Source organism: Cyprinus carpio, chromosome A6 (assembly GCF_018340385.1).
Source record: "Cyprinus carpio isolate SPL01 chromosome A6, ASM1834038v1, whole genome shotgun sequence".
Taxonomy (NCBI): domain Eukaryota; kingdom Metazoa; phylum Chordata; class Actinopteri; order Cypriniformes; family Cyprinidae; genus Cyprinus; species Cyprinus carpio.
In genome coordinates this window covers 12,134,969-12,193,609 of record NC_056577.1, presented here as the reverse complement: position 1 = coordinate 12,193,609, position 58,641 = coordinate 12,134,969, and the positions used below count along the sequence as shown (strand labels likewise).

Here is a 58,641-nt window from a genome sequence, read left to right as displayed (position 1 = left end):
TTTGAGCACATGTGTGTGTTCCAAAGACTAATGGAGCTTCCACCTGCCCCTAAATGACCAGCCCTCCCAGACAGCTCTCTAGCTTGTCAGTGAAGCATCTGTTGTGATCACTGCTCTTCTGTGAGGAAGAACTCCTAGTGGAACTCCTCTGAGAAGAAAGTCTCTGTTCCTCCAGGGGAGCAGAGCATTCATGCAGAAATGTGTCACCAACAGTTTTACTCTTTTGTCTTTATTGGATGGAGATGAAATGAATTAACCAACACTGTATGCCACATGCTCTCAACAGGCCCAGAAGGATCACCACTGATGCTGCTGCTATCAGCCAAAACAACTTCTGTAATTTGTGTGCATTCACCAGTTTTCCTGACTGGAAATGTCTTAATGCTTTTCCCAGACTGTTGGCCCTCTGAGGTGAGATGTGCATTCATTGTCACAGAATCAAAATGGATCCCTAGAAAGTTCACTTGTTGTCGAGGCTGGAGACTGCTGTTCTTCCAGTTTACAGTGGAACCAAGGGATTGAATATGGGCCAGTACTTTCTCTGTGTCCATTACTCCTTGATTTAGAGTGGGGATACAGATCAACCAATCATCTAGATATGGAAGAATTTTGATACCCTGTAACTGAAGGGGAGCTAAGGCCTGAGACCATTCTAGTAATACTCTCAGTGAATCATTTTGAATGAGAGTACCTTTAAGTATTATTTGAGACTCATGAGGTTGGGAATGGACCGATAACCCCCATTTTTTTTTTTCCCAATTGTGGAGTAACGCCATTTTTCTGTTCGTTGGGAGGCACCTCTGAAATGGCTCCTTTTTTTCAACACACTTTGAACTTCCTTCACCAATACTCCAAAAGTGTATCCTTGACAATAGTCATTTGGAACCCTGAAAAGGAAGGTAGAACTGCAGTTGGTAAGTTTCCATGGACAGCCCTTGGGGGAAGTGAGGTAAGCCATTGCTGCCTTTGAGGTGTTTTAAACCTTTGTTTAAAGGCCGGGCAATTGCAGCAAGCCCTTTGAACAGTCTTCTTCAATGTATGAATGATCAGGTCTGTCCAACATTTCCTGAGAATCTGGATGAAAGACATGACAATACATTACTGGTAAATTCATCAGTTTGCTCCTTATGGCAAAGAAGTCTGAGCCAGCCATATCTGCCTGTGACATAAGACTGATGATATAACCTCACTTACATCACGTGTTTGTTGTGAATGCACTACCAAAGCTGAATCAATTAACATTTTGGAATCTTGATCTACCACACACACTGTTTTCTATAAGGCTGCCAGAAGAATAGCCAAAGCATTACCCATATGAGCCACATGTGCAGCAGTATAAACAGTGAGAAATCAGGCAGTTAGCCTTAGTACACTCCTTGCCAGGACAGCTGTCCATGATGCTATCGCCTGCTCATCTGGCATATCCCCAAGTCCTGTGTCTACTGGTTAATGAGCATTTTTATAAATGCAGATACGTGCATGGAAAACGGCGTATGCACCTTTATATTTTGTGCATATGCAACGTTTATACATGAGGCCCCTGGTGATTCCTTACCTCTGCAGCATCTGAATGGGAATCTCCCGATTCTGATTGATGCCCACTATCGAACAGTGAGTTGGTGCAAAAATAGGCAGCACATCTTCATTTACAGCCTCTTCTCCCCTAGGCACAGGTGGCGGAATGCTTTCCTGGCCAGGGGAAGAAATGGATCAGGTAAAGGAATGATGAGCCTCAAATCTGTTCATTCTCTGAAATAAGCTCTGAAGAGTAGTCAGATGTACATTTGTACTTTCTGTTGGTGGAGCAGTGGTAGGGTTATTCACACACTTATGACTTGTTTTTTTTTTCAAATTGTAGTCATACTGGTGGTCACACAATGTTTGCAAGCGCGCTTATGATCATCACCACCTAAAGAGCATTCCCTCTTTCTACCATACTGCGAATCCAGTTTGCATGACAGAGTCATTCCTCATTAGGCAGGACGAGGCCCAGGAGCATGACAGGTGTCACCATCAATTTAATTTTGTTTTCGTATGTGTGAGTGGACTATTGATTTTGTTTGGGTTAGATTTTGTTTTGTTTGTTCATCCCGCTTTTTATAGTGCGGGAAGTTCTGCCTCCAGGGTCATGGGCATGACTTTGTTTACATAAGGTCTCGAGAGAAGGCGGAAAGAAGGTTATCATTGTGTTAATACCGTAGTGACAGTCAGAGTGAGGTCGAAACAGATCTTGCTGGTCTCAAACAAGGGAACCTATGATGTCAGTAAGCGGAGCTTCCACTTCAGACCGCAGTTTTAAAGGAGCTATTAGGCTTGTTTGAAATGCATCAGCAGCTGCGCAGACTGATCTGCATATGAAATGAAAGTACAGACTCAGAGAGATAAGTTGGAGAGCAGATGACTCTTTATGCTTTTGAATTGCTCTCGCGGTACTTCGATGTTATACACCGTTTTCGTTTGTGCAGCACCGATGCATCTCGAACAAGCCTATATTTAAAAGCCATCGGAGTTCAGGTAAATTAATGACATTAACAACAACAATTAAATATGTTAGAGTTCATCAGTGGTCAGAAGAAGAGATCAATGCTCTTCTTCCGCAAGAGATAAGAAACGATTCCGGTCACAGGTTGGTGATGTAAAGGCTTCTGCTCCCTGCCACTGGAAAGGTGAATCGGCTCTGAACGAGTGCCAGTCTCGGCCGAGCACCTGTTCCAGTTCTGGCACCAGCCCCAGTGGAAAAGAGGTATATCTCTACACGACGTATAATTCCGGTATACGGTGTCTGGACGTGTGGCGACACATTCCCTTGGATGTAGATATGCAGTTCAGAATTTGAACGTCTAACTAGAAATTTTCTTGGACATCTGTGGAATGTGCAGAAATTGCAAGTAGGGATCGCTGCAGCCTGTGGTGGACATCCAACCCCTGCCCACATCCAAGTGTGATGTCAGGAGTCACGTCCATGCCCAATACAATACAATATAATGCCTGAACTATTACAGTATGTCTTATGAGATATTTTGTTCAGAATTTAAGTTAAACAATATTAACTTATAGTCTTGATTTTTTGTGTGTGTGAAGTGACGTGACATACAGCCAAGTATGGTGACCCATAAGCCCCTTTCACACTGCACGTTGGACCCGGAAAATTGCCTGAACATTGCCGGGTCGCCTTCTGTGTGAATGCAAACATGTCCCGGGATTGATTCCGGGATTGATCCCGGGTCAGGGACCTAGTAACATGGCCGGGTTCAGTCCTGGAATGAGCGCTGTGTGAACAAAAGGGTAAAGGCCGTAAAGGGTGTGTCGTAGTGATGACGCACGTTATCGTGCGACTTTTTTACCAAGTGTTTTGAAGGCAGATCAACGTTCGTAATGAAAATATATGTGCAAACTGTAATGAAGCAGAGATCAGTTAGTTCCTCACTCTCCGCGCGGAAGCTGAGATCGTTCGCTAGCTTAAGTGAAAGTTAACATGCCTAGCGTTTTCGACTCGTACATTACACGTCACATCCTGATGTCACGTTTCTTTACGGGACCTTTACGGGTTGTGTGTGAATGCACACACATATTCCGGGTAATCACTGGCAGTGTGAAAGTGCAAAATCTAGCGACCCGGGAACAATTGCCGGGACACATTACCCGTGTATTTTCCGGAATCGCAGTGTGAAAGGGGCTATACTCAGAATTCGTGCTCTGCATTTAACCCATCTAAATTGCACACACACAGCAGTGAACACACACACCGTGAACACACACCTGGAGCAGTGGGCAGCCATTTATGCTGCAGCGCCCGGGGAGCAGTTGGGGGTTCAGTGCCTTGCTCAAGGGCACCTAAGTCGTGGTATTGCCAGCCCGAGACTCAAACGCACAACCTTAGGGTTAGGAGTCAAACGCTCTTACCATTAGGCCATGACTTCCCCAGTGGCCTGTGTGTATACAGCCCCTAATGTCTGTCTTATTAAGGTCCACAAAGATGAAGAGGGGAGGCGTAGTAGTTCACAGAGCAGATCAACTTTAATGATATAAACAAAAGTAAATTCTGAAACCATGCAACAGTGTGCACAAAAACACAAATAACACCAGACCAGTGGTCTGTGAAGCTGAACAAACACTGAGTTTCAGATTAGTTTTACAGTTGAAAAAACAAAGCAAATCCGAACTGGTTTTGATCAGGTTCAGCTCACAAAGCTCGATATAAACATTCTCTGTCAACTCAGAGTTTGATCCAGAGTTTGTGATTAACTCTATAGGGCAAAAGTGTGACACGTGCAGCAACCACAGGGAACATGGAGAGCATCAGTTTAACTCACTTCTCACGAGACACGGCACAATTAACTTCTCTGCTGAAGAATAGTTATAAAAAATATAATAAATTTAAATGCAAATGCAAATAAATCAACTGAACTGAATCATTTCTATAGTATCACAAAGAGCTCAAACAAAAACATGTAAGTTTATTCATTTTAAAATATGCTAGTATATGAAAGAAGCATTTAACATTAATATTCTTGAATTTTTTATTTATTTTTTACTACATATAGTAGTAGAATACTAATAGAATAGATTCATTTCTACACTGTTTCTACACCTTTCTACACATTTCAAAAGGAACTGTATCATTATTTCTTATTGTTGAAATTAATGTAGAACAAGAACGCCGTGAATTTCTGTAATTAGAGGAACTTTCTGTAAGTAGAGGAACTTAAAAAGGAAAACCCCTAGTTTTTCTGTTTTTCTTATTCGTCGTCTTAATATTATAAAAAAAAGTCCACGTATATAGTCTACAAATACAAAACGTTCAGGCATCATGAAACATGCTCAATCAGTTACTACTCTACTTGTAGTAGAATTAAGTTACATGTACCATATGAAATGTTTCAAGGTCATGGCCAAATACATTCAATGTGTTGTTTCATTATATGAAATATTATGCAGAAGTACTTCTGTAGTCACGTGTTTCATCGCGAGATTTGAGTCTTGTGATCTCGGTGAAGATGGCGGCTCCGCCTGACGAGCAGAGCTTAGAGTCCCGCGTCAGTAAGTCAAACACATTTAAACTACAGATTTATTACATTCTAATGTGACACTGCTAATAACAAGGAGATGCATACGCCTAAGATGATACATTGGAGCAAACGCTTTGCGGAACTCAGATGCGGAGTGTCATGGTGTTGTTGGCAGTTGAGTTATTAGCATGCTAACACCGATATAGTTGAGTTTCTGAAACACTGTTTGTTTTAGTGTGTTTCGTGCGTGTATTTTTACAATTGTAGGAGTGTGTGTGTTCTGTGCTTAATAGGTAGAGAAGAGTTGTAAAATTGCAAGCTATCTGTCCGTGAGTCAAAAGGGAGGAATATCTGTAAGCAGAATCACATGATAAATAAAACATTGAATGAAGACATTTAATTACAAAATATTTGTTACGCTTTTACGGTGTAAGGTCCAAATTTACACCATAGTTCCGTACTACTATGAACCATGATCAGTGAAGAAAATATGATCCATTCTCCTGTTTCGTTATCCGACCAACACTTTCGTCAATTTTATGTTGTCGAATTGTAATGCTTACGTCACAGTCATTACTTAGTTTGACGACCCGTTTCTATGCTGTCTCCGACACTTTGAATTATAGTCTTTGAAAATAATTGTGGACTTAACATCAATAACATTACTGATTACAAGTACATATTTTTCTTAATTGAAACGTTGTGCACAAAGAAATATTTATGAAATATTTTTATAGTCACTATCAAATTTAAAATGTATCTTAGTATATTTTCTTTAATTATGTCACTGAGTTATTTTGATTATTTTGTCCATGCTTTTAATTTTGTATATTTTTTTGATTGACTTGATCTACAATGAACAAGGACAATTTTGAACATGATATAAATGTTTAAAAAATTTCTTGTTGATATATATCAGCTTCTATATTCAGATGTTTGATTTTAATAACTGTTCATGGTCGTTGTTTTAAAATACTTTGAAAGGATCACTTGCTTTCATATCTTATAACTGTTGATTTACAGATGTTGTGATGTTAATCCAAAATTGCAGATATGCTTGTTGTAGATTATTGTAGGTAAGATTTTTTCTATAAGTCTTTCTAACGTTTTTGCTTTTTTTTATGTGTCACATGTAGACAAAGCGACCAACCCTTTAAATCGAGAAACTGACTGGGAGAGTATTCAACTGTTCTGTGACCAACTCAGCAATGAACCTGAAGGGTGCGTCCACATTTCAGTCATTTTTAAACTTGTATTTGAGTTCTCCTCAGGCTTTTTCTACGGTTTATTGAATGTGATTGTTTTGTCATTGTGACCGTGCATGTTCATATAACAGTCCCAAAGGGATAAACACAAAATCAAGGGGTAAAGTTACCTGTCCTTATTTAAGTTTCACATGACCAGCAAATGTAAGAGAAAGTCAAGTCTTAATTAGGAATGTAAAAATAAATTGCTCATATATCTTTTGCTTTTGTTAGTGTGAATGTTTAGGGGTCCTGTTTTATGGATTATTATTTTTATTGTGCTAAATGTATTGTGTCTTTAGTCCTCAGTTGGCCACCAGGCTTCTTGCTCACAAGATTCAATCCCCTCAGGAGTGGGAGGCCATGCAGGCGCTCATGGTAAGTGCAGCATTCTGGGTTTTTCTCAGGGGTGTGGGTGACTCTGTGTAGTCAAAGACTGATTAAGGGTCGCAGCACTATAACATGCTGGGAACCCTATTATGTTTGTACTGATTTGCTGCAAACTTTTGATTTATGAAAGCATTGCTAAGATATAAGCCTATTAAATGATCTGGTTTCACTCATTTTGACTAATTAACTTAAAACTGCTGAACGCCAGACTTAGTGAAACTTGAACACATAGACAATAGGATATTCTGAGAATGAACACAAAATTCTGTCTGCCTATAAGGGGTGCTACAAATATAAACCTGTCATAAATTTGATCCATTTGATCAAATAAAATTTAATTTGATGTGTATCTTCAAGGCAAGTGGTAACAAAGCCATGAAAATAATCTTACAAATCAACAAAAATTAATCAGATTTTCAGCAGTTAATAACTTCTTTGTGAATGACTGATATGACATTTAGCCTGTTCAAGGGAACTGCATGAAGCAGTGTATTCAATATAAGGAGAATCGGTCACAAGGTGACACTATAATAAGCTAAAGTACATTTTTGCTAGTAACCCTAGAACAGGGTTGTCAAACTCAGGGCGGAGCCCTGTAGAGTTTTGTTCCAACCCTGCTCTAACACACACATCTTGTAGTTTTCAAAAACAGGTGCTGGTCATATAATTAGAATATCATCAAAAAGTTGATTTATTTCACTAATTCCATTCAAAAAGTGAAACTTGTATATTATATTCATTCATTACACACAGACTGATATATTTCAAATGTTTATTTCTTTTAATTTTGATGATTATAACTGACAACTAAGGAAACTCCCAAATTCAGTATCTCAGAAAATTAGAATATTGTGAAAAGGTTCAATATTGAAGACACCTGGTGCCACACTCTAATCAGTTAATTAACTCAAAACACCTGCAAAACCTTTAAATGGTCTCTCAGTCTAGTTCTGTAGGCTACACAATCATGGGGAAGACTACTGACTTGACAGCTGTCCAAAAGACGGCAATTGACACCCTGCACAAGGAGGGCAAGACACAAAAGGTCGTTGCAAAAGAGGCTGGCTGTTCACAGAGCTCTCTGTCCAAGCACATTAATAGAGAGGGGAAGGGAAGGAAAAGATGTGTTAGAAAAAAAGTGTACAAGCAATAGGGATAACCGCACCCTGGAGAGGATTGTGAAACAAAACCCATTCAAAAATGTGGGGGAGATTCACAAAGAGTGGACTGCAGCTGGAGTCAGTGCTTCAAGAACCACTATGCACAGACGTATGCAAGACATGGGTTTCAGCTGTCGCATTCCTTGTGTCAAGCCACTGTTGAACAACAGACAGCGCCAGAAGCCTCTCAAAAAAAGGACTGGACTGCTGCTGAGTGGTCCAAAGTTATGTTCTCTGATGAAAGTAAATTTTGCATTTCCTTTGGAAATCAGGGTCCCAGAGTCTGGAGGAAGAGAGGAGAGGCACACAATCCATCTTGCTTGAGGTCCAGTGTAAAGTTTCCACAGTCAGTGATGGTTTGGGGTGCCATGTCATCCGCTGGTGTTGGTCCACTGTGTTTTCTGAGGTTTAAGGTCAACGCAGCCGTATACCAGGAAGTTTTAGAGCACTTCATGCTTCCTGCTCCTGACCAACTTTAAGGAGATGCAGATTTCATTCTCCAACAGGACTTGATACCTGCACACAGTGCCAAAGCTACCAGTACCTGGTTTAAGGACCATGGTGTCCCTGTTCTTTATTGGCTAGCAAACTCGCCTGACCTTAACCCCATAGAAAATCAATGGGGTATTGTGAAGAGGAAGATCCGATATGCCAGACCCAAGAATGCAGAAGAGCTGAAGGCCACTATCAGAGCAACCTGGGCTCTCATAACACCTGAGCAGTGCCACAGACTGATCGACTCCATACCACACCGCATTGCTGCAGTAATTCAGGCAAAAGGAGCCCCAACTAAGTATTGAATTCTGTACAAGCTAAATTGGAATTAGTGGGTGTGCCAGAAGCATGAACTCTTATAAGGGAAAACAATTAACAATTCCTAACACCGTGTCTACACCAGATGTGAGCGCTGTGCAGCGAAAAAAATACTATAGAACCACTTATCTATAATAGAGATTCATTATATAAAGATCAGTCAGCAGAACTCAGTATAATCAGTGATGCTCACTACACTGGATGTGGCGCGGGGCGGGGTGACACCACAAATCCCTGACAGTAAACTGCGGCGAGGCGCCACACGACAACTGTCGCGTCCGATGTAGACACGGTGTAGGGAGAGATGACTGAGGACGATGGTGAACGATTTGCAGATCCTCAGTACCACTCAAAAACATACAATCTTGTAAAATGTGTGTTAAGTACTGCCACTCCATAGTATAAATAGAGTGAGTGTGATTGCGAATTTCGAAAGTGATAGTGAAACTAAAAAGCGATCGTGAATTCAAAAGGGGGGGGGGGGTCACAATGCCGGCGCAACATCATGATGTCTATCTTATTAAACTTATGGCCAAGAGAAAAATATTTATTAAAGAAATAAGTACTTTTTAATTTTCATAATTCACAGTGTATGTATAGCGCCACAATTAATTAATAATTAAATAAACATTTTCAATACATTTAGCACAAGTCAAGCTGCAATACCAATCAGGATCACAGGGAGATGCCAAAGACCACTAAAGCTCCTGCCTTGACCTGACTGTAACTATATGGATCTATTCAGCAGAAAATTAAAAACTATCATCGACATTTCAGCTGACAGACGAAGGCTGTAATACTAAGGTTGTATCTTATGATTAGAAATCTTTTAAGCCTAATCTTGTTCAGCTCAGTCTCCTTCTATTAGAATGACAAATAAATGCATAGAATCAGTTGATATGTACTATACTGACAGTATACTTTACATAATTATTTTAGCCAAACTCATAGAGCATTAAAATCATTTTAAAAAAATCTTTTAGATCATTAAATGTTTTATATATCCTACCTTCTCTCATATTTTAAGCCTGATCGTTTACTGCTCAGTTCAATTACTTAGAATGACAAACAAATACATAAAATAAGTTAATATATACTCTACTGGTAATATGGTTCTATATAATTATTTCACAAATGCTTTTAGATCATTAACAGTTTTGGTAACACTTTACAATAAGGTCTCATTTGTTAACATTAGTTAATGCATTAAGTAACATGAACTTACAATTGAGTCAAATTCAAAACATTGAAATCTCTTCTAGAAGAAATGGTATTGGGAATAAATGTTCTTTATGAATCATATAGATCAGTGGTGCCCAACCCTGCTTCTGGCGATCGACTGTCCTGGAAAATTCAGCTCCAACCCTAATCAAACACACCTGAAGCAACTAATTAAGGTCTTCAGGCTCACTTAAAAATTAAAGGCAGGTGTGTTTGATTAGGGTTGAAGCTAAACATTGCAGGACAGTCGATCGCCAGGAGCAGGGTTGGGCACCCCTGATATAGATGATATTGAGAAATTATCTACCTACATTATTCTCTCTGTTTGGGAAAGCATAACTCTTTGGCACTGTGTGTTTTTGTCCTGGTTCTAGAGACCTGTGTGAAGAACTGTGGGAAAAGGTTCCATAATGAGGTGGGGAAGTTCCGTTTCCTGAATGAGCTTATCAAAGTGGTTTCCCCTAAGGTATGTTTTGTCTGTGTATATGTATCAGCATTGTCACTGTGTTAGAATTCACACCACAGATGTTAATGTAATCACAAAATATCATAACATTGAAGGAATTTGTAGTTATTCTGCAAAAGGATTCAATTAAAAATGTGAAAATTTAAATATCTTAAATTGTATAATAAAAGTCCTAAATGTAAGCTGTGATTTATTTAAATAAATGTGAGCATTGCACATTCAAATTAAAAAAGGAAGCGGTTACACATTCTAAAGGTTTGCGGTTTCAGAGCAGTTCACAGTCAATGAATAGCACACATTTTTACCTAAAGGATTGCACATTGAACTGCTGTTGATGAATAATAATGTTGAATTTATGGTGTTAATGTTGTAGTATGTTGTAGATTTTTGTAAGAGTGCATATTTTATTTCCATCTTTTTGAATGAGCAGCTCTAAGTAGGAAAGGACATACATTTCAAAATAAGAGTCTCAGCGTATTACAGGCTGGTTTATAATTAAAAGTGTTGCATTATGCATAAAATCCTTTCTGTTATTATTGGTGTTTTGTTTACACCATAAAATGTATCTGCCATTTAATTCATATTTTGAAGAATGTGAATAACAATAGTTTTAGGTCCCCATTGACTTCCACTATACCCATTTCAGAACATATTGAAAGAAGTATTTTGAGTATTTTAAACTTGCAGTTACCCTGTTTTGCTTATAAGTCAGAAATGAAGACATTCAATTACAAAATATTTGTTACGCTTGCATTACAAGTTGGAAAGCTCTAATAATACAAATCCAACAAATCGATGTAGTAACGCAAGTGTCCTTGTTGTTTTCACATTCCAACTTAAAAGCACAACTCGGGAAATCAGAGCATCTGAGGAGCGTGTGAATGGAGCAATTACACTTGCTCTGATGGCAGCAGGTAGCCTTCCGTCAACTAAGCTAAACATGCTTAAATTAAAATGCCTAAAGCTAAACTTCCCTTGTATTCACATTTCTAAACTTGTTGTCCAACAAAAGAGAACATTGTAACCTTTTTACTCCAACACCAGTCAAATGCTTACTTTTGTAATTTGATGTGGCTTCTTGTCTCAAAATGAGGCAGAAAATATGTTCAATAGGCAACTTTAAAAAGAATACTTCGATTAGCAATAGATTATTGTGATGAGGTTCGACACAGTTATGCTCAGGAAGGAAGAAGACAGGGGTCGGCTTGTGGCTGGGACGCTCGATTTCTCAAAATAAATAAATAAACAATCCTGCGCATCAAGCGCCAACAGTGTGCCCGTTGCACAATAATATCCAAATAACTCAGATTTCTGGTCGTTGTCACTCCCCAGCACCAACACGAGGTTCCAGCTCGTCTCTCTCTCTCTGCCGTGCTCCGGTTTATATCCGGTCTCTCCACGCCAATTACTGAAATCAAACACAGGTGTTCGTTATTTGCACTTGACCCACTTACGTCTCGCTCTGCTCCCTCGTCTCTCTCCCGTTACAGACTCGGCCAAACCACGCCCCCCTCGCCACAATTATAAATATACTTAATTATTATGAAAATACCAGAGATGGCTTGAATAACACAGATAAACTATATTGTCGCAGTCGACTGTTTGATTTCTTGGTTTTATCATCCAAAACGTTTATATGTTCTGTTTACTCTGTTACAGCTATAATAGCATGTCTTTGTCCATATTAGGGATTTCCTGGAGGGTCATTAGTTCCGCTACTTCTGTGACTGGATATGTGGATTTTCTGTTTGATGGTGCCCTCTGGCATCCAGTATGAATGAAACAGACATAATGTGTTTATAGTGCTAATGGCCAATTTGGGGGATTTTTTTTTTTTCTTATATAAGTATTGGTTCAGGCAACCAGAAACATTTTAAAAGTATCAATTTGGCACCGGTATTAAAAAAAATAAAATACCCAACCCTAGTATTGACAAAGAGTGCATGAACTGAGCAGGGGCCTGTACGACAAATCTAAATCCAGCCACAAACATACAGTTGTTATAGAAAAGAATCACCCCCTTTAAAAAAATCACATTTTGTTGCTTTGCAGCCTGAAATAAAGACAGACACAGATTTTGTTTTATCAAGCTGTATTACTGCAACTTATAACATTCAAGTGAAAATTGTAACACCAACATGTTTGAAAAAACAAAAACAAATCACTGAGTTGGAAAAAGGATCAACCCCTCCTAAAAGTGACTTGTAAACTCAATCAGGTGTAGCTAATCACCTTCTCAATAGTCGCAAGTCGTTTGAGTCTCAGCTGTGATCAGCTGTGGTCATTTTGATTAGCTCAGCATGAAAAGAGCTTTCCTGGAGCATTTCAGTCCTTGGTAGTGCAACTGAAGCAAGCAATCAACTATGGGTGGCAAGGCACTGTCAAAAGATCTCCGGGATAAAGTTGTGGACAGGCACAAGTCAGGAGGTGGATACAATTTTTTTTAAAGGCTTTAGCAATGCCTAGAAGCACAGTGAAATCTATTGAGAAATGTAAGGTATTTGGGGTAACACAGACCCTCCCTGGATCAGGACGTCAATCCAAACTGGATAAAAGAAGTATTATGAAGTTGTTGGAGGTTTTTGTGAAAAGAGTGTTGTTTTTGTGTGTGTGTGAAATATATCAAATTTTCAAGAGAGGGGACATGTGGTGTTGATATGAAGAATTATTTGACTTTAACACAAAACAATATGTCTGGGTGGTTATACAACACAGCTCATCATCTAATGTTATTACATGGCCTAGTCAGAGCCCAGACATAAACCCCATTGAAAATCTGTCGAATGACTTGAAGACTGCAGTTCACAAATGATCACCATCAAATTTAACTCAACTTGAGCAGTTCTGCAAAGAAGAGTGGTCAACTATTGCAAAGTGTAGATGTGCAAAGTTAGTAGAGACATATCCCAACAGACTAAAGACTCATTAAAGCAAAAGGTGGTTCAACAAAATACTGACACAAGGGGGTGATCCTTTTTTCCAACTCAGTTATTCTATTTAGGGCCCGAGCACCGATGGTGTGAGGACCCTATTGTATCTGCTTTGTTTATTATTATTATTATTATTCTTCTTCTTCTCCAAAATGAATCGCATTTTTGAGGGCCTAAACATGCTCGAAAAGTCCTGAAACTTTTGCACACGCGTCAGACCTGGTGAAAATTTACGTCTGATATAGGTTTCAGAAGAGGGGTGTGGCAAAATGGCTCGACAGCGCCACCTATCGTAAAAAAAAAATCAACAGCCCTCCAGCTGTGTTTCACGTACATGCACGAAAATTGGCACACATATGTAAAAGCATCAGTACCTACAAAAAAGACTCTTGGAGCAATATCCGAAACCCAACAGGAAGTCGGTTATTTTTAATTTTATGAGCAAATTTTGCATCATTTTTGTCATTTGCATGCCTTGTATTTTAACGAACTCCTCCTAGAGATTTATTCAGATCAACACCAAATTTGGTATGCCTAATCTAAAGGCCTTTGCGATGTTAAATTGCGAAGATCTTGAGTTTTCGTTGAAGGGCGTGTCCGTGGCGGCCTGACGAATTTCGATGATTCGCCATGAAAAATGAAGTTGCTATAACTCAGACATACAATGTCCAATCTGCCACAAACTTCACATGTTTGATAAGACTCCTGACCTGAACAGATTGATATGCCCATATTCAGTTATAGTCATAGCGCCACCTACTGGCAACAGGAAGGGACATATTTTACACTGTAACAAACTACCCCGAGAAATTTTATGACATAAATTTATTTTTTTCAGTCACTCTATTCTAAAGGCCTGTGCGATGTTAAATTGTGAAGATCTTGAGTTTTCGTTAAAGGGCGTGTCCATGGCACCGTCACAAAGTTCGATGTCTCGCCATGGGAATAAAAGTTATTGTAACTCAGGCATAAAATGTCCGATCTTGCCCAAACTTCACATGTTTGATAAGAGTCCCGGCCTGAACACATCTGAAGGCCAATATTCCATTGGGTGTGGCAAAAATGCCTCGATAGCGCCACCTATACATTTTCAACGGAGTGCGCCTCGAGCTACGTTTCACGTACATGTACAAAAATCCGTACACACATGTAACACACCAATACCTACAAAAAAGTCTCTTTGTACGAAATTCGAATCCCAACAGGAAGTCAGTTATTTTGAATTTTCTATGCCAAAATTTGTGTCGTTTTTGCCATTTTCAGGGGTTGTACTTTAACGAACTCCTCCTAGAGATTTATTCAGATCAACACCAAACTTTGTCAGTGTAATCTAAAGGCCTTTGCGATGTTAAATTGCGAAGATCTTGAGGTTTCGTTTAAGGGCGAGTCTGTGGCGGCCTTACAAATTTCGATGTTTCGCCATGAGAAAGGAAGGTTGCTATAACTCAGACATACAATGTCCAATCTGCCCCAAACTTCACATGTTTGAGAAGACTCCTGACCTGAATATATCTACATGCCAATATTCAGCTATCGCTATAGCGCCACCTGCTGGCAACAGGAAGTGACATGTTTTACGCCGTAACAAACTACTCCTAGAAATTTTATGACATTTTATTTATTTTTTTGGTCTGTCTAATCTAAAGGCCTTTGTGATGTTAAATTGTGAACATCTTGAGGTTTCATTAAAGGGTGTGGTCATGGAGCCGTGACAAAGTTCGATGTCTCGCCATGGGAATTGAAGTTGTTGTAACTCAGGCATAAGATGTCCGATCTTTCTCAAACTTCACATGTTCGAAAAGAGTCTTGGCCTGAACACATTTGAAGGTCATTATTCTACTATAGTGATAGCGCCACCTGCTGACAACAGAAAATTGCTTGTTTTACACTAACTTAAACATGCAATGTCCAATCTGCACCAAACTTCAAATATTTGATAAGAGTCATGGCCTGAAGATATCTAAAGGCCAATGTTCAGTTATAATCATGGCGCCACCTGTTGGCAATAGGCCACAAAATGCTTTATACTAACTCAAACATTCTATGTTTCAATCTGCACTAAATTTCATATGCTTGATAAAAGTGCTGGACTGAAGAAATCTACATGACAAAATCCAGTTATAATCATAGCGCCACCAGCTGGAAGCAGGAAGATTGGCACATAAATGACTTTGACATATTCCTCTTATATTTACCACATTAAACGCATATTTCTCGCCGTTCGCTGTTTTACAAAAGCCAACCTATGGTGGTGAGCCCGGGTGCGAGGGCCCGTTCATCGCTGCTTGCAGCTTTAATTTTTGTTATTTTTATTTATTTATTTTCTGAAGTGTTGGTTATATCTTTAACTTGGATGTTATAAGTTGCACAGAGTAAATACAGCTGGATAAAACAAAAACTGTGTCCGTCTTCATTTCAGGCTGCATAGCAACAAAATTAATATCTTTGTGTCCAAATATTTCCTTTAACTTATATTCAATAGCTTTCCATGTATTCTATTTTTGTTACAGTATCTTGGTTCTCGAGCCCCAGAACCAGTGAAGAAAAAAGTTTTAGAAATGATGTACAGCTGGACTGTGAGTTTACCAGAAGAGACAAAGATTTCTGATGCTTATCAGATGCTTAAGAAACAAGGTAACTTGACATGCAGGGTCCTGTTTTGTCATAACTAACATGTATTTAACTACATCTCACAGCTGATACATGTGTGGTCAATAACTATTCTGACATTTGTAGTTTTGTGAGTGCTGTTAAAAGTTATGGTAAACTAGCGTTTCCCAATGCCAGTCCTCGCGCCCCCCTCCCACTTCGCTCTGCATATTACGTATCTCTTATCACATATGTCCAAGTGTGGCACTAGTCCTCAAAAGTGAAGCCATCGTGTTTTGTTCGCCCCCAGGTGGCTGGTCCCAGTATAGGTCAAAAACCCCGCCCTCTCCATGTAATCTAGTGGGACGTGGGACAAACTAAATAATTCAATTTCACTTTAGATATTTGGTTTTCAAACATGGTTTATGTAATTTGATGTAGATTTCATCACGCTAATGTAAGTTAGGGTGTTCGTTTTAAAAATAAGTTTGGTTTTAGTTATGCTATAAAACGGGAGTGTGACGAAATTGATTGACAACATTTCATGCAGACAAGGCTGTAATACTAGGTTGTATCATTAAAAAATTTTAACCTAATCTTGTTAGCTCATTCCTTCTATTAAAATGACAAAAAAATGATAAACATTGTATGTCATACTGAAAGATACTTACTATTTTTTTAGAAAAACCCATAGGCATTAAAATCATTTAAAAAAAAAATCTTTTGATCATTAAATGTTTTATATATCCTACCTTCTCCTTTTTAAGCCTGATCGTTTATGCCATTTAAATTACTTGAAGACAAACAAAAAAAAAAATTTAAATATACCTCGGTAATATGGTTCTATAAAATTTTATTTCAAAATGCTTTTAGACTTTAACTTTTTTGGGGTAACCTTTAAAATAAGGTTATTTTTTAACATTTTTTGTTTTAAGTAACATGAATTTAAAATTTGAGTCAATTCAAAACATTAAAATCTTTCTAGAAGAAATGGTAGGGAAAATGTTCTTTTAATCATATAGATCATGGTCCCCAAACCCCCTGCTTTGGGATGCCGTCTGGAAAATTTTCGCCCCAACCCTAATAAAAACCCCGGAAGCAATTTTGGTTTTCGGGCTCACTAAAAAATTTAAAAGGCGGGTGTGTTTGATTAGGGTTGAAGAAAACATTGCGGGACATCGTCGCCGGAGCAGGTTGGGGCCCCCCTGATATGATGATTTTAAAAAATTTTCCAAATTTTTTCTCTTGTTTGGGAAAGCTAACTTTTTGGCCGTGTGTTTTTGTCCTAAGGTTCTAGAGACCGTGTAAGAAACTTTTGGGAAAAGGTTTCCTATGAGGTGGGGAAGCCCTTTTTCCTGAAGACTTATAAAAGGGGTTTTCCCCTAAGGTATGTTTTGTCTGGTATATTTCACATTGTCACTGGTTAGAATTTCCCCACAATGTTAATGATCACAAAATATCATAACATTAAAGGAATTTGTAGTTATTCTGCAAAAGGATAAATTTAAAAATTAAAAATTTAAAATCTTAAATTGTTAAAAAAAAGCCCTAAGGAAGCTGTGATTTTTTAAAATAAAGTGAGCTTGCACATTCAAAAAAAAAAAGGAAGGGTTACACATTCTAAAGGTTTGCGGTTTCAGAGCATTCACAGAAAGAATAGCACATTTTTCCTAAAGAGAAATAAAACTGTGTTGATAAATAAAAGTTAAATTTTAGGTTTTAATTTTTGTAGTAGTGAAATTTTTTTGGAAGTGCTATTTTTTCCCTTTTGAATGAGCAGTCTAAAGGAAAGGACATACTTTTCAAATAAGATTCCCCAGGTATTAAGGCGGGGTTTTATAATTAAATGTTGCTTTTTTATGCATAAAATTTTCTTTTTTTTGGGGTTTTTGTTTACACCATAAATTTCTGCCTTTTATTCTTTTAAAAAAGTGAATAAAAAATTTTTAGGTCCCCTTTGACTTTCCAATCCCCATTTCAGAATATTAAAAGAAGTTTTTGGATTTTAAACTTGCATTTACCTGTTTTGCTTTAGTCAAATGAAACATTCTTCAAAATATTGTTCGTTGCTTACAATTTGGGAAAGCTCTAATAATCAAATCCAACAACGAAATAACGCAAGTGCCTTGTTTTTTTCACTTTCCAAAACTTAAAAGCACAATGGGGAAATCAAGATGAGGAGCGTGTGAAGGGAGAAATTTACACTTGCTCTGATGGCAGGGGCCTTCCGAAAATAAGTAAAATGCTTAAATTTAAAATCCCTAAAGCAAAATTCCCTTGATTCACTTTCTAAACTTGTTGTCCAACAAAAGAGAACTTTGTACCTTTTTACCCCAACACCAGTCAAATGTTTACTTTTGAAATTTTGATGTGGTTCTGTCTAAAAATGAGGCGAAAAATGTTAAAGGAAATTTTAAAAAAAATATTTTCGTTTAGCAAAGAATTGTGGAGGTTTCGACACATTATGCTCAGGAAGGAAGAGCAGGGGTCGGCTTGTGGCTGGAGCTCGTTTTCCAAAAATAAAAAAAAAAAATCCTGCGATCAAGCCCACAGTTCCCCGTTGCAAAAAATTCCAAATAACCAATTTCGGCGGTCACTCCCACACCAACACGAGGTTCCACCTCTCCCTTCTGCCGTCTGGGGTTTATACCCGGTCTCCCCACCCCAAATTAGAAATCAAACACGGTTTCGTTATTTGCACTTGACCCACTTCGTTGTCTCCCCCCTCTCTCCTTTTACAGTGGGCCCCAAACCACCCCCCCCCAAAATTTATAATAATTTAAATTTATTAGAAAATCCCGAGAGGGCTTGAATAAACGAAAACAATTGCGCAGGCTTTTTGATTTTTGGTTTTTATCATCCAAACGTTTATATGTTCTTTTTAAATCGTTTACAGCTATAATAGTGTCTTTGTCCATTGGTTTCCTGGAGGGTCTTATTCCGTATTCTGTGCTGGATATTGGATTTTTTTTTGTGGTCCCCTCGGGCATCCAGTATGAATGAAACAAAACTATGTTTTTTAGTGCAAGGCCCAAATTTTGGGGGATTTTTTTTTTTTTTTTAAATATTGGTTGGCAACCAGAAAATTTTAAAATTCAATTGGCCCCGGGTATTAAAAAAAAAAAAAAATCCCAAAACCCTAGTATGAAAAAGAGTCATGAACTGAGCGGGGCCTGTACGAAAATCAAAATCCAGCCAAAAACATACATTTTTTATAGAAAGAATCACCCCTTTAAAAAAAAAACTTTTGTTGCTTGCACCCTTGAAATAAAGACAACCAGTTTTTGTTTATCAAGCTGTTTTACGAAATTATAACTTTCAAGTGAAAATTTGTAACCCCCAACATGTTTGAAAAACAAAAAAAAACCGATTTGGAAAAGGATAACCCCCCCAAAAAGTGACTTGTAAACCCTCAGGTGTATTTAAATACCCTAAATAGTCGCAAGTCGTTTGAGTCTAGCTGTGATCAGCTGTGGTCATTTTTTAGCTCAGCATGAAAAGAGCTTTCCGGGGCATTTCGTCTTGGAGTGCAAGAAGCAAGAAAAAACTATGGGGGAAAGGGCACTGTCAAAAGATCCCGGAAAAAGTTGTGGACAGGCCAAGTCGGAGGTGGTAAAATTTTTTTAAAGGTTTTGAAATCCCTAAAAGCAAGGAAACTTTTGAAAAATGAAAGGTTTTGGGGGGACACGACCCCCCGGATCAGGCGTCAACCCAAAAGGATAAAAGCTCGAACAGTTCAGGAATTTATGAAAAAGAGGGTCATTGTGTGCGGGAAAACAATACACAAATTCACAAGAAAGGCCACTGCAGTGGTACAGCGAATTTTGATTTAACAAAACAATATGTCTGGGTGGGGTTTTACAACACAGCCATCATCTAAGTTTTTAAAGGCCTAGCCGACCCCCCAAAAACCCATTTAAAACTGTCGAAGACTTAAGACGCAGTTCACAAATGTTTACCATAATTTAATCAACTTTACATTTTGCAAAGAAGAGTGGGGAAAATAGCAAGTTGATGTCAAAGTTGTAGAGAATTTTTCCCCAAAAGATAAAGATCATTTAAAACAAAAAGGGGTTTCAAAAAAATTGACACAAGGGGGGGGTCCTTTTTTTTCCAAAAGTTATTTTTTAGGGCCCGAGACCGAAAGGTGTTTTGGGGGGGACCCTATTTTTTGCTTTGTTTATTTTTATTATTATTTTTCTTCTTTTCTTTTTTTCTCCCAAATGAATCGCATTTTTTTAGGGCCTAAACATGTCAAAAATCCTGAAACTTTTTCACAGGTCGACCTGGGGAAAATTTTCGCTTTAAAGGGTTTCAAAGGGGTGTGGCAAAATGGTCGGCGCCCCCTATCGTAAAAAAAACAACAGCCCTCCAGCTTGGGTTTTACGTACAGACGAAAATTGGGACCAAAATGAAAACACAACCTACAAAAAAAACTCTTTAGCAATATCCGAAAAACCCAAAAGGGAAATCGGTATTTTTAATTTTATGAGCAAATTTTTACATTTTTGTCATTTGCCCTTGATTTTAAGAACTCCCCCTGAGTTTTCAATAAAAAACCCAAATTTGGTATGCCTAATTAAAGGCCTTTTCGATGTTTAAATTGGAAGTCTTGAGTTTTCGTTGAAGGGGGTCCGGGCGGCCCCCACGAATTTCGATGATTGCCATGAAAAAAGAAGTTGCTATAACCCGACTACAATGTCCAATCTTCCAAAAACCACATGTTTATAAGATCCGCCACCCCATTGAATTGCCCAATTTAGTTAATCATAGGCCACCTATGGAACAGGGAAAGGGGCATTTTACCTGTAAAAAACTACCCAAAAATTTTTTGCATAATTTTTTTTTCAGTCACCTATTTAAAGGCCCGGCATGTTAAATGGAAGGCTTTAGTTTTTCTTAAAGGGGTGCCATGGGGCCGTCAAAAGTTTATTTCGCCCTGGGGAAAAAAAGTTTGTAAATCAGCTAAAAGTCCTCTTGCCCCAAAATTCAATGTTTTATAAAAGGGCCCGGCCCGAAAAAATCTGAAGCCAAATTAAACTAAATAATTCAATTTCACTTTAGATATTTGGGTTTTCAAAACATGGTTTAGGTTAATTTGATGTAGATTTCATCACGCTAATGTAAGTTAGGGTGTTCGTTTTAAAAATAAGTTTGGTTTTAGTTATGCTATAAAAACGGGAGTGTGACGAAATGATTGACAGCTGAGACTGACAGCTTCTCTGAGTGAACTGAGGTGCCAACTGACTTTTTCGGGATCTTCAGGAAAAGATTGGAGTTGTATTTACCTTATTTTAACACAAGCCTCATACAAAATTCAGCACACAAAAATTATTATTCCAGTTTCGAAACTAGTGTATATGTTCCATTCAAAGGGCATTAAAGTGTGCAAGACGTGAATTTAAATTGTATTTATTTACAGAGGTATATGACGTAACACTCGTCTGTGTGTGAAGACGCTGCAGGCGAAGTCAAGTAAACTTCAACAGATTTCCCCTGCTCAGGGAGTAGCGAGCAATGAACACGGTGTAGGGATCATATCAGTTGGAACGCAGTTCATAGACGTAGCTCTTTTCTAACGAGCTGGATTATATGAATCAGGTGTGTTAACTAAGAAAGACATGCAAAATATGCAGAGTAAGGGGGTGCGAGGGCTAGATGTGCGTATGTGTAAAATGATAAAGATCTCTTGTGGGACTTGCTGTTTGTCCTATGTTGTTGTTGCGATTGTGTGTTGTGGAGTGCTTGGAAATAAATATGCTACATTATGTTTATGCTCTGCATCTTATTTTAGGTATTATTAAACAGGACCCAGACCTTCCTGATGACAAGCCCTGCCCTCTAATGCCCAGGCCTAAAAACGCCATCTTTGAGGATGAGGAGAAATCAAAGGTTGTTAAGATGCAGTTTAGGATTATTATTTTTTTTTTTACTATTTATTTCCTTATGTCTTAACTCTGTTTACTGTGATTAAAACCTAAGAATGATTCAGGAGTCAGGTTGATCAATCTGAAACTATGTTACTATATGTTTGTAAACCATGAAGCCAATGAAGCATTTTAAGGTACATAAAAGAGAAATAATTATGACTTCACTTATGTTTGTCCACTCTCGCTTACTGTGTTTTTTTTTTTTGTTTTTTTTTTTCTTTCTGATTCAATAGATGTTGTCTCGTCTTCTGAATAGCTCTCACCCTGAGGACCTGCGGGCGGCAAACAAACTCATTAAAGAAATGGTTCAGGAGGTGTGTAGATGTGTGTTTGGATTAACTCTTAGTGGGTTCTTAGAGTCTATTTCTCAGTACAGCAATGTGTACAGAACAATATGAAAGGTCAAAGAATGGTCTATTTACACCAAAAGCAAAATAATTATTTCTGTCCGAAAAAAAATAAATAAATAGATGGGTACAATAGATGCTGCAGCACTTAGTCCACCTAGCTGCTTTTTCATCCAGCAGTTTTTTGGGGGTATGATGCAATTCAAAGCAGCAAAAATGTATACATTATGTAAGAGTAAGTCCATGAACTGTACTTTTCCTGCATGAGCACTGACGATTTGCTGTGTGTAATTCATACACTCTGTTTTCAGGATCAGAAGCGTATGGAAAAGGTGTCGAAGAGAGTGAATGCTATTCAGGAAGTAAAGGAGAGTGTTGGGCTTCTCACACAGTTACTGGGAGATTACAACAAAGAGAGCGGCTCACATATCAATGAGGAACTAATTAAGGTCTGTAATACACATGTCTGCAAAACAGCCTGTCACACTCCTGACATGACAGTAGTGTCCTGACATGACAGTAGTGGACTGAGGGTTCCTATGTGGTTTGTAAAAGTATGAAATTTAATTCAAGTAATTTCCAGGTCTGGAAAAAAATGGAAAATTAATGAATGAATGAATTTATGAATGAAGGAAAAGTATGGAAAAAAGAAAGCAGTGTATGGAAAAATATCTGCATTTCCAGACTTTTGCCCCTGTTTAGTTTTTTTAGAAAGGAAAATTAAGAATTTAATGAAAATAAATGTATCATACAAGAAGTGTGTTTTCATGGCAGCTGTTTAGTGATTGTCAAACATGACTGAATAAATTGATGGTGCACTTTTCATTATGTGAAATGCAGGTTATAAGCATTTTGGGTTTGGCAGACCTAAGGCCTTGAAATATGATGTACTGCCCTAACCAAATTTTGAAAAAAAAAAAAAAAAAAAAAAAAAAATTATAGACCATTGAACTTGCCAAATAGGACAATGCACACAGCAGTATTATGCCATTAGCCAATTTTGAGTCATGGTTTCTCCACGACCAAAGAGGATATGTTAAATTAGACATTAGGCCTTGATATTAGAGGTACTTCCCTATGGAAAGCCAAATTTTGAGCTAGTAGATCTCTATTAATTCATGTGCATCCCTGCTCTCGTTTAATTCACAGTAAGAAGGCACTGGTGCACAAACAAAATAGGTTATATAAAACTAGAAATTGTAATATGTAAAACATGTTTAAAAATTCCCATGCGCATGAGAATAGTTTCTTGTGTGCATGCAGAAGTCTGTATTTTTGTTTTTTTATTTTAGGGACTCTGTATGTTGACACTACAGATGACTATATTATATACCAAATACACAGCTGCAAATAATGCTGTATGAACTATTTATGTTAGATCTTAAAGTCTACTGTGATGTTTGGAAATTTGAGTCTGGTAAAGTATGGAATTTTGAAATGGAAAATGTGTAGGAATCAGAGCTACTACATCACTAGACACAGGGTGCGTCTTAATCAGCTCCCTAGTTCAGTAGTCAGGTCAGTGATCAGGGCTGTGTTTCCCTAAAGCTTCGTAAGCCTAAAAAGTTCGTTTTTACGGTCTGTTTCCCAAAAGCATCGTAACTTAAGTAGCACTTGAAAATCATCGTAGATCTACGAGTGCTCTGGAGTAATCGTAAAGCCCCAAGTCAAGTCAAGTCAAGTCACCTTTATTTATATAGTGCTTTTAACAATATAGATTGTCAAAGCAACTGAACAACATTAATTAGGAAAATAGTGTCAATAATGCAAAATGACAATAGTAAACACTAATTTTTCAGTTAAAGGCAGTTCATCATTGAATTCAGTGATGTCATCATCCAGCTCAGTTCAGTTTAAATAGTATCTTTGCAATCATTTGCAATCAAGACAACGATATCGCTATAAATTAAGTGTCCCCAACTAAGCAAGTCAGAGGCGACAGCGGCAAGGTACCAAAACTCCATTGGTGACAGAATGGAGAAAAAACCTTGGGAGAAACCAGGCTCAGTCGGGGGGCCAGTTTTCCTCTGGCTAGACGAAACCAGCAGTTCAATTCTAGGCTCCAGCAAAGTCACATTGTGCAGAGGACTCAACTGGTTCCTGTGGTCTTGTCCCGGTGGTTGTCTGAGACAAGGTCTTTACAGGGGATCTGTCTCTGGGGCTCTAGTTGTCCTGGTCTCCGCTGTCTTTCAGGGCTGTAGAGGTCCTTTCTAGGTCCTGATCCACCATCTGGTCTGGATACATACTGGATCCGGGTGACTGCAGTAACCATGTGATCTGGATACAGACTGGATCTGGTGGCTACGGTGACCTCGGAATAAGAGAGAAACAGACTAATATTAGCATAGATGCTATTCTTCTAATGATGTAGCAAGTACATTGGGTGTTATGGGAAGTGTTCCCGGTTCCGGTTTACCTAATTAATGCAGCCTAAAAATCCTTTAACGGATTTGGATGTTAGAAGCGTATTAGTGTGTTATGTGTAAGCCAGGTTAAAGAGATAGGTCTTTAATCTAGATTTAAATGGCAAGCGTGTGTCTGCCTCCCGAACAATGTTAGGTAGGTTATTCCAGAGTTTGGGCGCTAAATAGGTAGAGGATCTGCCGCCCGCAGTTGACTTTGATATTCTAGGTATTATCAAATTGGTAGAGATTTGAGAACACAGCTGACTTGGAGGTCTATAATGTAAGAAGAGCTCGTTCAAATACTGAGGTGCTAAACCATTCAGGCCTTTATTAGTAATAAGCAAGATTTTAAAATCTATACGATGTTTGATAGGGAGCCAGTGCAGTGTTGACAGAACCGGGCAAATATGGTCATACTTCCTGGTTCTAGTAAGAACTCTAGCTGCTGCATATTGGACTAGCTGGAGTTTGTTTATTAAGCGTGCAGAACAATCACCCAATAAAGCATTACAATAATCTAACCTTGAGGTCATAAACGCATGGATTAACATTTCTGCATTTCACATTGAGAGCATAGGTCGTAATTTAGATATATTTTTAAGATGGAAAAATGCAGTTTTACAAATGCTAGAAAAGTGGCTTTCTAAGGAAAGATTGCTATCAAATAGCACACTTAGGTTCCTAACTGATGACAAAGAATTGACAGAGCAGCCATCAAGTCTTAGACAGTGTTCTAGGTTATTACATGCAGAGTTTTTAGGTCCTATAATTAACACCTCTGTTTAACACCTAAGTGCATTGTAGGAAGATAGATTCATGCGGTCACCTGCAGGACAATTGGCAGATTGCACGTTTAACTTTATTCAAGTGCAATGTGATTATAATATAAAGTTTTGATTGTACTTTATTGTACACTTTTTTTACTAGTTTTTTTTTATGAAATTATAAATGAAATAATTTAAAAAGGGCAGAAAAAATAGAAATACACATCTAAATTTAATGACTGAACCAAAAAATAATAATAAAAAAAGTAATGTAGAAAATATGCTTCAAAGACTGGGAGGAAAAAATCTGTCTAAGCGCTAAGATCTATCGTTATCAAGAAACGCAGCCCAGGAAGTCGGCCACTTTAAGGGCTGTCTCAATTGCGAAATCCTACCAGTGCACTGGAACGTTCGCTCCCTGAAAAATCCCACAATGCACCTCAAAAACTTGGGAGCATCAGCGCTCACTATGGTCCCTTTCTGGAAATTGTCACATTTCTGAAGCACAAAACTTAAATAAACAAACAAATAAATAAATAAATAAATATAATGATACGCAAGAAAACTTGAAAATAATGTTTTTGATATATTTCAACATAAACACATCACTAGACGGATACTGATCGCATCTAGTTAACATTTATAATTAATATTCGGCTGAAATGTTGTAAGAACATGTAAAAGAACAATGTGTTTAAAGAGAATCAAAAATTTAATCAAAAAGAGTGTTCCTGCCTGTAGTTGATTAATTACAGCGGTGACGTTCTATAATGTTGTCTGTTGACATTGTACGTAGTTATGTCACCGGAAATTGAGTAATCACTGTTCCAATGTGCAGTGAGCCAGGGAACTTACCAGTGACCGAATTCGTGTACATGATATACTGATTCACGAGCTCGGGAGCTGATTGAGATGCACCCACAATCAGAACAGCAAATACATTTTTCACATAATGCAAGTTGAGTATATATTTTTGATAAATAATTCTGTATGGTCTTTGTTTTGTTATTGTAGGATCTGTATCAGCGCTGTGAGAAAATGAGACCTACTCTGTTCAGATTGGCCAGTGATACTGAGGACAATGATGAAGCTCTTGGTAAGGCCAGGGCAAAACCTGTATTTCCACAGATAGTGTTAAATTTACATTTTTCAACAGCGATACTTGTATTGACCTGAATGTAATCACCATTGAACTCAAGCTGAATAAAGACATTGCTGCTTTTTTGGTGGAAATGGCCAAAATTCACTGGGGGACTCTTAGCTTAGAGGGGGGTAATAATGGTCATTTTAGATGACCTTTCAGATGCATTTAATTAGTAATTTTATAATCTATATTAGCATTAAACTTATTTTATATTTTCTCTAAAACGTCTTGGATATCAAGACAGCATACTGCAATTCTGGTTAAATTAAAAATACATTGTGTGAATTTGCACGTTATAATGTAAGCACCATTAATGACCCCTTGTCCCCTTTAATTAAAAAAAAATTAGTGAAATGAAAGAATGATTTAGTAAAAAATGAGAGTGATTAATAATTGTCTCTAATTGGCCTGATTAGCTAAGCCCCACATATAAACACTTCTTATGTAGTGGTACACTATTGCGTGATGTGTAGATTATATTTAATAGTGTGCACTTTGCATATACATTTGCAATTAGTTTGTAAACGGTAACATTACACTCTTCAGGACTCTAGTCTTACATTTCTCTTTAGAAGAGCTTGTGCTCCTACTTAAAGGTAAAAAAAAAAAATAAATTTGAACAGTAAAAAATTTAGGAGCACCTTCTGATCAATGACAGAAATGAACCTTCCCATTATGAGGCAATATTTGACTCAAAATGATTTGCAGGGGCATTTTTTTTTTTTTTTTTTTTTTTAACCTTTGTAATGCCATTTTAATTTTATTATTATATGTATGTAATCTTTTGTCAAAAATATTTATATTTATAAACTTTTTCAACATTTTAATTAAATTATAAATTCAATTAAAATAATAAGACAAAAAAAAAATTTGAACAGTAAAAAATGTAGGAGCACCTTCTGATCAATGAGAGAAATGAACCTTCCCATTATGAGGCAATATTTGACTCCTTAAAATGATTTGCAGGGGCATTTTTTTTTTTTACCTTTGTAATGCCATTTTAACTTTATTATTATATGTATGTAATCTTTTGTCAAAAATATTTATATTTATAAACGTTTTCAACATTTTAATTCAATTATAAATTCTATTAAAATAATAAGACAATCAGGAAGAAAAAGTTACCAGTCAAATTAAATCAACAGTTCATCTTTGCACTAGGTGGGGGCACAGAAAAACAAATGTGGCATTAAGGAATATTTACAGAATGTTTAACGTTGCTCAGTGGTTGCATGAATGCATTTAAATTCATTATAACAATGTTACTAGATTAATGTTTTGAATATAGAAATATTAAACTATTTAAATAACTCAAATTATACTTTTAAAATGAAACTAAAACCACCAGTAGGTGGCGGCAAGTCACTGTCACTGAATCATTCATTAAGTCGATTCGTTCAAATGGCTGATTAATTTAGGAATGAAGTACTGTCTTAATGAATGGGTGATTGATTCATTGACTCACTAGATTCGTTCAAAAAACGCAGATTCATTCATAAATGAAACACCACTGTGTTTGCTTGGAGATGACTTTGTTTGGAACTATTTCCTTTGACGAAATAGAGAAAAATCAGACAACAGTGTTCCTACAATGTTAGTCACTTAATATTAACCTTTTTTTGTAAAATAATAAATGTATAAAACTTTTGTATAAATTCAATATCAAATTTGCAAATGCCCTTTATAATCAATAACTTCCGTTATAATTAATGAAGCTCTGTACATGGCACACTGAATCTATTAATTACATTATGTATGCACTTGTTATAATGAGAGGATCTCAGCTTGAATAACTCAGCACTGAACAAAAAATGCAGTCTGCTTTCACAATCTGTTCTGTGAGGAGCAGGACGCACAATGATAGAGAAGCATTTCCATTAAATGTAGTCTGCTGGTTTTATGACCAACCACAAAAACCGAGATTTCGCAGCTAACTATAGTCACAAATCTCCAACTACATTTATATTATATATTGCGCTACGTTTATGAGCGAACTGGGATTGCTTTCATAGGCTATTGAATGGATAAAATTATGAAAACCTAAGCAGTTGGAAGTGGAACGACACCACCCCTGAAATTCACTCTTTGGACTGCGTCCTCCCCCATTTCCAGCCATGCCCATAGCCGACTCATTTCAAACTGATGAACTTCACACTGTTATTAATCTGGACTAAACAGTGGCTTGCTTAGATGGAGTATGAAAGACACTTAACTTTCAGTAATTGATTGATATGACTGCAAGGAATGACACCATCAGTGGAGAACAAAACTAAAACTGAATTTAGCTGGATGATGGCACTGTCTCTTCTGTAGAGCTGCTTTATAGCTGAATCACATCTTACAACTTGACACTGGTATTAACCTGAATTGAATCAACATTGAATTAATTCAAACTAAATGGTGACATTGTTGCCTTTTGTAGAACTGGTTATAGTTGAATTGAACTCATTTTCCAATTGACTTCACACTCTTATTGATCTGAACTGAACTAACACTAAACTGACTTGAGCTAAATAATGTCACTGTTGTCTTTTAGAGCTGTTTTACAGCAGAATCTGAATTGTCTCCATAGTTGAGTTTCCATAATTGATTCTGCCATTTTCCTGTATATCTCTGGAAGCTGCTTTGACAAAGGTGCTTTGACTTCATGAATTGGTCAATTTCTGACACTTTCTTTTTGTTTTTTTCTTCAGCTGAGATCTTACAGGCTAATGACAGCCTAACACAGGTGATAAATCTGTACAGATTACTGGTGAAAGGTGAGGAGGTGAATGAAGACACCAGCAGCACAGCTAGACTCCCAGGTACAGTACTGATGCTATCCATGAGCTCAGTGATGTGTAGAGATGTTGAGCCTCGTTGAAATATGAAGTTTCTCATTTTGCTGTAAACTGTATTCTGTGGTTTTTAGCTCTTGGGAAAATCTTGTGTTATAGAGTGCACACTAATTTCTATGTTAATTCTGATTGGATATTCTTGGTGTTCACAGGCCGCAGTACCGCTCTCTTGGATCTGACAGGACTGGATACCTCTCCTTTGGCTCAGTCTTTCTCTGAATTTCCCTCTAAGACACCTTTTTCACAAGAGCTGGGCATCAGCCTTTTGGATGATGAGCTCATGTCCCTGGGTAAGAAATCTGTGATGACACTTTGCCAGGTAGTTCTCTTGATATTATAAGAATTTTGAATTGGGGCATATGAAGGGCTGCATAAAACACTAAAATGTATGACCCCAAAATACTAAATGAATGCAAAGAGAAGGTCAAAATGAGCCATCTTGGATTAAGTGATTTTTCTTTTTAAGAAAAGGCATCCTATTTTTTAATTGTATTATTTTTTGTCAGTGTAATGAAGTTATTTAAGAAATTGATACACTATCAATTACGCAAACATTCTAATATTGTATATAATTTTTGCACATCAGGGAGCAGCTATAAATATGTGGGTTATTGAAATTGCATTTGAATGAGTGCTCGCTGCTCACCTTCGATTTCGTGATCAGTTGCACACTGTGTAAAGGGAGCACATCTTAATAGATCAGATATTTGTCAATGAGCTCAGGATCTGTTGAGCAGCAAATCCTCAACCATTGTTAGTCATCTTTCTCCACCTGTGATCTGTCATACCTGACTCCTGCAACATCGTGTATGGATGCAGGGTTGTCAAGTCCTAGTTTTTTCCATAGAATTGGACTGATTTTAAACTGTTGCCATGGGCTAATTTCCCTGTGTGTTAAACGCAGAAACAGTGCCACGGTAGTCAAGTAAAGTAATCAGTGCACAATCAAACACCGTGTAAACACGTTTATGTATCTCCACCATTCTTGTATGTGCCAAATCTCGGGACTGCGGGTTGGGCACTTTTCAGCAGCTACATTTTATCATGTTATTAAAACATTTAACCACTTTTCATTAATTTAAAAATTGAGAAATTCTTTCAAATTTACATCTTGTACAAGAACTATGGCAAAAACCGTAGAAACCAAGAAAATATATTTTTATCAATAATTTAGAAATTGTATAATATTACCAGTAGGGATGCACTGATACCACTTTTTCCAGTAGTCGCTCGATACCGATACTTTTATTGCATTTGTACATTTTTTAAATATTGGGTACAGAAACCAAAAGACTATGTATAATGTTAGTTTGTTAACTTCATTTATCTAAGAGAAACAGTCAAACCAAAATTTATTCAGACACCTTCAACATTTCTCACATTATCACAGTTTATTCAGTATAGTTTAGAAAATGGTTATAAAATAAGAACTCAGAGTTAAACTGTGTCAGAACAAATTCAGCGAGAGGCTCATTTGATTGGCTACAAGAAGGTGGACCCGCTCAGTTAGTGAGAGAATCGTGCCAAAATTGTAAACGCAGAGAAAAGAAAGAAGGAGCTGTACATATCGGATTATTTCGGGAAATTCTTGCCCCACATGCACAACAGGTCATTTAGACATTTGATTTGGTTTGTTTTTTTTTTTTAAAGTTTGGTTTTGTTCTGTCAATCTGTTTTACAGTTCTTTAAACTGTTGTTTTCGCTTGCAAATCTCCGTTCACAGGCTTGCAGTGCTTTTGACCGTCTTTTGGCAAGAACAACGTGCCAAAAGTGTAAGCGCGGACAAATGGAAGTCAGAAGCATGCAGATCATATTTATTTTACTTTATCATTATGCTGCAGTTTCACAATACATGAATTACGCTTACAAGTAACAGTAAAATGCTGCAAAAAAAATTTTCTTACGCTTGAAATGCGATTTTACACCTTTATAAAGCTTCTCTATTCTCTGTAATAATGCAGGGAACCAGAAATAGAAGTAGATTTTTTTTTTTCATCTGAACATGCTGCGATTTATATTCCAAAGCCACTCATATAATGCAGAAAAACTCAAGCAAGCAAAACACGTGCAACGTGTGCACGTGTATGTACTCGTGCAGAATAAGAGGGACAAAGTAGTACAGCCTAGCACATTTCACACAGGCTGCTAGATTCACTTTCGCCAGAAAGTCATGTATGCCTAAGGTTGAAAATAAATGATGTTTATAGTGAATGCCCGACTATTTTTACGATTTAGTTTTAATCCAAATGATGCGTGTGCTAATTGAGTGAACATCAAAGATCACACTCGCTCTCCCTCCCTCCCTCCCTCCCTCCCTCCCTCCCTACCGTTAAATAACTTGTGCATTGTTTTACTTACTACTTTTTGACACATCCAACCGAACTACAAACTTTCAAGTGATGTTTGTGAGAAAGGTAAATTCACTCGACAAGCTCACACATCTGCGCTGCCGCCACGCTCAATCCACTCAGAGTGCTTTGCTTATCGGCTCGTGCACATCAGATATACAGGTGTTAATACTGAATGTTTAACATTATATTAATTGCATACATATACTTCTTAGACATCCTTAATCTATAATAACTCATTCTGCTGACTGTTGTTCTGTTGTCGGTGTTTCTTTGTCTGAATATGGCACTTATCACATGCTGTGTAGTATCAGCATTTGGTATGGGGCATTTTAATGAGTACAAGTACAGGAGCTTAGTATCGGGCCTAATTACCATTATTGACTTCAATAGATTTCATTAAATTCCTTTCAACATGACTGGTCAGAACGGTCTAAATTTATGAAACCTACACATTCAAAACATCATTATTTATTCCTCTGAAATTTTTTATATAAATGTTAAGTGGTAAGAGGTCTTTCATGACGCTATATGCCGGGGTGTGAATTTGATAGGTGATTGATATAAAATAAATGGTGCTTTAAAAAGTCCTTGAAAGCCCTTGAATCTGATGTTCATGAAAGAGTGGGAACCCTGCGTATAGAACACTACAATGTGCAAAACCTTAATCAGAGTTTGATGACTGCATTGCCACAGCACGTTCCTGCTGAAGATACACCAGAGTTTCCTGGTCTTCGCTTCTGAAATTCCTACGTCAACTTCATGATTATAATAGCAATAATTTTTGTGAGTGTAAATCTCTTTTGAGTTTGCGCTGACATTGTAACTTGCTTTTTGTATATAATCTATTCAGAAATTAAATAAAACTAAATTCAGCTAGACTAAATCAATGAAACTAAACAACGGTATTAAGATGCGTTTTAATGCAGGTATGCATCCTGTGTGAGCTGGCCCCTAGGGACAAAAATCATAATTTTAGATTATTTCCTTTGATATTGTAATTGTGATTATTAATGGAATTTATGTTAAAAATATTTTTATGGAGACCAACTCCGTGTAATGTTCCAATTCAAACCATTAAATGTATTTTTTTGTGTAGGATGTAATGATCAACAAATGCGTTCAGACATCTGACTGTTGTCTGGCTGAGGAAGACTGTCTTAGGCCACTGACCATTTATTATTTCAAAAGGAGTGGTTTCGTAAACTGTGTTTCAGGAGAAAGCTAACTCAGCAGAAACCTTTCAGACTCTTTAAATGTTGTGACTGCATAAATGTGTGACCTAACATTATCATGTTTGTTTGTAACTGTTTCAGGCTTGACTGAAGTCAATTCTAATCTGCCAACTTCTCAACCTGGAGATGACATGACATGGAATACTTTTCAGGTGAGCACGATAATAATCAGTTATATCTATTTGTGTTTTAATCATGTTTTAGGGAAGTGCAAGGATGGTTGACTAGTTATCCACCAAGCAGCTAGTTGACTAATTTATCTAGATTAGATTTCTCATTTAATTCACAGTATTTATCATAGTATGCAGGTTTTACAACATGCCAATAATCTCACGTCTGTTGACAGACTGTCTGGGCTGAATTTTTTTGTTTTTGTTTTTTATACTTATATCCCAAATTCAAATAATATTCAATGCTAAGAAAAAAGTCTTTACCAGGGGCGCATCAGGAACTCACAAGCGAGACTATGGGTGCTCCAGAGAGAGGGAACAAAATGTCAAAAACAAAAAGTGGATCCCATTCCAAGAAACAAAAATAATCCACATCCAGGCACTCACATAGCAGGTAAAATATAAAAAGCCTTTATTGTAAAAAAAAAAAAAAAACCCTGACGAAGCAATGGGATCCACTTTTTGTTTTTAATATTCAATGCAAATTGGTGCTTTAATGCTTGCAACTTGTCATAAATGTGAATACGTAGTTTTTGTAGTTTTTTATTTACATTTGATGAATGTTCAAGTTTGAGTTATGATTTGACAGTCCTAGTACAAATACAAATGTAATCTTTTTTTATTTTTATTTATTTTTTGCCATGAGTTTTAAGATGGTGTGTCAAATTAAAAACAGGCTTTGTGCTATTCAGGATTTAAAGTATGGTTTACTTTTGCTTTAGTAAAAAATTGGGATGAGCATTTTTTAATAATATTGTATTTAAAAAAAGAATATTCAGTTATTTATTTAAATTAAGTTAATTAATGAGAAAAGTTTTGATTTTTTTTTTTTTTTAATAATTAAGATTTTGTCACCGTTTCTGTTAACAATAATGCCAGCTGCAGAAAAAAGTAAAAGTATTTTTACTGTTCAAGTAATAATTGCAGATTAAACATTCAACTAGTCATGCAAACCCCTAGTTAAAAACTTAAAAATGCATTTTAAGGAGGTTGGGGAAGGTAGGTTTTGAGCAGTATACTGTATGTCAGTGTGAACAACCTATTCAACCCTCTACACACACCTTGGCAATAGAATTGCCATTGGTTAGTAAATTTATTAGTTTACTCGCCAGACTGATATACTATTTATATTTATTTAGTTATATATATTAGTGCTGTCAAATGATTAATCACGATTAATCACATCCAAAATAAAAGTTTTTGTTTACATAATATATGCGTGTATGCTGTGTATATTTATTATGTATATATAATTACAAACACATGCATGTATACATTTAAGAAAAATATGTTATGTTTATATATTAAATATATTTATATATAATATAAAATATAAGAATATAAATATATAAATGTATATACATGTAAATATTTTCAAAATATTTACTGTATGTGTATGTATTTATATACACATAATAAATATACACAGTACACATACATACAGTATGTAAACAAACTTTTATTTTGGATGTGATTAATCGCGATTAATCATTTGACAGCACTATTAATTTTGTTAATAGAGTTTTATTTTTTGTGTGATTTATTTTTTTTTATATATTTTATTTTTATATTCTTTTTTTTTGTTTTAATTTTTTAAATATCTGAAAGTACACTCTTAACACTCCAGCAAATTAGATTGCCGTTTGCACATTAGTTCGCCCACTACCTGGAAAAACCAATAGTATCTCATGGTTGTTCTTAATAGCTGATTTCCAAATGAGTTTACAGTATGTCAAATACAGCTACGCCGCACATCCATTGAGATTAATTGAAAAATTGCACAGATCCCTTGACAGAGAGTGAAACTGGCCTATCTGTGCTAAACGTCCATCTCACACACTGGCGAGTAAAATTTAAGAATTTATTAGCCAAAGGCTAATGTTGGACATCATTTGGTTGCACAGAGTGAAGATTTTAGTTGCATATGTAAGTGATTTACTCACATTGTAGAGGGTTGCTAGAAAAAAGTGTGGTGAACATGATGTAAAATACATCTTTCTTAAAACTGACTAGTCAACAACCCTCCGACTATTATGAAAATGTGTAGATTTTCACATCCCTAGTCTTTTGATGGCTTGCGTAAATGTCATATGGATCCCTGCTTACCATAACACATTACGGGTTTTGTTAGTCATCAGAGTCTGTAGATGCAGCTGTTATGCCGGCCCCTGCAGTGCTGTTGCCAGTGACGAGTGCTACCAAGACACTGGTTACTGTGCCTGTGACGTCCACTAATTCCCTAGATGAGTTAGACCTGTTGGGTAAGACCCTGCTGCAGCAGTCTCTACCCCCAGAAAGTCTTCAAGTCAAATGGTAAATGTGTACTTTTTCCTTTTTCTTTTTTTTCATTAATTTAGCGAAGCATATCAAACATAATTTTTCTTAAAGCCTTTGGAATTTATCATTGGAAAATGGTTGCTTGTTAATATTTGCATGCAAATGTTTGTGAAAATACATGCAAAATAAATGCAAAATTATGGGAAAGTGTGATTAATATTCATTCTTTAAAAATATATATGGTGCTACATATATATATTGAAACTCCTTCAACAGGGACAAACTTCAGTCTCAATCCAAGCCCACACTACGAGACCTTCAGATCAAGTCTGGAACCAACACTGCTACAACCCCCAGCCCTGTGCTGGCCTTCTCCTCTGAGCCAGGCACTCTCCTGAATTCCCAGCTCCCAGCAGGCATCACTCCAGCTTCTGCAACTCAGGATGACATATCATTGGTGAATGTGACTGTGCCCCTGGAGTCTATCAAACCTAGTAAGACTTTAAGGCAATTTTAAATTGAGCTGGTCACTCTTTTTACATGCAATTACAAAAAGTTTTTAAAAAGTCTTAAATGTCTTAAATTTAGTTTAAGAATATAAGGCTGTAGAAAATGTTAAATCTTATTTAAAAAATCGCAGTTTGCAAATATATCATTTAGGAACAGACAGACAGGATACAGTTCACAGGTAAAGTCACAGTTTTTGGCAGTAGCATAAATAAAGCTGTTGTGGTGTTCATTCACATTGTTTCTAGATTATTGTGTAGAGTGATCTGGTGCATTTTAAATAATTGCTAAAAGCTTTATTGGCCAAAAAATGAACTTTTTACATAAAACAAAAACAAATCTCACACTTTTTTGATCCTGACACAAAATGCCCAGCTAACATTAATTGCCTAATCAAATCAGCAGCACGTGAAAGTGTGAATGAGTACTAGTCAGTTGAAATCACAATCATACTAATTAGATTGTAAGAGCAGACTGATGGAGGGAAGAAGCGCATCCAATCATTGTTCTTGTTAGCATTGGTTACCTCCAAAGAAACGCGTGCAGCCATCATCACTTTGCATCAACATGGCCTCACATGCAAGGGAATTGCTACAAAGAATACTGCACCCGAAAGAACCATTTACCGGATCATCAGAAACTCCAAGGAGAGTGGTTCGACTGCAGTGAAGAAGTCTTCAGGACGTCCCAGAATGTCCAGTAAGCGCCAGGAACGTCTCCTCCTGAGGAGTCAGATACAGAATAGTCACCACCAGTGCAGAGCTTGCTCAGGAATGTCAGCAGGTTGGTGTGAGAGCATCTGCACGCACAGTGAGGTGAAGACTTTTGGACAATGGCCTGGTGTCAAGAAGGGCAGCAAAGAAGCCACTTCTCTCCAAGAAAAACATCAAGGACAGACTGAATTTCTGCAGGAAGTACAAGGATTGGACAGCAGAAGACTGGTGCAAGTTTTTTTTTTTCCTCTGATGAAGCTTGCTTCCGACTGTTTGGGACATCTGGAGAATCGATTGTTCGGAGAAGAAAATGTGAACGCTACCATGAGTCCTGTGTTGTGTCAACAGTGAAGCATCCTGAGACCATCCATGTGTGGGGTTACTTTTCAACCGAGGGAGGGGGCTCTCTCAGAATTCTGCCCAAAAACACTGCCATGAATAAAGAATGGTATCAAAATATCCTGCAAGAGTGACTTTTTCCAACAATCCATGAGCAATTTGGTGATGATCCATGCATTTTCCAGCATGATGGACCACCAAAGATCATTACATTGAAATTTTAGATCTGTGGGCAGGCAACTCCACGGATCTCAGTCCCATAGAGAACATGTGGTTAGTCCTCAAAAAGCGAGTGGACAAGCAGAAGTCCACAAATTGTGATCAACTCCGAGAACTAATAAGGCAAGAATGGATAGCCATCAGATTTGGCCCAGAAGCTAATATCCAGCATGCCAGAGCGAATTGCAGAGGTTATGAAGAACAAGGGTCAACAATGTAAATATTGACTCATTTTTTTGCCAATAAAAGACTTTAAAACTTATGATATGCTTATCATTGTTTTTCAGTATACTATAGAAACGTGGAGTATTGTGTGGGGTATTGTCAAGAGGAAAATGAGAAACAAGAGACCAAAAAATGCAGATGAGCTGAAGGCCACTGTCAAAGAAACCTGGGCTTCCATACCACCTCAGCAGTGCCACAAACTGATCACCTCCATGCCACACTGAATTGAGGCAGTAATTAAAGCAAAGGGAGCCCCTACCAAGTATTGAGCACATGTACTGTAAATGAACATACTTTCCAGAAGGCCAACAATTCACAATAAAAAATTTTATTGGTCTTATGAAGTATTCTAATTTGTTGAGATAGTGAATTGATGGGTTTTTGTTAAATGTGAGCCAAAATCACCACAATTAAAAGAACCAAAGACTTAAGCTACTTCAGTCTGTGTGCACTGAATTTATTTAATACTCAAGTTTAACAATTTGAGTTGAATTACAGAAATAAATGAACTTTTCCACGACATTCTAATTTGAGATGCACCTGTATGTCTATTCTAGCTCTTTATGTTCTGTTCATTAGATAAGTAACAGTGAATCATTGTGTTGTTCACTCAGTCTGGTTGCAGCAGTTATCAGTTTAAAATAAAGAAATATTATCAACAAAGTTTACATTTCAGTCTGTTCCTCAGAAAGCATCATACTTGGACTTGGAAGATGGCAAACAATCATATGGACCTCTTTTATGGTGCCTATATGTTCTGAAGGCCTCAGTCTGCATGGGGACTAATTGCATGAAAAAGAGTGACTAGTATGGTTTTTAAAGATGTGATCCATGGAAGAAAGAAAATTTAATGGTTTGGATTTACTTGAGTGAATTAATGTTTAGTTGTCTATACTTGTTATGGATGCTGTTTTTGTTGTTTCTTTTAATGTAAGGATGTGTTGACCCAGTGTTTTTTCCTGTCTGTAACAGGTAGCTTGTTACCTGTGACCATCTTTGATAAACACAGCCTTCGAGTTCTGTTCCATTTTGCAAGAGACTCTCCACCAGCACGGCCAGATGTTTTAGTGGTGATAATCTCCATGTTGTCATCTGCCCCTGTGCCCATCACAAATGTACGATTCCAGGCGGCTGTTCCTAAGGTAACTCTATTTATCATCCATCTTTAGTGAATCTTTATAGAATTCTGTATTGAAGCTGTATTGTATGTATATGCAGACTATGAGAGTAAAGCTGCAGCCACCAATGGGATCAGATTTACCTGCCTTCAATCCTTTATTGCCCCCTGCCGCCATTACACAGGTCCTGCTTTTGGCCAACCCTCACAAGGTAAATAAACAGATGTATTTGGAGAGTATTATGTAGTAGTTGGGCTGCAGTGGTACATATATATTGGATGCAAATGTAGGGCTTTCAATACGGTTCTTAAAATGAAAAATACATTTTGAAAAAAATACATTTTGGAGCAAGAACTAACAAGGCCAAATATACTGGAAATAAGGTCCTCCTCCCTACAACTGCACTTATTTATAAGGTACTGTAAGAAAAATCACAGCTGAAGTTATTTTATGTTTCAAATTACTTACTGCAGTTCACAGTTTCTATGTAGACACACTCACAATTTGTTGTCTGAAAAAAAAAAAACGTAAATTGTAAAATGAAAATTTTAATTAAAAATGTATATCTGAAACCTGAGATTTGGCAGTGAAAAGACTTATAATTGTGCAATTGTTTTTTTTTGATTATTAATTTTTTGAAGGATTATTTTTTTTCTCTATTTTTAAAAATGTGTATCTATTATTTTGGTGTGTGTTGTGAAATGTGTATTTTGTGTTGTTTTGGAGCTCTGCAAAAAATGTGGATAGAATTTGTCAGTAAAGCTTACTAACTGTGATGGTTATGGTTTGTGGCTTATGTCATACACGTGTGGCTGTCTATGTTGCTGATTTGCAAATATTATCTGATTACATTGCATTTCTTCAATTTCATAATTTCATACAAGTTTTCTCTCTTTTTGAAGAGAAGGTGCGGTTGAGATACAAACTGACATTTGATTTAGGACAAGAATCACACGATGAGAGCGGAGATGTAGAGCAGTTCCCTCCACCAGAGTCCTGGGGAAACCTTTAAAAGAACAGACTGATGTCCTGCTAGTGGCTCCTCTGCTTCCTTATGGCAGTTCATATCCAGACTGTCAATGACTCTGCCTTTGGTCCACATCCTTCTGTCCTCTCCTTAATGTCTGAATGAGTACTGGGAGGAGGCCTTTAAATGAACTCATTTTATTTTTAATTCCAGTTGTTACTTTTTTTCAGCTTTGTTTTGTTTTCTGGTATGTCAGGCCCTTTTTGTATGAAGCTTAAATGTTTGAAAGGTAAGAGTTTTGTGGTCATTTATGAGTCTCAGTCAGCTGTAATGGCATAGAGCAGGTTAATTTCCTGTGCGGTTTCATTTTCATTGTGTTGATTAGTAAGTTTTGTTCACTTGCACACTTTCTTGATCATATTTGTTTTTTGGTGTGCGTGTTTGATTGTATCGTCAGGCTGCATGTGGTTTTAATGGCAACTAAAAAATCAATTTCTTTGCAAGAAATACTTTAAATTCAAATGCTCTATATATTACAAATTACATAGCCCCTCGTCAATCATTGTAATTTTTTCATCTTAATTTATAATTGCCCTAAAATAGCCCCATGTGCACTGTACTGCTCTTGAACTTCACGCTGATGTCTTGTTTATATTTACCGTATGTGCCTAATCAGATTATTTTTTCATGCTAATGTGAATATAGACATTTTGTGTTGATGTTTGTCCTTTTTTGGTTGAGATTGTCTTTTGTTTTTGTGAATCCCTGATGGTTCCACAATTAATCTGGGCTCTCTCAATGCAGTAGTTTAATGAATACTTTCACCTTACCATTCCCATATGAGATAACTGAAGAATTGTGTACTCAAGATGACAACCGGTAATTTAAATAACGGCACTTCGGTTATATTAAAGTGGAATCAGGATGCTGCTGCATAGGAATTCTCTGTAGACAGGAATTGAAATCACTGTGTTCCCAAATTAAACTATTCCCGTTTGTGTCACTCCTTACAGTTAAAGGTCTGATTAAGTCTGTTCCATTCCAGATCATCAACCTGTCAGTCCAACCTGTCGAAGTGTAAATAATATTGGTATTGCTATTATGTACATTTGCCAAAAACTAATACAGAGACTAAACATATGGAGAAGTGAATGTAGTGCAAATATGTATTTAAGGGAAATAAAGTTATTCTTTTTTCTGGGGTTTAAAATGTTTTTATTTTTTTGAATGAAAACACTGCTGTGCCACGAGTGGTTGCGGACCTGGCACAGACTGAGGAGTTGGTGGAGGCGATCCAAACAGACCTTGGATCCAGCATGATTTTGCCCTCCCGCACCCACTCCTGGATTTATTTTATTTTTATTTTCTTTTTTTTTTTTTTTTTTTTTGGTAATAATCAAGCATCAATGACAGTGATCTGAATTGAACTATTTTATTAAAATCTGTAAAACAAAGTGCTTATACAAAAAGAATTGATATTTATTTCCAGGTCCCTTCTAATCAGAGAGGTGGTCTTGTGAACAAATTTGATTCCACTGAGTCTGTTCAGGATCCCAAGGAGTAGCTGTCTGTAATGCCTGATCATAGGCATACATAGTAATGCATACAATGGTATAATTAAACGTTTGCGTTGGGTATAATTTAAAGTATACTGTAGCATACTAATCAGCCTGGTGGTATGCTAAGGTAAAATGCAAGAAGTTTTCAAACTGGAAATTACCTAAAAAAAAAAAAAAAAAAATAGGCAAATCTATTAAGTACTTAAAATATCAATAATCATTAATAAGTACTGACAAACTGTAATCAAAAGATTAACACTTTTACCTGGGAAGATACACAAAAAAGTCAAGATACCTAACGGTTGTTCCTAACTAGTTTTGCTTTGGGGACCAGATTTGAGAACAAAAAAAGCATTGAACTAAAAAGCATCGTACTGGACCAGAAGCCCTTTACTCAAGACCCTGGACCACTGGCTTGATTAAATGAAAAGCCATCCTTTTCTAAGACAACACAACAGAAAATAAAGAGCACACCATGTATTACATAGATATATTCAAAAGTTCAGACTGAAAACAGCAGGTTACTATGACAACAAGAAGAAAAAAAAACCTGAAGATAGCAAAGCCTCTGGATGCTACTTTCTAGGAGGGGGAGGAAGGGGTGGTGGTGGTGAGGCAAATGGGTATGGCCCAGTTCCCATGAACCCCATGATAGGCTGTGGTGGAGGAGGAAACTGCTGTGCCATGAGTGGCTGCGGACTTGGCCCAGGCTGAGGAGTTGGTGGAGGTGCTCCAAACAGACCTTGGGGAGGTCCAGCCTGATCTTGCCCTCCTGCACCCCCACTACCACCACCACCTGGATGTGAGCCTCCCCCTCGGGAGCCATACTGCCCCCCTCCTCCGCCCACACAGCTCTGGAATTGGTCACCTCCTCCACTGTTGTAGGAGGGTCCTGAGTTGTAGTTGTTTCGTCCATCCCTGCTGCGGTCTCTGTAAGAAGAGGACATATGGTCGCCACGGCTGCTCCCACCTGACCTTCCATCACGGCTCAAGTTGTTGCTGCGGCTGCCCTTGTTACTTCCGGATACAGAGTGCATGCGGCGATCGCATTCATCCTGGTACATCAGGTTGGGGTTATTTGAGGTTGAGTTGTTGGCACGATAACGCATCCTTCCACCTACGGAAGTAGCCAGTGAGAGTCCAGGGATTAGGCTAGTAATAAGAAATTTTGAAAGACACTTACCTCCAAAAGGTGTCTGACTAGCCTGGAAATGAAGTTTTTCACTCAAAGGACATTCAAATTGAAATATGAATGCCCAACTATAGCTCATTTTAAAATGCTCACCTCCCCCTCCCCCACGGCCTGTGTCCACCAGCTGCAGTAGTTTGGGGTTGATGGCCTGTCTAGCCTCCTCAAGAACCCGGACCAGATCACGAGCCTGCCGAAGGTTCCCAGGTGTGAAGAAGGTATAAGCTGTACCTTTGTTGGTGCTGCGGGCTGTGCGCCCAATGCGATGAACATAATCCTCAGAAGAGTTTGGATAATCATAGTTGATGACAAATTTAACATCCTCCACATCTTCATGGGGCCAAGGTAAAGAAATTATGGAGGAAGCAAAAAATTTTAATTAGAAAGTGAGGTAGGCAGAAGGAATGAACCATTGCCTAGTTCACTGCGACAGCAACAGTGGCATTATTCAGCCATCTGGGTTTGGGATCTCATCTCTGAATAGGCTTTCAATTCAAAAGTTATCCAATGACATGAATACACTTTAAAATGTTTGAAAGAGTATTTTTGTATGCTGTCATCACCAGTCAGAAATATCCCACTCTTAAATGTATAATAGTGATGCACCACAATGATTTTTTTTTTACTAAAACACGAAACCTAAAGTTTTCATTTAGCCAAATACCAAAGAATAATACTTTATAATAAATTAATCAAACTGCTTTAATATGCAAGACTCAAAAACTTTTTAATGATATAATTGTTTCTACTCCAATTTGTTGTTGAAATAAACATTTAAACTGACTAATAAAAACGTTTCATGTCAAACCTTTTTCAAACACTGATTGATTAATAAAGACTACAGTGTATATATTTAGCAAAATGCTCCTCTCTAGCATTTCCCCTTTTTTCTAATGAGCTATGGACATTGAATGGCTTTCCTGAGGTAAATGCAAGTTACTTTCCTTGTTTGAAACACTGAATGAGTGATTACATAAGACATGATACATTTCAGTAAGTTGTATCATTTCTTTTAACATCTGATATTAAAACTTATTCTGTTATGCAACTAGTAGTAAACAGGAAGAGATGGTTGGTTTACGGACACTGTGCTGCTACTTGAACTGAGATTGCTACAGCAATCTGTTGCACCACACCAAAAAGAGTCGATATGACATTGAATTTTATTATAAACCTGACAAAACCTGAAAGCTCAGTCTTTGTTTCATGTTAAAAGTAACAAAGCACAAAGCTTATTGTGAATATTGGATAACAGGCACACTACAAATAATGTTTTGTAAAGTTTTGTTAATGTGTTAAATGAAAACATCATAGACTTAGATCTTGGTTCATAAAAATGAATATCGATTAAAAAATGTTTAAAATCTATATTGTCAACCTAGCCCTAGCATCCACAGAGCTCATGTGTACATGTTGTAGCTTATCTATGTTGTGCACATAGACACTGACAGTCAAATGTCACCATTTTGGTCAATGATTTTGGGCCCCCCAAAATATTTTTGTTTGCTAAAATATTGGTGCATCACTATAATATTAATCATTCAGAAAAAGGTCTGCCTTAAAGTCAACTTAAAGAGAGTCTCACTAGCCGATTTTTTAGTCAGTTTCCGATGGAGAAACTCTCTTTGATAAAGCATTAAGTCCTTGCTGTGACTTGAAGTCAGCTTTAGTTTATTTTGAAATAATCGTTCAAGTGGTGAAGAGGGATGATTTTAGGTATAGCAGTGAGCTTCTGAAGAACTGACAAGTCACAGTCCTGCCCGGATCTAATCTAAACCCTTTTCTCAACAGACGCAGCCATTTACTCCTGCTGCTACACAGGAGAACCACTCCTCTCACTTTTTTTGTTATTGTTGTTGTTGTTGTTGTTTCTGCAAATGTATTGCACAGATTCCAAAGAATGCAAGATTCATTTTCTACATTTATCATCCCAGTTGTCAGGAAAGTGATCCCTGACACAATTTAACAAACCATACAATTTAGGACTGGTTATTAGCAGCAAAATGTATAGAAGTTCACATGAACCGTTTCCCGATTTCAGAAAACACTGTTCACATCATTCAAATAAACATCAACCTAACCTAACAGAAGAGACCAAAATATATTTTCAGTCGGCTAGTGAGACACCGCCTTAAGCTAAACTTTAGACTTTGAGGAATTGCTACTTACCTATTCCATAGATAAACAGCTTATCTAACCTCAAGTATTACATTAACTGTCAATATATTAACAATATGATTTAGTTTATATCAAAACTAATTGTGTCAAGCAACACTTGAGGCGGTATCAAAGATGAGAAATGTCAGGAGTTTGTTAAACAAAGGTGATTTTTTTTTTTTTCCTGGACACACAACATCTTAAAAGTCTGTTTCTCATTACGGTTCAAAAGGGGCTCTAACAACACTGCTATTGACCCTAAAAGAAAACAGTCTCCTTTTAGAAAATGATAATGATAGATAATACTATTTTAGATATCTCAATAAAATGAAATGTGCTATACATATACAGTACAATAATGGTCTTATATACCATGGCACTTACCACACACGTTTAAACATACTTAAAGGACATTTGCCACACTATGGAAACAGTTCTCATGAACAGGGCAGTGACTAGGGCATGATCAGGTACTTACCCTAGGTTAGGTTACTCTTGGCTGGGATCAGTCCTGGGTCCCGTGGAGCGGCCCAAGAGGAAGAGGTTAATGTGGGCTCACGCGCTGAGTTGCCCCCCCTTCACCCTCGGCCCTGTCCCAGCAACGCCAGGCGGGAGCAGAACCGGCTCTGCCCCAGTTCTCTCTCTCTCACTGGGTTGCAGGGCCTCCACAAACCGGACCGGACTGTATCCAGCACTCTTAACTTTCTCTCTCCCTCTCTCTTAATCACTCCATGGCCATTCGGCCCCAGATCTGTCTTAGGGGCAGACTTTTCTGGAATCTAACAGAGCTCTAAGGGGCCATAGTATCCTTTGAGATTTTTTTAAAGGCCAATCAAGAGTTTGAGGAAAAAACAGTTTATGCTAGTTGATGCCACTTGCCCTTAAGACTACAGATACATAGGGGAGCAGCTGAGGGAGACTATCCATATCAAGAAATGTGCTTGTGTCTGATAGAGCTCTGGTTACATGGTAGAGGGAGGCCACTGTGTCAAAATAGCACAGCATGCCTAGGCTGCCAGTTAGGAAGTCAAAAATCCTGAAGGGGAAAAAGAACAGTAATAGTGTAAGACCCTCTGGCATAACCCAAACAAAACAAAAAAGCAATTTCTAATATCTGGTTTAACAATGATCTCACAAAGAATAAGAGTGATTACAAAAAAAAGTGCACATATTCAAAGGTGTCATATGATGCGATTTCAATTTTTTCTTTCTCTTTGGAGTGTTACAAGCTCTTGGTGCATAAAGAAGATCTGTAAAGTTGCAAAGACTAAAGTCTCAAATCCCAAGATATATTCTTTATAAAAGTTAAGAGTCAACCACACCCACCTAAAACGGCTCGTTCTAACACGCCCCCACATGTCTACATCACGATGTGGGAAGATTTGCATAATGGCGCCCAAATTTTCACGCAAAGAAAGAAAGCGTAACTTTTATTCTTGCCGCCGCCATGTTGTGGAGATGCTGTGTGTTTCGTTGTGAACGCAAAACTATGTTGCTTGGCCTTCCAAAAGGACACAACTAGAAATCAGTGGTTAAGTTGTATTTACAACACTGTTCCAGAACATTTCAACCCAAATATTCAGATGTGTGCAGCACATTTTATGGACTGTTTTCTTAACCAGTAGCCTACAATGCTTCTGTGCACAAAGGCTGTTTCTATAAAGTTGGTCAATTCCATTTTGCAAGGACAGTATGGTGCTTCTTACTCACAGCCTGTAAGTAAGCTTACATATTTAAAGAATTTGCCACTGATTATTCAAACACGAGTTTTGAGCAGTGCAGAGTAGCGCTTGTTGTTTGTCGTTTCTCCAATCACAAATGGAGACATGGTTTTATGTTTACTCTGCGCGATACGCAACGCGTAAAAAGACAATACAAGTCATTATAATCAGTAATTATGTCCCCACTGGATGCTACAAATGCCTCGTTTGTAATGGGTTTTATTGGTTTTGTCTCGTCGCGCCGGGACTCTGCATCACAGTATGGTAAGGGGTGTAACATTTCCGTCACACACTTGAGGCATTCGGCCAATTACGATGCACTGGATAACTGGCCAATCAGCGTACACCACGCTTTTCAGAACGATGAGCTTTGTAAAAATCAATGCGTTTCAGAAAGGTGAGGCACAGAGGAGCAACAGTAATGCACATTATGTGGAAAATAATGTGTTTTTTAACCTTAAACCGCATAAACACATTGCATTACACAAAATACACAAAATAATGTTATTTTTAGCAACATCATATGACCCCTTTAAGTAAAATATTTCTAAAGAAAAAAGATAAAAAATTCTGACTAACTGTATTCTGACCATGACTATTGATTAACATCTTGCTAAATAACTGGACACTTGCACACAATTGTTCAGGAAGGAGACTGGAATTAGGACCCAGGGTAGAGGAGGGAAGGATAGCAGCTCCCCTAGATCCGTGCTAGGGTCAACAGCGAGCCGGTGAGCCCCACGTGCGTGAGGGTTTTTATATCAGTAACAAGAAACAGACAGCACAACTTTAACGTTTGGAACAGCTTGTGAATATGGAAACTGACACAGCAGTCCTCCAGTCAGTCACCGTCAGCCCAGAATCATTTTTATAATTAAATGTGAACCTGACAATTCATAAATAAATATGTATATTGTTCAAAACAAGTGAAGGCTGGGAAGAAAAGCTAAGATAGGAAAGGATAGGAGAGAGGAGAGAAAGAAGAGTTGCTGAAGGCAAAAATATCCAACCAAATGATCACAAAATGTACTGTACATGATTTTTTCCAACTGTAAATGAAAGAAAGCATTTAAGGTGGGGTAAGCGAATAACCAATGTTGATTTTTGAAATCATCAAAACAAAGCCCCTATTTTGACAGCTCCGCCCCACACATACGTACGCAACCCCGGCAATGATTAATTCTGTGTAACAAAGCAAAACCAATGTTACACCATGTCTACACCGGACATGAGTGGCGCGGCACGACAAAATACTATGGAACCACTATGGAACTCATAATCAGTGATGCTGTCTACACTATAGATAGATAAAGTCAACAAAAAATGAATGGCATAGCCAATGCAAATAGTTTTCAGTGAGAACACCCCTTCACCTTTTCAAAGGCATATTTTAAATTACCCCTGTTTTCCCTCAGAGTGAGGCATTGACCATGTTTCATTGATATGTTACTGATATGTTGTTATTCATATGATATGATGTTGATGTTGTTCATTATTTATCATAGTACGATCATTTAGGGGTCTGTGACACAAAATAAATGTAACATTAAAGGGTTAGTTCACCAAAAAATGAAAATTAGCCCATAAATTACTCACCCTCAAGTCATCCTAGGTGTATATGACTTTCTTCTTTCAAATGAATGCAGTCAGAGTTATTAAAAATTTGTCTTTGATCTTTCAAGTTGTTTAATGGCACTCAGCGGGTGTTGTAGTGCATCAGTCCAAAAGAAGTTAAATAAAAAGCACCATCCTTAATAAAAAGTGTCTCACACAGCTTTGGGGGGTGAACAAAGTCCTCCTGTAGCGAATCGATGTGTTTTTACGGAGCCCCGCACATGGCATGCAGGACAAAATAGTAGGCTAAATCGTGTGCACGATTTAATATTTCGTTCCCTCAATGTACTAAAACGTGCCCATGATTACTATTGCGTTCCCTCGATTTACTATTTCGTTCACTCGATTTATAAATTGTGTGCACAATTTACTAATTCGTTCCCTCGATTTGCTAAATCGTGCACACGATTTAGTAAATCGAGGGAACGCAATTGTAAATCGAGGGAACGCAATAGTGATCGTGTGCACGTTTTAGTACATTGAGGGAACGAATTAGTAAATTGTGTGCACAATTTATTTATTTTTTCTTGTATGTCATGTGCGGGGCTCCGTACGTTTTTGTAAGAAAAATAATATAATGTAATAATATTTAAAACATAATCACTTTAATCTAGCTTGCGCTCACTGTTATACATGGAAGCAGTTCCAGGCAGATGATGTAAGAGGTCGTTTTTCAGCAAGCGCCGCTCAGAAGTGACGAACGTGGAAGCGCAGGGGAGAGATCAAAACAAAACAATGGTCACTAATTTAGAAGTACAAAACGAGGATTTGTAAAGAAGAATGTCTGTTGGTGCAAGCTACATTAAAGTAATTATTATGTTTTGAATTTGGATATTTTTCTTACAAAAACGCATTGATTCGCTACGGGAGGCCTTTGTTCACCCCCCGGAGCTGTGTGAGACACTTTGTTTTAATGGATGGGCGCTTTTTATTTAACTTCTTTTGGACTGATGCACTGCAACACCTGCTGAGTGCCATTAAACAGCTTGAAAGATCAAAGAAAAATTTTAATATAACTCCGACTGGATTTGACTGAAAGAAGAAAGTCATATACACCTAGGATGATTTAAGGGTGAGTTATTTATGGGCTGATTTTCATTTTTGGTTAAACTATCCCTTTAACTTGAAAACACTGTTTGATTAGTTGTTTGCAGGGATGCAAACACATAAGAGGTCAAAAAGGTGAGACAATTACATATCAGAGTACATGCTTCAGTCTGAATTTTTTGTGAAAGAATAAGCTTCAAACACAGATTTCAATCAGTTTTTATGATTTCATGATTATAAGGTTAAAGCTTTTGAAGTCAAACCTTATAGCACAAATTATGAAAGTGACCAATTTTTGCAAAACAACAAACTTCTCCAAAAAGATGAGCAGTTTGCATCCCTGTATGTGTTAAAAATTACATCTGCTTAACCAGTGTGTAGCTCTATTGGCACAAAAGTTTGAGACGTCATTTTAAAACTAAAAATATGTGACTGAATGTGTCAATGTTGTAGTTGTTAATGTGTTCTCTATATACTGTCTGAATTATTTACTGGATATCAAAAAACATTCAGTTCTGTATTTAAACAATTTTTTTTTAGATATGGTTCTGGATAAGTATGAAGTATCAGAACATACCCAGACCCCGTGAGGCAACGTCAGTAGCAATCAAAATTGGAGCTTTTCCACTGCGAAACTCTGGAAATACAAGGTGCAACATAATGAAAACAGGCAGGCCAAATTGTGATAGCCTTCTTTAATAGAATATGAAGCTTAAAAGCTTTACCTGATAGTACCCAGTCCCTCTCTGGTTGGCTCTTGTCACCATGAATACACATTGCAGGCCACCTGAATAAAAACACAACATACATCAGATCTGAATTTTATATGATTTTTATAAAAAGCTTTTTTTAAAATATAAGGGATTATGAAGATCTCACCCATCTCTTCGCATCCTCCCAGTAAGTTCATCACAACGTTTCTTTGTCTCGACAAAGATGATGGTTTTGTTCTCCTTTTCAGCCATGATTTCCTCCATCAGCTGAATCAGCCTTTAAGCACAAAAACATTTCTTTGAAACATTTTCATCTTGAATTGTACAAGCAAACAGGAAAATAAACCAACACAAATTACAATACCTGAATAACTTATTAAAACCTCATAAAATGTCATATCCAATACTTTATTAGATACATGGTTAAATCAGCTCACTTCAAGTCTTTTTCATTCTCCATGCAGACATCCACTATCTGCAGGATGTTGTGGTTTGCGCTCAGTTCTAGAGCTCCTATATTGATTTGGACATAGTCATGGAGGAAATCTTCAGCCAGCTGACGAACTTCTTTAGGCCAGGTAGCACTCCACATGAGAGTCTGTCTGTCAGGCTGAAGGAAACAGGAATAGCAGAAAACTAAATGATAGACCTGTAAAATTGATTAATCTCTTCCAAAATAAAAATGTATGTTTACATAATATATATGAATATATAAATGCACACACATACATGTATATGTTTAAGAAATAGCCTATATGTAATATAAATGTACATAAAATTAATATATAAATTATATATTTCTTAAATATATACATGTACATGTGTGTATTTACATATGCATAAATACATACATACATACATACATATACACACATATATATATATACATACACACATATATATATATATATATATATATATATATATATATATATATATATATATATATATATATATATACACACACCACAGTGCACACACATATATTATGTAAACATTTTTATTCTGGAAGCGATTAATCATGATTAATAGATTTTGCAGCCCTATTAAATGATTTATCAATGGAATATATTCAGAGCTTCAACTTTAAGTCTAGAACAAGGGTCTTCAACCAGGGGTCTGCTGTGGTACTGCAGGGGTCTGCCAATTAATGTTTTATAACAAATATTTAAAAAAAAAAAAAAAAAAAAAAAATGTAAACATAGGTTAAAAAAAATGCTCCATTGCATTTCTGAGTTTGAGCTCTTTTTACAGCGTGTTTCTGTAGCAGTGAAAAATGTAGCCAATCACAGACATGTTTGTTGATCTCTTGAACACAATGGCCAATCAGGGGTGTTTAAGTTAGAATCCACTCATTGCTTAAAATGGCAGAGTTTTTGTTCACTAACTCGCTCTTGCTAATCCTCTCATATTAACAAACAGCAACATGATGCAAGTAAGAGATTCATTATGCAGTGTAGATAACTGTTGATTTTAATGGAATGCTGTGAGATTGCACAGCGGTGAGTGACAGCTTTTCAGTGATTGTAAAGACAGCGGTCTTTCACACCTTCGAGGTAGATGATGTAGGATGTCGAATTTGCGTGATTAGTGACGAATGCAGAGAGAGAACAAAACAAAACGCTGGTCACGAATTAGAAGTACAAACCGAGGACTTGCAAAGACAAATGTAGGAGGATTTTAATATATATCCAACAGGAGACTGGTTTTCCTTTGCTAAAGTAAGGAAACTTTGCTTCCTTTGCTCCTATAAACAAACTTGCGAGACTAGCTTATGTCAGAGGTGCGCGCACTGCGCATACGTCCTGCGTCATCTGCTGGAACGCCTTCCACGTATGACAGATACCGTAGGTGAGAGAAAAGTGTTTATTACATTTAAAATATGGATATTTTTCTTACAAAAATGCAAGGATTCACTACAGGAGGCCTTTATTCACCCACTGGAGTCATGTGAGGCACATTTTATTATGAATACGCGCACTTTATTTGACGACTTGTGGACTGTTCAACTGCAACACCCGCTGACTGCAATGATAGAGCTTGGAATAGCCATGACAATTTTTAATATAACTCTGACTGGATTCGTCTGAAAGAAAAAAGTCATATATACCTAGGATGCTTCGAGGGTGAGTAAAACACAGTCTAATTTAAATTTTTGGTTGAACTTACCTTTTAAGTGTATGGAATACCATTGAAACTTTGAACAGCCATATCTCCATAACGGTGTGGAAGATCTGCACCAAATTCAATCCCTTCAGCTCAAGGAACCCTCTCGAACGCCAAATCGAGTGTACATCTTGAGGCCCCCTTTGGAATGAGACCACCCCCACGTCAATAGCCCTGGGGGTCCGGGAGTTACAGGCAGTTAAATTCAATCTGGCGATCCCACGGAGGGTGGGATTCATGAGGGCTCCTTGAGCTGAGGGGATCCCCCGAATTTGGTGGAGATCTGCCACCACAAGATAGTGACACCAGCCAACACTTTCACTTCAGTAAGGAAATCTCTTGTTCAGGCAGCAGCATTCAAAAGTTGTCTTATTCGACCGTAAGTGGACTTCATATGATATTCCGCCATGATTCCAGTTCCAAGGGAACGTACACGTTATATTCAAAGGGCATTAAAGTGCGCAAGACATGAATTTGAATTGTTTTACAGAGATATATTATGTCACACTTCTCTAGTTAGTTTTAGGACAGTAGCGCAAATCCATGAATGAATGTTCAGAAGTGAAATAAACTTCAACGGAATAAAGCTGAATGGAACTGAATCGAAATAAAGTTGAATAAACTTCAACTTTACTGTTCATTGCACTGATGTCAGACTCATTTTGGATAATAAAGTTTAATGTTAAATTGTTGAATACCCTGCCTCCTTTACATATTGTCACGTCATTATAAGTGTTTGATCACCACATTTGAGTTATCATTGCAAAAAATGTGTTTATGTATATACTGTATTCTATATATAGTACCAGTCAAAAGTTTGGACACACATTATGGGAAAGTGTCCAAACTTTTGACCAGTATTGTACTATAATATACACAAAGAATATCGGTCAATATATCTTTTTTTACTCCCTAATATTGGTATCGGCCCCCAAAAAACCCATATCGGTCTGGCTCTAGTTAACATCCGTGAACTTTCAAATACTGTACATGTTCCAAGTGAAAATTGTACTTACTCTAATTTGGTCAAGAATTTTGCGGATTTGGGGTTCAAATCCCATGTCCAACATACGATCAGCCTCATCCAGCACTAGGTAGGTGCAACGCCGCAGGTTGGTTTTTCCTACCTCCAGGAAATCGATCAGACGGCCAGGTGTGGCAATGCAGATTTCAACACCTTTAGGAAGTCAAACAATGTTTATTGAAAGAAAAGCCCTTAAGTGTTGCTGGTCAATTAATCCAAAGATAATCACAGTTACTATTACACTTGTTCAGGAAGAGGGTTGAGAACCACAGCTCTATTTTCCTAAGTTCACCTTTTTCCTACAGCCCATGACACTTTGCACAACTTATGGGAGGGTAACTTCCATTGAAATGTTGACAATCAGAGACTACTAGGGCTTGCATAGACTAGTCGAGTAGTTGAGTGATCAACTATTTCAAACACTAGTCGGCGCTGTCGGACACAATCGACTACTCGAGCATGCATTAACCATAATGCATGCACAGAGTTTGCAAGTACGACGTGAATTTTAGGATTACAATATTGCGTGTAGCTGTTACCTCCTATGACTTTATCTATGTTGCATGTAAAATTAAAATAAGTAATGTAATAATTAGGGGTGTGCCCAAAGCCGAATACCTTATTCGGAATGGCACGGATAATGCCTTCAAAAACAAATAACAAACAAAGAATAATTCTGCCTGAATATTCGGCTGAAGCTGGCACAGTCTGTTGTTTGCTAGATAACGGTTGAGCCAGGGGATCAGTGCGATATTATACACAGAACTCTAAAGTCATGCAATAGAGTGTGAAGTGAATGAATGTTTTGAAAACTTTATGAATGAAAAGAGCGCATATCAAACACCGCATTGCTGTTGCCTCTCCGTGCATCTCTCAGAAATCAGAGCTTGGCAAGAGTAATATCACATATAAAATAATACATCATACACGTTCTGTTATTTGTATATATTTAAAAGGCAATGATTTAACCTTAGGCTACGATATGAAACAAATAAATGTAATAAGCACAGCGCGCTCACCAACCAAACAGCCCCGTTGAGCGTCAAAGTCTCTCAAAAACCAAACCAGTTCTCTCTCAAGAGTAGGCTAATAATCAACTTGGATACAGATACATTTTCTACTTGGCCTACATGTTTGCACCTTTATCTTTTGCTGGTTTGCGTGGCACATGCACATTAGTGAAGTTCAAAAAAAGACTCGCTTAAAGAGTTCTGCGTAATGAAAATGTGTGTATTGAATTAATTCAGTCAAGTTCAAATGATCACTAAACGTTTGTCATGACATCTCTCTGCTTGCATTATAAATATATTTTTAGAAAATAATAATTGTTTTAGTTTAACACGGCATACTTGTTCAGTCATAACTATGAAAAAAAAGATAGTCATAACGGTCTTATCAAGTAACTGTACGACGTTCCACCCGGTTTTATCCGGATGCGAATAATTTTGTGATTGTTACAGATACAAATACAGATACAAATACTGGCCGTTACAAGAAAATGTAAATATGTAATGTCATAATTATAAAGTTTTGACAATTAACATATGTAATTGTTGCATTAAGCTATGAATAAATAAGCGCTTATTGATAAGAACTGTTTCATTGTTTTTTCATTTACAGTAGCATGAACTCGAGTATTTTTTAAATAAGAAATCGACTAGCAAAAATCAGTAGTCATGCAACCCCTAGTGACTACCAACTACCTAGTGACTACCAATTAAATTGTTTAAAGTTACGCTTTATGAATGCAATAACAGATTTAAAATTGTCAAAATCTAATTTTCTAAAATGAGGTGATGTTATTCTCCTCACCCCTCTGTCATTAAACATAAAAAATGAAAAGCAGACCAAGACTAACCCCAAGAGCTTAGATTAGTCTTTCTACAGCAACATTACAGATGTCTTAAATATTACCGTAGTAAAATATTTAAGTCTATATGAGTGCATTCCAGTAAATTATTCATGGGATATCATTCATTAAATTGGGAGAGCAGGCCGACATTATTTTCCAGAAGGATAAAAATAAAGCATGACAGAAAATTTACAGCTCATTTGGTCAAACCAGGGTTACTGTGTGCTATTTTTACTGGCAAAGGCTTTGATTATGTACATTAAGTCTGACAGCAAGTAAAAAATAAAAACTATTCTCAGAGTAATCATGATTATAATATTGAGCAAAATAACCTTGATGATCATTTCATCTATTATTATGCAGCCCTAAAATATGAAAATATCAATATGCATTTACAACAGGTATACTGTATATAAAAACAAAAAGTTGTAGATGTGGGTTAGTTTCCATACCTCTTTCTAAATCTCTGATCTGTGGACCCTTAGGGGCTCCACCATACACACAGGTACTCTTGATCCGAGATGATTTGCCATAGTCATAAGCCACTTGCTGCACCTGCTGGGCTAATTCACGCGTCGGTGCCAACACAAGACACTAAACAGAACAGAGAGCAGGAAAAAATGGCATAACTGAAGAATGTGCTAACAAAGCACTATGAATTCATTCTGGTCCTACAGTACATTAAAAAAACAATTGTATATTGTTCCAGTTCTTAATCAGTGCCTAATTATTGAGGTAAAAGTTGTTTGGCAACTTACAATGGGCCCATCCCCTCTCTCCAGGTAGGGCTGATGGTTAATATGCACTATGGCAGGCAGCAGATACTGTTAAGGATATTGAAATGAGTAAACATGAGATCACTTGGGATGGATACTTGAGTATGTGCATTTTCTATGGCTGTAGGTACTAAATGTGGGTCTCTTACAGCCAGTGTTTTTCCGGAGCCGGTCTGAGCAATGCCCACCATGTCCCTGCCACTGAGAGCCAAAGGAAAACCTTGAGCCTGGATAGCAGTGGGCTCCTTAAAGTTCTGCTGCAGCAACACGTCCATCACATATTCTAAAACACAGAAACATCACTTCAATATTCTTATATGCAATCACTGCTTTACAAGACCTGATGTTTTTAACATCCACGTTGGCCTATGACAGAACAAAATTCCTTTAAAATTTCCTTGCTATCTATATTGTTGAACAGATTCCACTCAAAATCAATTAAAAAAAGAACAGGGATTCTCATATGAATTAAACTCACGAGGGAATTGAGCTTGATGGAAGTTGGTGATGGGCTTTGGATAGCCGGAGCCTCTGACTGTGATCTCTTTCTTCCGGCGATATTCTTCCACATCATACTATTCAATATAAAAGTAAAATAAAAAGATTTAAAATAAAAAGATAAAAGTGAAATAAAAATCAAGGCAAAATTGTAGAACACAAAAGTTTACTAAAATGATTTACCCAAATAACAGTGTTTTTTAAGCCATTATACATACATACATGCAGTGGAGATCAAAATTAGAGAACAATCTATTAATACTTATTTTTTTTCTGAAATATTGATAATCTTCCTCACTTAAAATTTGAAGGAATATTAGCTGTAGATATAACACTGTTCCACTAACATGTTTTACAAAATAACCTAGGCATTTCAACAAAAACATTTATTTTGTGGAAAAACAAAAAAAGAACAGTGATCAAAATTAGAGAACAGTAACCACTGTAGTTTACAACTAAAATATTGGAGGGTTACAGCTAGGGCTGGGCGATATGGCCAAAAAATCCTATCTCTGTATTTTTTTGTAACACACCTCAAACAAATTAAATAGCGCAAGTAGCGTCTCTATCAGCAGCAAGTGTCTGTCAGAGCATATGACAGGGTAAACGACTTTGAAATATACGTGTTATTTATATCTTACGAGTTATTTTAAAGCCCTTAATATAAGCATGTCTCATGTTTAGGACAAATTGGATTATGCACTTTCCCCGCAGCAGCTCACTCGGTGTCCTCTACTATTTTTCAGGGTGCACGTATCAAACTACTATCGATAAATGCGGTACTGCCTCATACCATATTGCTTATAAAAAAATATAGCAATATATCGTACCAACCTGATATATACCACCCAGCTTTAGTTACAGCTGTCAGAAATTTGCAGGAAGTGTAAAGTCCCTTGCTCTGAGTGACTTCAGCACATCTCTAATCACTAAAGTGAACTTTTTACCAGTTCTCCTCTCTCCACAAAACATGCTCCTCAGCAAACGTGAGATAAGCCTTTTGATTATATCTGCTAATGAGAGGCTTCATCACTGCAGTGTGCTTTCAGTTTAACTTCTCTTAAATGTGCCGAGACAGATCCTTACCCTGTTCATTGCTGAACTGGCAAGCATTTTCAGCTGCAGTGTTGAACTGATTTCCCATTGAGATTCTCCGCACTATCCTGCCTTTCACTTGCATTTGTCTTATGTGGATGACCAGCCTTTTTGAATGAATTAGTGTCATTGTAAAGTTGCAATATTCAAGAAATTACAGATTTGGAACAGCAAACTTCTTGTGCAGTGGCTGAAAGGGTCATCCCTTTGGCCTTCATCTGGACAACCTCCTCAGGGTTTCAGTCACCTTAAAGTGGCCCACCATCTTGCAATCTCAGTGAAAATTGGAGGAATGCTGCCAGTTAAATAGGGTTTGTCATATAATTAAGGAAATTAGCACCAGGTGCCAGGTAACACCAATAACTTGGAGGTATCTCTAATTGTTCTTTAATTTTGATCAGAGTTATTTTTCAAATATCTCATTTAAGTTTTTTATAGTACTTTATAGTACAGTGCTTCAGAATACAATTTATGAAACATGCTTAAAAAACTGCTGCCCTTCTACTCCTGTAAGGATACCTTCAAATAGGACTAAGCAGTGACCTTGAAATTTAGGAAATTGTAGGTTGTTCTTTAATTTTTAACTCCATTGTGTGTGTGTGTGTGTGTGTGTGTGTGTGTGTGTGTGTGTGTGTGTGTGTGTGTGTGTGTGTGTTTGAGTGTGTATATGCTATTTATTACCTGACTCATGTGATGAACCTCTGGGTGTTCACTGTAAAAGTTCTTCTCAAACTTGGGTAGCTGGTCCAGGTCCCATTTCTTCTTCCTCAGCCGATCTCCTGGATTCCCAAACTTCTTAGGTGGAGGTGGGGCAACTCGACTGGATCCAAAGCGAGGCCTGTTAAAGATTTATGCATGAATACTGCCAGTGATAAACACTGTTTGCCAGGAGTGTATCGACAAGTAGATAAATCTGTTACTGGGACCAAATAATTAATTGCCTAATATCTCATCTCCATATAAACTTATATTAATACACGTTTTTATACACATTAATAAACAAACATCAATTAAAAATAAAGGCCCACCCCCTGTCCCGTCCTCGATCTCTGTCTCGGTCTCCATATGAGGAGCTGCCTCTCATCTCTTGTACCTTGCTGTAAAGTAAAACCCCGGCAGAATTTATCACTGTTTCCTCCCGAGCGAAGCGAAGTAACGCTGGTCCTACCTGGTTTTTGGAAATGTGTATTTCTGAAATCGGTGAAGATGTAATATGTTGAATGAGGGTGTTTTAGACAAAGTTAGGGTGCAGATTTTGCGTGCAAATCCTTACATCATGACTTTAACGAACAAACTCGCGAAAAATACTCCAGCTTTGTGCTAGAAAATCAACATCGTGCGTTCTCGGTTTAGTAAAATGTCGCCTACAACAAGGCAATAGGGCCCGCCCCGTTTAATGTCGTAGTTTTTGTACGTAGGGCTCTATTGAGAGTACATAAATAACGCAACGAAAACTGCGTAGTGTGGTCATGAATTCGCTTGAAGACGTAAAAACCGGAGGTTGGACTCAAAACAATGATGAACCTAACGGATTGTAATCTCTCAATATGCATCTGTTAAAACTAATTGCGCACTGGATGACTGGACGAGTGTGTGCATAACAACGCAGTCGTTTAAATGCATATATAACAATTGCAAAACTATTTCATAGCAGCCACTGCAAAAGACGAGACTGTGCTAGAATCTTTATCTTTTAACCACAAACGATTGTTATTGGTCATCAGTGTCAACCGCGCAGAGAAAAGTAACAGTTACCATATGAGAGCGACGTTACGTTCATATTTCACAAACAAGTTCGTCCGCTCACGTGTTACGAGAGACAAATAAATAAATAAATTATAGACACAGACTGTATTAGATAAG

The 58,641-nt window shown here is 37.3% G+C and overlaps 2 protein-coding genes across 5 annotated transcripts; one reads left to right on the top strand and one right to left on the bottom strand.

The window, feature by feature from the left end:
• Positions 1-4,959: 4,959 nt before the first annotated feature.
• gga1 (golgi-associated, gamma adaptin ear containing, ARF binding protein 1) lies at positions 4,960-40,577 on the top strand. 2 transcript variants are annotated; one of them, XM_042758092.1, is made up of 17 exons: positions 4,960-5,040; positions 6,146-6,230; positions 6,556-6,631; positions 10,205-10,303; positions 15,744-15,867; positions 21,617-21,714; positions 21,986-22,066; positions 22,411-22,548; positions 26,283-26,364; positions 29,106-29,216; positions 29,402-29,539; positions 32,914-32,984; positions 35,134-35,315; positions 35,556-35,773; positions 38,255-38,424; positions 38,501-38,611; positions 39,302-40,577. In XM_042758092.1, exons 1-17 carry the CDS (start codon positions 4,998-5,000, stop codon positions 39,410-39,412), a joined length of 1,938 nt encoding a protein of 645 aa, XP_042614026.1. In that variant the 5' UTR covers positions 4,960-4,997; the 3' UTR covers positions 39,413-40,577. The 2 variants fall into 2 exon arrangements, with proteins under 2 accessions (XP_042614026.1, XP_042614028.1); XM_042758094.1 differs by lacking the exon at positions 4,960-5,040 and adding an exon at positions 5,197-5,214.
• A 208-nt stretch (positions 40,578-40,785) lies between these two features.
• ddx17 (DEAD-box helicase 17) lies at positions 40,786-58,177 on the bottom strand. 3 transcript variants are annotated; one of them, XM_042758090.1, is made up of 14 exons: positions 58,052-58,177; positions 57,807-57,969; positions 57,460-57,616; positions 55,664-55,760; positions 55,335-55,468; positions 55,168-55,233; positions 54,862-55,003; positions 52,550-52,710; positions 49,805-49,977; positions 49,534-49,644; positions 49,380-49,441; positions 49,232-49,291; positions 42,212-42,445; positions 40,786-42,043 (listed from the first exon to the last, which is right to left on the bottom strand). In XM_042758090.1, exons 2-14 carry the CDS (start codon positions 57,860-57,862, stop codon positions 41,502-41,504), a joined length of 1,995 nt encoding a protein of 664 aa, XP_042614024.1. In that variant the 5' UTR covers positions 57,863-57,969; positions 58,052-58,177; the 3' UTR covers positions 40,786-41,501. The 3 variants fall into 3 exon arrangements, with proteins under 3 accessions (XP_042614024.1, XP_042614025.1, XP_042614023.1); XM_042758091.1 differs by having other exon boundaries at positions 57,807-57,875; positions 57,947-58,176; XM_042758089.1 differs by having other exon boundaries at positions 57,807-57,875; positions 58,052-58,150.
• Positions 58,178-58,641: the final 464 nt, after the last annotated feature.

What these genes read in the sequence shown, in the direction of transcription:
- gga1 (XM_042758092.1), top strand. Translation starts at nt 4,998, where the DNA reads ATGGCGGCTCCGCCTGACGAGCAGAGCTTAGAGTCCCGCGTCA. An exon ending in GAGCTTAGAGTCCCGCGTCA is followed by an intron (nt 5,041 to 6,145) that starts GTAAGTCAAACA and finishes TGTCACATGTAG; the next exon opens with ACAAAGCGACCAACCCTTTA. An exon ending in TTTTGGCCAACCCTCACAAG is followed by an intron (nt 38,612 to 39,301) that starts GTAAATAAACAG and finishes TCTCTTTTTGAA; the next exon opens with GAGAAGGTGCGGTTGAGATA.
- ddx17 (XM_042758089.1), bottom strand. An exon ending in GATCGAGGACGGGACAGGGG is followed by an intron (nt 57,617 to 57,806) that starts GTGGGCCTTTAT and finishes AATCTTTAACAG; the next exon opens with GCCTCGCTTTGGATCCAGTC. An exon ending in GAGAATGAAAAAGACTTGAA is followed by an intron (nt 49,645 to 49,804) that starts GTGAGCTGATTT and finishes TTGTGCTTAAAG; the next exon opens with GCTGATTCAGCTGATGGAGG.